This window comes from Lygodium microphyllum, chromosome 26, assembly GCF_053477565.2.
Source record: "Lygodium microphyllum isolate KBCC chromosome 26, Lygodium_microphyllum_v1.1.10, whole genome shotgun sequence".
Lineage (NCBI taxonomy): Eukaryota > Viridiplantae > Streptophyta > Polypodiopsida > Schizaeales > Lygodiaceae > Lygodium > Lygodium microphyllum.
In genome coordinates this window covers 108775756-108847844 of record NC_141160.1, presented here as the reverse complement: position 1 = coordinate 108847844, position 72089 = coordinate 108775756, and the positions used below count along the sequence as shown (strand labels likewise).

Sequence of the window (72089 nt, the reverse complement as noted above, 5' to 3'; positions counted from 1 at the left end):
AAGATATTTGACACTTGTACTTATTGTGTATGCACTAATCTATGCCCGAATGATCATGTATGGAACCTTAAATGCATCAGTACGTACGGGTTATGCCACATGTTGGTGGGTGTTTTTGACATGCTGATGGGCTGAAATACCCTTGTTTTAACAGTGAATTTGTTGCAAGAAACTATCATAAATAGTCAAGGATTGTAGTTGGTTAGTGAGACTTGTTGGCTTGCATGTAGTCAGGCAGACATAGTCTATTACAACATGGCAAATGCACAGGGCACTAACAACATTACCTAGATTGCACGTGAGAAGTTGGATAACAAGAAATTTTCCTTGTGGAAATTCAGAATGAATAACTTTTTGGTTGGCAGAGGATATTGGGACTTATGTACATGTGATGAGGCTGAACCTGAAGTGTCTGAGAAGAATCCAACTAATGAACAAAAAAGGGCTCATAAACAGTGGACAGAGAGAGCCTGCAAAGTGCTACATTGGTTTTCCTTATGTATATATGATGTTATGGCAATACAGATCACTGGATGTGACTTCTCGAAGGATGCTTGGGACATACTCATAAAGAACTATGGAAATGTAGCACATGCACGTAAGATTCAGCTGAAACAATAATTCAACAACATGTCTAGGAATGGCAGAAGCATCTAGGCTTATACAATAGAGATAAATACCATAGTGCGCCAGCTTGCCACTATTGGATCACAAGTATCTGAGGATGATATGATTGTTGTCACTCTAAATGGACTTGGCAAGGAATATAAAGAATTTGATACATCTATTTCTGCTAGATCTGAACCCCCTAACTGGGATGAGTTGCTTGCCTTGCTGTTGCATGAGGAAGTAAAGCTTGGATTGAACACAGGTTCTAGTATGTCTCAAAGCAGAGACATTGTCCTTTATTCTAGCCAGCGCGGGAAAGGTGGTAGAGGCCGTGACTCTTTTCGAGGTCATGGAGACACTCGAAACACCTATGGATAGCAATAGCAGAGTAATTGGCATGGCACAAATAGAAATGGCCAGTGTGGATCTGGCGACTTTAGAGGCAAGGGGAGATTACCCTGAGGTAGAGGTGGTGGATCCTATTAGTCAAATGATCAATCCAACAAGGACAAGGACTACCGTTATTGTGGCTGATATGGGCACATTGCAAAGGATTGCCATAAGAAGCAGGCATATATGAAGGCTAAGGGCAGACAACATGGGAACTATGCGACATCTCCTAGCGCTGCTCGTGATGAGCAGGGTAACAGGTTGTTTGCCATGAAGTATGTGTCCAAGAATGCACCTAGGCAGAACAGAGATGAGAGATGGTACATTGACTCTGGGGCTTCTAACCATATGACACCCCATGGAGAGTGGTTTGATGAGTTGGTTGCAGGTTCACATGGTTATGTTTGTAGTAGGGATGACACCTAGCATGACATTCAACACATATGAATTGTTCCGTTGACGATGCCTCATGGCAAGAAAAAGAGTGTGCATGATGTATTGCATGTACCGTCAATAACTAAGAATCTTTTGTCAATGGGAGAGATGACAGAACAAAATATGTAGGTTAGATTCAGTAAAGATGGTTGCCTTTTTAAAGAATACAGTAATGGCTGCAAATTAATTGCTTGAGGCAGAAGGGATGGCAAGATGTTTACATTGGATGCGACCAACCATAACTTAATGCAGCCATGTTTGCACATGATGAGGGTGTTATTCGGGATGTTGAGATTTGGCATGTTATTGAGGATTGGCCATGTTAATGTACAAAAGTTGAAATCTATGCAGCAAAAGGAAGTGGTACTTGGATTGCCGAAATTCAAGTATAATGACTTTAGCCATGTATGTCCTGCATGTCAGTTTGAAAAGCATGCACGATTTCCATTTATGAGATATGTGAAGAATAGCTCAAGACCCTTGCAATTGATACACTCTAATGTTTGGGGTCCATCTCATAATACTTTGTTTGGAGGTGCTCATTACTATGTATCTTTCATTGATGTTTTCAGCAAGTACACTTGGTTGTACATATTGAAACATAAAGATGAAGTGTTTGATGCATTCAAAGATTTCAAGAAGCATGCTAAAAATGAGTTAGGCTACTATATCTCTTGTCTTAGGTCTATCTTAGGTTTGATGGAGGCGGAGAATATGTCTCTAAAGGGTTTGACAGATGTCTTGCAAAGTACGGGATCAGAACATATCTTACTTGCAACTATGCACCGCATCAAAATGGTGTAGTAGAGAGGAAAAATAGGATACTGATGGAGTTAGCTAGAGCTACGGTGAACAAAAAGTGTTTGCATAATGCTTATTGGGCTGAAGCAGTGGTGATTGCTATATATGTGCTGAATAGAATCCCTACAGTAGGGATTCATGATGTAACATCTTATGAGAGGTTGTATGGTCATAAGCCTGACATTAGGTACTTAAAGGTATTTGGCTGCATTGCATACATGCATATTCCTGATGAAAAGAGCAAGAAATTGGATCCTAAGCCTGTCAAGAGCATGTTTTTGGGTTATGCATGGGATAGGAAGGCCTATAAATGCTATGTGCCATCTACTCTTGAGATGTTGATAAGTAGAGATGTTGTCTTTGATGAGCCAGCCTCTTGGTATAGGAATCTAGTTGCAATGGCTACTACTGATGGATCTATGAGTGGTCAAACAGGTGATGTGTCATCTACAATGAGTCCTTGGTCAGGATGGTTGCGGAATCGCATTCCTACGTCCACTGACATAGACATGTCAGTGAGGGGGAGATTGGATAAGGGAATGTTGAGAATAGCAAATGATGCTTAACATGAATGCCCATAGAGGCTGGTGTATGCCTAGAAAAGGCCGCCCATAAGAGGCTTTGTATGAGAGATAGATAATGATTTATGCTCTAGGAAAAGATATCCTAAATCCCATAAGCACTGTGAGGAAGAGTGAAACCATCCAAAAGCTATATAAGCATGTACTTGGCTCTATTTTCAAGGTAAGCTATCATCATTTTGTGATACTCAAGATTGTGTTTATAAGTCTAAGTTAATCTATCTTGGAACCTAGTTCACTTGAGTTACAATTCTTTATCTCAATCATGGCTTATGTGTATAACCTTTGTCCGCCATAGCTAGCATAGTTCTAGATCCGTGTTTCTCAACATGGTATCAGAGCCATGGTGAGCTATGTCTAGCCACACCCATTCTCTCTTCTACTTCTACTACCTCATTTTTTGGTCCTCACAATGGCCCCAGCCTCCTCAGCAATGCGTGCTTGCTCCGCATTCACCACATCCATGATGACACCTCCTCTGAGCATCTGAGCAAGGCCCACCTTGACGGTGTAGGATGATTTCTTCGGGTCTGAGATAGGCTGTGGGAGCTTTCACTCAACCGCCAAGACCCACGGACCGCTTATTATTTCAAGCGTTCCAAGCCAAGCACTAATGGCTACATCTCACATAGCCGACGCGCCATCCATATCTACGGGTGTAGTGAGCTTACCTCCGTGCCGTTCGAGTTACCTCCTCTCCCGCGCACTCCGGTAGCTCCACGATCCAAGTGCAAGCTTCAAGCAAGCTCCATCCTCAAGCTCCACGCTCCAAGCTCCATTGCCGTGAGCAAGAGAAGAGAAGAGAAGAGAAGAGAAGAAGAGAGGAGAAGATGGAGAGCTTCTCCTCCTCGGTTCCTCACCCTCACTCACTCACTCCCTCACACTCTCACACTCCCTCTCTCAAGCACAAGCTCAAGCAAGCAAGAACAAGAAGAAGAAGAAGAAGAGGAGAGCTACTTTTGGCCACACACAAGAATGAGCTTCTCATTCACTTTTCAACTTTATATACAAAACCCTAAATCCCTTTTGGGCGGTCATCCCCTTTTCCCTTTTTTACATGGCCGGCCGTAGCCTTGGCCCTCTTTCCCATTGTCCTTCTATCTTCCTAGCTTCCTTTCCACTGCCCATCTACATTTACAAATTGCACGGGTGAGAGCCCGGCGCTCTTTTACAAGATTTCAGGGTGCGCCTTTTCATTTTAAAATGCGCCTTTCCCCTTTTGCCTTTGCCTTGGACTTTTAAGGTTGCCCTTGCGCTTTTGGCCTTTTCTCCTTTTCTTTCTTCAATCAGGCTACCTTTTTTTCGCCTTTGCCCTGCGTCTTTTCCACTTCCTTTTGCTTTCTTCGTGTTGGGATTAACATTACCCCCTCCTAGACGAGTGCAGTCCCATGGCACTCACCGTCGTAGGTAGCAGGCTGTGGCATGCACTGAAGACGTGGGTAACAAGGACGCCTGTGGTTTCCATGGAGGAGTGTTGGTGGTGGTGTGGCAGAAGGTCCTGGGAGCCTGTTGGTGGCCAAGGTGGCTGGTGGAAGATTGTTGGAGTTGGTGGTAGGGCTATGCTGTGTTGGGGATTGTATTGATGGCCAGCACAAGTGTTGGTTTGTTGGGGATTCTTCACATGATGATCCTTTTTGGGCTTGTCGAATGGTAAGGGATAAGCATTCAGAGTTGGGTGTTGATGAAGATCGAACGACACTTTTGTTGGAGTCTTCAACACCTGCAATTTGAAAACCTCTCGTGTGGTCTCTCCCTAAGGGGTAGTGCTAGTCTTCTTATCGTGCACAAGACATATTTGATTAGTTTGGGAGACAGGTCGAACTCTAAGCAAGCTGAGAGTATTGTCCCGCACTTGAGGATCCAAACTGTGTATATACTTTGGTGCATATATTAGGTGAGTGCCCGTGCATACTTAGATATTACATAGTTAGAAGACCGGGGGCTAGTTTACAATTGAGGTGACGACTGCCGTGAGCCAATTATAGAGCTTGACCCAGAAAGGGGGCATGGCCCAGGAATGTTTTGTGGGCCATGCAATGTGGGCGGTTGGCAAGGGTGCTTTCGGCAGCATGGCTTTGCCGCGGCTTGCTATGGGGTTGTGGGTGTTGCGGTGATTGGCATCAAGCATTTTCGCACAGGGACCTGTATTATCCTGCATCCACTTGTCGCTTCATGAGAGCATATGCATTGTGTATGCCGCAACTATAATAAACCAGTGCAATGCAAGGAGACATCACTTATTTGAATTCTATGGTGTTGACTAGACATTTATCACCTACGCTTGATTAGCTTTTTCTTTTGCTAAAGACGTAGCATATATTAAATGCAGATATAATAAGTTCATCCAAGTCAGGAACATGTCAACACTTAACACGTCGGGAACACTTAACCATTAAAAACCAAAAGTCCTGGCCAATTATCATTTGATAAGCCCTTTATGCATTATGGGCTACTTGATTTGTACGAGGCGGGGCGAGTCTGGATGGCCGGGTGATTGGGGCTCTGCTGGTGTGGGGCTCCCGTGGGGGCGAGCAGGGAACATGTCAGCCGGGATATGAATGGTGTAATCCCGGCTCGCTACCGTCTCCAGAATTTCTTTAAATAATTCATTAAATTCTTCTTTTTCCCGAGCTGCCCTTTCTGCCTTTGAGCGTCTGGGGCCCGAGCAGGAGCTGGGAGTGCGCACCACTAGTGCTACCACCTGTTGCGCGTTTCGAGTCTCGACTTTCTTGACTCGAGGATTCTTCGGCCTTCGCCCTGGGCAATGTCGTTTAGGGCCTCGCTTCTTGGCATACCTCTTGATGGTGGGCACATAGCGCTCCGGTGGAGGGGCGCGTGCCACATGCTCTCGCCTTCTGCGAAGAGCGTCTTTGCAAGCCAACTCTTCATGAGTCTCCATGCGTTCCGCCAAAAAAGGAAACCTGCCAGACGCACTCCAAGGGTCAGACCTTGATACAAGATACAACTGTTTGTATGAAAGGGATTTTAGTGTGGTTTATCAAGCGCATGTGACAAGAAGGGGAGGGGTGAGGCATGCAGTGTTTTGTCGTAACTGGATGGCCCCCATGATGATGTTCGTTTTGCCTCTAGCCATTAGCCAATATTGGCTTTTGCTAAGTTGTGTGGACTGGTTGTCATGGAGTGGGATAGGGCACATCCTCGGAAGGATAGACCAAAAAGGGAAAAGGTGTATAGAAAGGGGCTGCACTCTGTCTACGCCATCAGTGTTGTTGGTCAAGGCTTCCTATGGCGGTAGCGTGGGTTGCATGCCCTTCACTTGGAGGTCGGAATGGTCACACGGCTTTTAAATGTGTGATGAGAAGAGGACTTGAGGAGGTTAGCCTGTTAAAACCAACTCTTCTCCCTGCGCTTGACTATCATTACTTGTGTGTGTTGATATTGTTTATACAAGGTGACACAAAAATCAGTGTTTATTTATATACATATCTATGAATCCATGTCACATCACGAGGATAAGAACCAAGTGTAGAACTCGGGGTTGTACCGGAGCATGGCACACGCATCTAGTATTCGTGGCAGCTGACTTAATACTGATAGATATTTTGCCACGTCAAGTAGCATGGAACCTTGACCGAGTCTACTGGCAATATGTAACTCCTCCTCGGTGAGAACCTTATCAATCAAAGGGCCCTGTAGCCTAGTCCCAGCCAAGTCCGCACCCCGAATGTCAATGAGCACTCGAAGGGAAGTTGGTGCCACATAGGTTGGATCCCTTTGGGATCGCCATTTGGCCAATCTCTCTTCTGAGACTGTCATGATCTGAGCCCCTAGTTCGGCCATTACGACGCGGCTTTCACACCAACGCCGCTCAAATTGACTCTGGCCTGCTGACAGTCGCTTTAGTAGCTCTATGTCTATGAGATTCGGTCGGCAGAGCACTTCATTGAACGTGACGGTTAAGCGTAGTTCATCAGCCTCCTCGTCAGGGATGAGTCGCATCTGTTCATGCAGGAGCCTGTCATAGTGCCCGTTAAGATGTTCTTGTTCTTCCCATGATAGAGGAAAGGTCAAGTACTCTCCAAGCTGCTCCTTGGGGATCGTGCCCACATCTGCAAGGACGTAGACACGCGCGACCACTTTGAGCTTAGCCTCCAACACGGTTAAGCATTCTGCGACATTTCTATGTTCAACGAGGGCTTGCTCAGTTGCTATCTCATGCAAAGTCCTAAGAGTTTCCTTAGGCTTTAGCATGGCTGGGGGCTCAGGTCTAGATGAGCAAGATTGGTCAACGCTAGGATTTCTTATGCTCTTGGGGTTCTCAAGTTTCTCCTGAGGTTTTGCTACCATTTCGTCATGGTTTTTCTCAGATGTGACTGGTATAGATTGGTCACCCTGTTGTGACAGCGTTGTATCCACTCTTGATTGATCAATGTGAGTTCTATTGTCAGTGGATAGAGTGTTGCAAGCAACTGTTGATGGCAATGGTTGCTTTGGTTTCTCAGAACACACGGATGTGTCTGGGGTTTCACCGCTATTCGGAGAGGCATCAATGAGTTCATTGGTGGATGGACTTGAGGCTTTATTCATCAGCTCTTCGGCGCTCTTCGTCTCAATGTTCTTGGGGTTCACAACCTCCTGCAACTATTGTTGTTTTTGTTGTTTTCTCCTCTTTTTCTTGGTCAGTGCAGGTGCATCTAATGGCTCATGACCTTGGGCTAGGTTGACCGCTGATGTGCTTGGTTGAGCCTTAGCATTTCCCTTCTCTAGTGTGTCCTCATGGGACCTAGTTGTGGTCTGCGGAACAGCCTCGCTAGGTTGTGAGAGCACAACTGCCTCCCTTTTCAGAGAGTCTAGCCCTTCAGCCAACTCCCTTGTGTTTAACTCCTCCAGCCTAGGCTTTAGGCACTTTGAAAGTGCTGGAGTTGCCGAGGGATTTGGCTGCGACACCTTCTCCACAGGTAAACTATTAAGGACACGTTCCACATAGGGTATTGCCACGGCCAAGGGCTGTGACTGCTGTGATCCCTGATTGAAAGTAGTAGCAGCTAGTTCAGTGGGCTGGCTACCCTTGGTGGATTGTGGTGTCAAGTCCCTAGGGCGATCAGAAGTGGTTGTGTCTTTCATTGGCCTTTGAGCACTCATTTGTGTAGATCGAACATGAGCTGATCTAGTCGCATTAGGTGGCTCAGGCATATCCTTGGGTCGAGAGCTACCGATGGCATCATGTCCCACCTCTTTGACGATTGGAAGCTTAGATGGAGATAGTGATTGGAATTGAGCAGTCGCCCTTGACAACTGCTGTGGTGCTTCTTGTGTCCGTTTGGGAGAAGAGGGCGTAAGAGATCTAGGACTCTTGGGTGGACTTGGCACTCGCTGAATGATCTGCTCGAGGTTACTAGACGATTGTGCCATTTGCTTTGTTGAGCAATCAGCCTTGCCTTGAGCAATGTTGTGCCTATGATGCTTGTTCTCCCCTTGGGGAATCAAAGGCTCCTTGGGCGCTAACGATTTTTGTGCCTGCTCAATGGCTACGTATGACATCTGTCTATTTAGCATGCTAGGCTGGGGCTCTTTCCTTCGAACAGTCATGTCTGGTTTCTTGCCTTGAGACCTAGAGTTTCTCTTAGATCTCCTCCTTTGCCATGCCTTTGAGGCACTCTGGCCTTCAGCTGATGGAGGCGGTTTAGCAGGGGATTTCGGTACCCAAATCCATTGGTTACCTGCGTAGTATCCTTGAGCACGTAGCAACTCTTTGGATATCCATCGCTGCGTTGTGCTAGCTCTCCATCGACACCTCCGTCTATAAGGCTTGGGCTTCTTTCGTGGTCTTCTATGATATTTGTGAGTCCAAACCCTGTCCTTGGCCTTGTCTCTTGACCTTCTTGTTTCCGGCATGGCCTCACTCACTGGTTCTCGTTGTTCGACCTGTGCTTGTATCAACTCTTCCAACAAGTCCTTGCCCTCGTTTGTAGGCGTGATTGTTATGTCATCACCTTCCTTGCCTTTCCCTTGAGGTTCGATGAGGTCACCCTTGCTAAATGTGGTGACTATCCTCACACCCGGTAGTGTCAGGTGTATCCTCTATGCTACATAGTCAGCCTCACACTTGGTCGCCCTTTTGAAGGGTCTTCCTAGGAGGGTTTCTTTCCCGCAGCTATAGCACTATTTGGAGGAACATGAAATAGGATAGGCAAGCTTTCTGTTTCAATTGTTGCAAGGATTTTGCACTTCCCTATGAGTGCTTGTGGGTGTTCCCCATAAGGGCTAAGAGTTGCACTAGTCGGTGTGAGCTCTGGTTGGCCCAGTAGGGTCCATGATTCATAGGTCAAGATATTGAAATCTGCTCCTTCATCAATTAGAGCATCAATAGTATGCTCTCTTTTTGCGGTGAGTTTGACCCTAAGATAGGCAGGTGGTACTATGTCTTCATCTTCCGGGTCCTGGCTTGTAAATTTAAGCCTTCTGACATATGCCCTTGAGTTCTCGACTGCACGACCAGATGTGGATTCCCCACTGATGTCTTGGGTTGTCTGTGCAGTGTTGCTCAAGGTACATCTCTCGTCAAGAGTGTCATGTCTAGTCATCTTGGCCTTTGTAGTTTGCTGATGTTGCATTTCGCTCCGACTAGACACGGTGTGATCACAATGTACATATGTACTTGTGGTGTGGCCTTTTTGCCCTTGATGGCTAGATTGGCCCATTGATGGTATAGGGTCTCTGTTTGTCTCTATTCGAGTACAGGCGTTTGGTTGCTCTTTTGCAAATGAGAATCCATGCTCGTGTAGAGCCATTACTACTCTAGGGTCCAATTTGGAGGACCTGTCGCGGCGCGCATTTTCCCTCCAACCTACTCGGGGGAGGTGCGGAGGGGGCAGAGCCCCCTCTGCGGGGGTCCGGGGGGGGCAGTCCCCCCCGGCCCGCAGGGCCATTACAGTAGACGCCATATGCAATTTGGAGGACCATTTATAGCCAAATTTTGAACTTCGTGCTCTAAATTTTAGCCCGGTTATGGATCTATGATGTGCCTTCAGCTCTACGTAGCCTTAGGGGTCAATCTCGGGGTTTAGATATATCAAAATTTGTGTTCTAGACACGTGTCCGATTTTGACAGTTTTCTGTCCAATTCTCCGATGTCTGATTTTCAGGAGTCCGATTATCAGAATCGGACGTCCGATTTTGGATGGGTCCGATCAGCCCAGTGGTCCGATTTTGCTCACGTCTGATTCTAGGAATCGGGTCGAAAAAGTGGTCCGATTTTGGGAATCATATCGGACAAGGTGGTCCGATTCTGGGTGGTCCGAGTGTCTGAGTGTCCGAGTCAAACAGGATGGTCCGATCGGACGGTTGTCCGAGCGTCCAATTATGGACTGGTCCGAGTGGTCCGAGTCCGAGTGTCTGAGTATGGACTGGTCCGATTCTGGGACTCGGACGGCTTGGTCCGACGGCACGGACGACGGCCTGCGAGTTGCACGCGATGCCTCTAGGCTGACGTCTACTACACCGAATCGTCCAGCGCCTTCCAGATGGGTGCAGGACACTACTAGGGAATGCCAGACATGCCTGGAACCACTGTGGTGCTCGAATCAAACGGCACTCCAAGCATCTGTGCCCCTATTTCCATGTTTTAGCCTGTTATACAGCAACAAATAACACTACTATTTGTTTCTTTTTCTTTGTTTTTTTTTTTCCCTATCCTAATGCATCCAATCACAAAGTAAATTCCTACACTACTTCATTCCACAACATAAATCACAAAAAGCAAAAAATCTACTTGCCAAGGAGATCGAATACCATCTTCAACCCCCTCGCTTCCTACCTATCTCAAGCACCAGTTCAGGGAAACCCTTACTTTGATGCTCGATTCGAAGCGCGCAAGCGCTCAAGGCTTGAATCCATTGGTCCCGGCAACGGAACCAAAATGTGGGAGCTTTCACTCAACCGCCAAGACCCACGGACCGCTTATTGTTTCAAGCGTTCCAAGCCAAGCACTAATGGCTACCTCTCACATAGCCGACGCGCCATCCATATCTACGGGTGTAGTGAGCTTACCTCCGTGCCATTCGAGTTACCTCCTCTCCCGCGCACTCCGGTAGCTCCACGATCCAAGTGCAAGCTTCAAGCAAGCTCCATCCTCAAGCTCCACGCTCCAAGCTCCATTGCCGCGAGCAAGACAAGAGAAGAGAAGAGAAGAGAAGAAGAGAGGAGAAGATGGAGAGCTTCTCCTCCTCGGTCCCTCACCCTCACTCACTCACTCCCTCACACTCTCACACTCCCTCTCTCAAGCACAAGCTCAAGCAAGCAAGAAGAAGAAGAAGAAGAAGAAGAGGAGAGCTACTTTTGGCCACACACAAGAATGAGCTTCTCATTCACTTTTCAACTTTATATACAAAACCCTAAATCCCTTTTGGGCGGTCATCCCCTTTTCCCTTTTTTACATGGCCGGCCGTAGCCTTGGCCCTCTTTCCCATTGTCCTTCTATCTTCCTAGCTTCCTTTCCACCGCCCATCTACATTTACAAATTGCACGGGTGAGAGCCCGGCGCTCTTTTACAAGATTTAAGGGTGCGCCTTTTCATTTTAAAATGCGCCTTTCCCCTTTTGCCTTTGCCTTGGACTTTTAAGGTTGCCCTTGCGCTTTTGGCCTTTTCTCCTTTTCTTTCTTCAGTCGGGCTACCTTTTTTCCGCCTTTGCCCTACGTCTTTTCCACTTCCTTTTGCTTTCTTTGTGTTGGGGTTAACATAGGTCCGTTCCCATACACGGCAACAACTCCATTGTTTGCCATTTGCGAATGGAATCAGTCCCGGTAATCCAAAAAGTAGAGCAGACCACAGAGAGACGGTGAGGGACGTGCACAAGAGAGTGTACCAGCTGATATAAGGGCTGAAGGTGGAGTTGCAAGAATGAGTGACCCCGGCCTGATCAAGGAAATCAAGAATGCAGTCACTATCCTTGTTATGGCAAAAGCAAGGATTGGGCATTTTGTTGAAGCCCAGATACTTGAGGCTATTGGTGTTGATTACATCGATGAAAGCGAAGTGTTGACACCTGCAGATGATGTTAACCACATAAACAAGCACAATTTTCGTATTCCTTTTGTCTGTGGATGTCGAAACTTGGGAGAGGCTTTGCGAAGAATAGCAGAGGGTGTAGCCATGATCAGAACAAAAGGTGAGGCTGGCACTGGTAATGTTGTAGAAATTGTGAGGCACGTCCATTCTGTTCTTGGAGAAATACGGAAGCTTCAAGGCGGCGCTGGTGATGGAGAGGGAGCAGAGGTCCCTATGATCTAAGGTCATCTCCTACATCGAGCAGAAGAAGGAGAGCAAAGCAACGTTGCAACCTATGAAGTCGCTCAAGAAGCTCGCTAGCAGCTTTCCCGATCCTCATGCATTTGCACCAGGATGCCCAAGCTCTGAAGGAAGGCCATCACCCACACCTTCAACCTGAGCCACAGCCGGCATGAACACTATTCTTAGGAAGGCCTCGATGTGACATAGGATGATGGCCAGGATGTTGCCCACCGACTTGAACAGAGGTAGAAACGTAGCAGGTCAAAGGAGCTCCCAGATTGGATACAGTCAATCATCGACACAATCAACTCTGGAATCTTTGTTTATTTTTTCTTATTGTGAGCTAAATTATTCTCCTTATATTCACACCTACCAGTTCAGTTTTGACCTCATTCACATTATCCTCTTTTTCATAAGTTGAGGTAATTGATTTTGAGCTTAATAGTGATTCATATCCTTGTAACAAGCTAGTGTTTGTATACACAATTGATTAAATCCTTGAAAAACCTCAATCTCATTGTAAGGAGTTAGACACTGCCTGAGCAATTGCAAGCTCATGGTAAGACCTCTCCATGAAATCCATGATTGAAACTCTTAAAAGAAAATCATGAAATTCAACCCAAGTTGCAAATCCTATGTGTCCAAGGAAAATGTAATGAGCTATCAAGTCATGCTAGTTAAGAGTTGTCCAAAGAGAATCTATCAAGTCAAGGCATGTACCATGCATCAACGAAAGGGACGAGGGCATGAAAACCAAGAGGTTGCCAAAGAAGCAAGAAGAAGATAAAGAAATTTCCGTTGCTGACAACAAAGAATTTCCCATAGTGGATCTCCCTTAGTGGATCGTGTTTCCCATAGTGGATGTAAAAACCCTACCAAGATGTAAAGTTTCAAGCCTTAACTTGACTAGGTTGCCAAAGAGCTAGTCTCCTGGTCCATGTTTACATGCAGGGGGGCCAAAGCCAGCAAGGTTAGAGACTCATCATTTGAGGGGGGGTGTTGAGAATAGCAAATGAGGCTTAACATGAATGCCCATAGAGGCTGGTGTATGCCTAGAAAAGGCTGCCCATAAGAGGCTTTGTATGAGAGATAGATAATGATGTTGCTCTAGGAAGAGATATCCTAAATCCCATAAGCACAGTGAGGAAGAGTGGAACCATCCAAAAGCTATATAAGCATGTGCTTGCCTCTATTTTCAAGGTAAGCTATCATCATTTTGTGACACTCAAGATTGTGTTTATGACTCCAAGTTAATCTATCTTGGAACCTAATTCACTTGAGTTACAATTCTTTATCTTAGTCATGGTTTATGTATATAACCTTCGTCCACCATAGCTACCATAGTTCTAGATCCATGTTTCTCAACAAGGAAAAGAAAAGATGTTTGAGGATGTAATATGTCCACTTACTGCAGGTTATGAGTCGTCTAGCAGTGATAGGTTGGACAATGAGTTGGGGATTCCTTCTGTTATGACACCTAGTGGAAGGCAGAATCGGTATGTATCACCTCATGAGAGGCAAGCTCAAAGTGAAGCCATAGTTGCGAAGATCTAAAAGGGTTAGAAGACCAGTTGATAGGTTTACATACATTGGACATTCAACCCGTCATTATGCTTATATGACTAAGGTAACACGTTTCAAAGAACCCACTAAGTTTGATGAGATGAGAACTGGTGTGCTGCCATGGATGAAGAGTATTAAGCTTTGGCTAAAATGGAACATGGGATTTGGTTTAATTGCCTAAAAGCAAAGTCCCCATTGGTTGTAAATGGGTGTACAAGGTTAAATGCAAGTCAGATGGGTCATTGGAATGCTATAAGGCCAAGTTGGTCGCAAAAGGGTATGCACAGCAGTATGGCCTTGACTATGAGGAGGCTTTTAGCCATGTAGCTAAAATGGCAACAATCAAAACAATCATTGTATTGGCAACAACCAAAGGCTAGAAGTTATGGTAAATGGATGTAAAAGATGTCTTTCTGAATGGTGACTTACAGGAAGAAGTTTATATGGAGCAGCCTGAAGGCTATATGCATCTAGATTTTTTGACACATGTATGCAAGCTAAAAAATGCATTATACGGGCTAAAATAGGCACCCAGAGCTTGGAATGCTCAAATTAGCAGTTATTTACAGGAGCATGGATTTAGATTGGGTGATGCAAATCATATTTTATTTGTGAAGAAGATAGATCATGGGTATGTGTTTCTGGTTGTCTATGTTGATGATTTAATCATTACTAGAGATGATGAGAATGGGATTGCTGAAATAAAGTCATTGCCGCAAATTGAATTCAAAGTCAAAGATCTTGGTGAGTTGAAATATTTTTTGGGAATTGAGGTAGTGTGTATGCCTCAAGGCATATGGCTATTACAAAAGCAATATGCTTATGACATGTTACAGAAGTATGGTATGGCTGAACGTAAGGCTAAGGATACACCCCTAGACCAAAATGTCAAGTTGCAGATTGATGTTGGACATGAAATAGAGAATGTAACCATGTATAGATAGATGGTGGGTAGCTTGATCTACCTGACTATTGCTCGACCTGGCTTGAACTATGTTGTGGGACTGATCACTCAATTCATGCAGAAGCCTCGCAAACCGCATTTGGATGCAGTCATGAGAATCATGAGATGTGTAAAGGAGACGATAGATTATGGGCTATTCTATGCATATCGGAAACCCCTTAACTTGACAGGGTACACTAACACTGATTGGGCTGGTTGTGCCTATGATAGGAGGTCAACTAGTGGATATGCATTTGGATTGGGCAACAGCATGTGGTCAATCAGCGAAGTAAAAAACAGCCTACAATTGCATTGTCTAGTATAGAAGTTGAGTACAGGGATGTGGCCTTAGCGACCTGTGAAGCTGTTTTGGTTGTTGAAGTTACTGAATGACTTGGGGATACACTTGGACAGCAAAGTGAAGTTGCATTGTGATAATATGAGCAGTGTGAGGCTTGCAAGCAATCCTGTCTACCATGCAAGATCTAAACATATTGAAGTACATTACCATTTCATCGGAGAAATGGTACTAGTAGAGCTAATTGACTTGATGCATGTGAGGTCTAAAGACTAGGTAGCATATATATTTACCAAATCACTTGGTAAAGAAAAGTTCATCTATTCTAGGTAGCCACTTGGGGTATTGTATATGGTTTGAGCTTGAGGGGGAGTGTTAGAAATCAAGCTCCACCCATATCTTTTTATGTTTGTGTGACTGACTGACGCTAGCTGGATATAGCTGTACATGTGTATGACATTGAATAAGTTGGTGTAGACTTGATCTAACCATAGTTACATGATGGTTAGTGTAAAACCTATTGTAGTCTCTTTTTCAGTTTGTAGTCAAGCAATGAATAATGAGAAGATAATGAAGATGATGGTTCTGGTCCACTCTCTATCTCACCCTCTCTTTCAAAAAAGGTGCATGTGCTTACGCTTCTCGTGTATTCACTACACTTACGATACCCACACACTTCTACACTACAGGTGGTGGGCACCTATTACTGTCACTTCATTCTTTATTCTTTCAGTGTGACTAATGAATAAAGAGAAGGTCAATCACACATCATGACTATTGAAGTTTCCACATCTTGAGTCTCTCTATTTCATTCATTGTAGCCATGGCTATGATACCCGAGGTATGCATTGACTATGATCATCTCCTGATTTGTTTCCCCTTGCTCCAACTTGCTTTAGAGGTTCTCTAAACCCCTTTCAACCTTGTGAAGTGAGCCTTGAGCAAAACTAGCGCACACAATGGGCAGCAGCAAGCTGCATGATTTGTGCCTACAATGTTGCCTTGTCTCTTTGGTATTTTGCACTCCTACTCTAGCTCCTTGCACTCCTCGTCACTTGGGCAACCCTTTTGGCAACTCCCTAACATTAGCATTTGCTCCCAAGTATTGTTTGTGAGCTCCCCAACAATTTATATTTGTATATTCTCTTTCTCTCTCTCTCTCTCTCTCTCTCTCTCTCTCTCTCTCTCTCTCTCTCTGAAGATGACTTGTTGACACTCATAGTCCTCATCTGTACTTCCAAAGAAACTCGTTTCATGATAGTCCAATTATACACCTAATCAAGCTCATAGCAATAGGCTCAAAGCTCTTGCATGTTTGGAGTACTCTATAAAATGCAACCTTGAAGGTTGAAGCTCTTAGACTCAAAGCATTTGCAAGTCCATACTATCAGCCAAACTGGCAATGTAGAGCTTGAGACCCTAGATAGAGAGGGCATAGGCTTTTTCAACAGTAACCACATAAAGAAGTACTACCCTCCTACACATCCACTGCACAAGCCTCCCATGCTAGAGTCCCTTATGAATGTCTGAGTTGCCACAATAACAGAAATTGATGCGGAGGATGAAGAGACAGTAGCACCTCCTTACTTGTGCATATGCTCACAACCCAACAAACACATGTATTGATCAATAAGGGAGCTGATTTTAATATCTTAACTCACGATCATTGGACTCAAATTGTATATATGTGTCTCTCTTTGACTTATAAAGGTATAGCTGAGAAGATACAATGTTTAAAAGTACATATAATTTTGGATTTTAAATATTTAAATAATAATACTTTGAGATTTGCATTAATATTCTCTCTCCATCATCATCATCATCTCTCTCTCTCTATGAAGGTATGTGTATGCTTGAAAGTATATATAATTTAATATTTAAATATCTAAATAACAGTAACTAGTGTTTCTTAGAGATTTATGTTTAGATATTTTAAAAATTGTATTTTATACATAGAGATTTATGTTGGGGGTAAAGGTTGTTAGAGGTTCTCTAACAACCTTTACCCCCAACATCTTGAGTCTCTCTATTTCATTCATTGTAGCCATGGCTATGATACCCCGAGGTATGCATTGACTACGATCATCCCCTAATTTGTTTCCCCTTGCTCCAACTTGCTTTAGAGGTTCTCTAAACCCCTTTCAACCTTGTGAAGTGAGCCTTGAGCAAAACTAGTGCACACAATGGGCAGCAGCAAGCTGCATGATTTGTGCCTGCAATGTTGCCTTGTCTCTCTGGTATTTTTCACTCCTACTCTAGCTCCTTGCACTCCTCGTCACTTGGGCAACCCTTTTGGCAACTCCCTAACATTAGCATTTGCTATGCCATAGAGATTTATCTCGAGTCTCTCTATTTCATTCATTGTAGCCATGTCTATGATACCCCGAGGTATGCATTGACTATGATCATCTCTTGATTTGTTTCCCCTTGCTCCAACTTGCTTTAGAGGTTCTCTAAACCCCTTTCAGCCTTGTGAAGTGAGCCTTGAGCAAAACTAGCGCACACAATGGGTAGCAGCAAGGTGCATGATTTGTGCCTACAATGTTGCCTTGTCTCTTAGGTATTTTGCACTCATACTCTAGCTCCTTGCACTTCTCGTCACTTGGGCGACCCTTTTGGCAACTCCCTAACATTAGCATTTGCTCCCAAGTATTGTTTGTGAGCTCCCCAACAATTTATATTCGTATATTCTCTTTTTCTCTCCCTCCCTCTCTCTCTCTGTTTGTGTGTGTGTGTGTGTGTGTCTCTCTCTCTCTCTCTCTCTCTCTCTCTCTCTCTCTCTCTCTCTCTCTCTCTCTCTCTCTCTCTCTCTCTCTCTCTCTCTCTCTCTCTCTCTCTGTGTCTCTGTTATGTTACTAGCTTTCTTTTTGTAAGCTTCATGTAATCCGCTAAGCAAATATGCCACACTTTTGATGCAACAAACTTTATGACACCTTATCAATAATTTTCAAGAACATGCGACTTTGACTCAAGTGGCTCTAGCTTTATATTGGCAAGATTGAGTATATGTTTTGAGGGATCGCTTTATGATCTCTTTATATGTCTTATACTTGCATATGCATATATAAGCATGTGTGTGTATCCATCCATTGAGCCTCCAATTAAAATATCAAGATAATTTAAGGAATGCATATGCATTCATTTGGATCTCTCTCTCTCTCTCTCTCTCTCTCTATATATATATATATATATATATATATATATATATATATATATATGTATGTATGTATGTATGTATGTATGTATGTATGTATGTATGTGCACACACACACACACACACATACTACTTAAAAGAGTGTTTTAGATTATGTGATTGTAGAACTTAATGACATCCATCTATAATGTTCAAGAAAATAACTTCAAGGTTTGTTGATCCGAGGTTTATAATTGATATTAGAATGCTTATATCTAACTTTATGGTGTAGAATCCTTAGCACAATGTTTATAACAAACTATTGTCTTGTGCCTTACTTCATTTGTGTATGTTATCCTTGAATATCATAATAATTTCTCAAAAAAGAAAAAAGCATTGTTTTGGTTAGCTCACTTAGAGAAAGTCTTATTTTTTATTAACATTAGGAACGCCTTTGTAATGCCTAGATACACTTAGACTTTATGGTGCATTTAATATACATTTAGTTTGTGGTCCATTTTAGCATAGCAATGCTATCTCTAATTGTAACATTCAAGGATCATATATAGAGCCACTTTCATATATCACTTAAAGCAAGCATGTGATTTCTTACACTCAAGTATACAAATAAAGAATATGTGTACGGATACAAGTTTACATGTTTGATACATAAAAGGCATTACATAAATATACAACTCTCTACACATCTAAATGTGTATGGATACAAGTTTATAGGTTTGATGCATAAAAGACATTATATGTATATGTAACTCTCTATACACTTAAACTAGAATTTCTTATATATTACAATTTTTGTAATTTGTTCCCTTCTATCTTTTATTTATATTATGATTTTAGTATACATGCATCTACAACTCTCTATACACCTAAATGTTTATGGATACAAGTTTATAGGTTTGATGCATAAAAGACATTATATGTATATATAACTCTCTATACACTTAAACTAGAATTCCTTTTATGTTACAAATTTTGTAATTTGTTCCCTTTCATCTTTTATTTATATTATGATATTAGTATGCCATATGTGTGTGTGTGTGTGTGTGTGTGTGTAAAGGTGGATTTTACAAAGGCCAAAGGACTTTGTGGTAGTATCTAATAATCAGACATAATATGATTTTATCGTGTCATAAAAGTATAAGTTTTCTCCCCTTTTTTTTTTGCATAGTTACTTTGTATGTGCATACTCTTACAAGACTCTCTTTGTAATGCTTGGATACACTTAAACTTTATGGTCCATTTCATGTTATTTCTAATTGTAACACTTAAGGACCATATATAGAGCCACTTCTAGATATCACACAAAGCAAGCATGTGATTTCTTACACTCAAGGATACAAACTACGAATATGTGTACATGTTATAATAGTGTATGTATATGTATTGTGGTGTATTAAACATTGTAAGATGAATATGAGAGAGAGAGAGAGAGAGAGAGAGAGAGAGAGAGAGAGAGAGAGAGAGAGAGAGAGAGAGAGAGAGAGAGAGAGAGAGAGGTACAACTGAGACAAAAAGAGGATATATATGTGAGAGAGAATTATAGCCTCACGTGTTTGCATCTCTTTGTTAGCACATTGTCGTATACATACACACATTCTCTCTCTCCTTGTGTAGTACACCATACATGCACATACATACACACACACATACACTCTCTCTCGCTCTCTCTCTTTGAGCTCACATTAATCAATGCAAGGTATGCTTAATTCGTAGGTGGTGATGGAAGTGGACATACATGCACACAAAAACACACGAGGAAACCAAAATATAATGTATGGTGAGGAAGTGCGAGTTTGCAGAGCAACTTCGCTTTCCACATGAAACTGCTTTCTCCTACTAAGGGACCTTAGACCTAATGTTTCTTATATGCGAAAAAATGTTAGCTACTATATTATTAACAAAGATTATGTGGCAACTTAAATTCAGTTAATGGAAAAGAAAAGCGAAAGAAACGATTATGCTGGTCGGGTAAATTCTTATTACGAAGGGTAGCTAACTCTCGCAAGGCTTCCTTTTTTCCCCTGGGGCCTCCCTCGTTCTTTTTCTTTTGGTCGTGACTGCTGTGTCGGGTCCAGCGTCCGTCCTCGCTTGCGGGCACAGAGAGAGAGAGAGAGAGAGAGAGAGAGAGAGGATCCGCTCAGCTATGGTTCGAAGCGCCATGGATCAGCAACAAGCCAGAGCTTGGCCTTCAGCCCCGCCAGGATCTCCAGCTTCATCCAGCAAGGTACACATCTCCTCCCTCCACTGTACTTTTTTTCATACTCTTGATTCGTGATCGTTCCGATCCATCGCCATGTTCCTTTCGGAGCGGATGATAGACATAAGATTCCATCAGAAACTTACAGAATCGGAGCACGTAAGGCACTGATCGCCTTCGATTGTAGAATAGCTATTTCAGATGTATCGCTTTCTGCTTCTGCTGTATCAGCTGCCTTGAGCTTCTCTATGCTTTGTTTTCATGATACCGTTTAAAGGGCATTTACCTAGCTTTGATCCGAATGGAAACTCTGTATTAGTGCATATGCTAAAAGCTATACATCGGACCTTTCTTTTAATGTTCTGAATGTGCATGTTGTCTCGTAGAGGAACATGCAGCTTAGCTAAACGTTTATATGTGTCAACATCCTTTCTTGCTGTCCATGGCATAGCAATAGGCTCAAAGCTCTTGCATGTTTGGAGTACTCTGTAAAATGCAAACCTTGAAGGTTGAAGCTCTTAGACTCAGAGCATTTGCATTGTTGGAGTTCTTTCACTTGGAGCATGGTTGAATCATATGCACCTTTAGAGCACTCACTTCTTTAGGGGTATTTACACTCTTGGAGCAATTGGTTCAGTCGTGGCATGTCTCTCTAGTGCATTACTAGCATGATTGGATTTACTCTTTGGTTATCAATTGATGGCCATGTTAGGTTTATGTGAGAGTGCGTAGTAGAAGAGAGATAGGAACGTAGAGAGAAGTAGAGAGAGAGAAAGAGAGGAAGCATTGGATGAAGGAAGAATATTGCATTGATTGAAGAAGAATGATGATACAATGATTATGCCTTGCATGCAACCCAAAGCGTTAGTGAGGGCACCGGATCAAGCTAATGACGGTAGCACCAAGCATAGAGAGTTGAAGTGTTGGAGTGTGCACTTGCAAAGGAAAGATTGAATACTAAAGAGTGTGTATTTGCCAAGTGGAGGAGGGGGGACTAGCTATAAATAGCCATAAATGCCTAAATTTGGCTAACTTGCCCTGGGAGAGGCCATAAATGTTGGCCGACCAGCAATAAATGCTCTTCATTGGAGAATAAAATGCCAAAAAAATAGGGGTGACCCGGGAAGAATCCTAGATGACAACGACAATGTCCGGTAGGTGTAGGCACATTGTGGAAAGCAATAACTGGCCTAGGAATTCACACAGGAAGTCGATAAATAAAGAAAATGCATCTAAATTGGTAGAGCTCCTATGTCTCCATCAGACTTTGACAGGAGCTCATAATCAAGAAATAATAGACTGACATAACTAACATGGGTAGGCTACCGGGGTTCCCCCCCCTCCCCCCCGTCAAAAAAAAAAATCATGGCAATGTAGAGATCTGTCGCATTGTCCTTTGTGGGATAGGAGGCCATTGCTAACTCGGAATATAGGATCCCCTCTCGAATATAGTCGTATTGAACCTCGATGTGCTTTGTGCGAGCATGAAACACATGGTTCTTTGCTAGAGTGAGAGTACTCCAGTTGTCCATACGTAGCTTTGTAGGTCCAAGCTGAGAAAAACCAATTTCCATCAATACTTCATAGATGTAGAAGAAAGGGCGACAATAGGCTGCTTCTTGCTGCTCCATGAGGTAAACTCCTGATCCAAGCGAGAAGGCATAAAGGGCCGTCGTGAATCCACATTATCTGCCCAATTAGAGTCACTCCAACTAGAGAGAGTAACCCTCTCTTCATACATGATCCTGTAGAACACACAAGGCTGCTCTCCAACGCTCCTGAGTAGGAGTCTTCATGAAAGAAGACAACAATGCCACAACAAAAGAAATATTCACTTGGGTGTGAACAAGCTAGATGAGGGAGCCAACAAGATACCTATAACGGGTAGCATCTGTAAGGGGAGCTCCTGCTGCTAAAAGCTTGGACTTTGGGTTCATGGAGACAAGAAATAGGCTGACAATCGGCCATATCAAACATTGAGAGAAGCTTGAAAATGTATATTTGGGCAATTTTGTGGCGAAGAAAGTGACATTCTTAAAGTTTATTATGAGAAACCCCTTTGTTGTGAGAGAAACAATGTGGGATTGCATGGGAACTATGCAAGACAGTCTAGGTGAATGCTCTGTTAGAGATTGACATTCCCTAGACAGGCAGGTGCAGCAGGTACAAAAGGTAGTCCACATGGTAGTTGACGTTAGCAAGTGACAAGTTAGAGACACGTGTCAGGTTGGATAGTGAGGCTGCAGTTGGATTGTTTTCTGTCCAGTTGGTTGCATTTAATGCAGTTGACTTGCAATATTTTGGTGCATCATTAGTGGCCTATTTATTGGCCCCAGTCTTCATACTTTTGCACAATTTTGCTCTCGGTTTTTAGGCTACAAATTGTGGAGATTTCCCTCGGGATTCACAGAGAGTGAGATCTTCGAGGTGGAGACATATGCAAACATTCTCTCTGTACCGGTGTATGTATTTGCATCCTTATACAACATTCTTCACTGTAGGTTTTCTGCATTTCACTGTCTTTCTTTCTCTCTCTTCTCTCTCTATTCACTCCTTGTCTTGGTCATTCGCTTACGCATTGCTTCACTCTGACATGGTATTAGAGCATTGAAGGATTGACCAAGGGTGGACCTTCCTGAAGAGGAGGTTTTAGTGCGACACAACATTGCATTTTTAGCATTCAAGGGCGAGCAGGAGGACTGGACATCAGAACAAGGCTGAGAGCTTGAGGCAAGCATGAGTGTCTGAGAAAGGAGAAGATTTGCTGAACGTGCTGTTGGTTTTTGCTGTTAGAGAAGGAAAAAGGCCGTGTTTTGGGCCTTCAAGTGCAAATTTTACCTTTTCATCACTTTTGACGGGTGAAGGAGCGCGACGAGCGACAAAGAGCCTTAGCAAGCTGCTTTTACATAGTCAGAGGGTGTTGCTTTTTGTATTTTGTGCAGACATTGTAGGTGAAGATGTCTTCTGAGGTAGAGACAAAGTTTTAGGCGATCGTGGACAGGAAGATACCCGTGTTATCGACTCTTCCATCAGATCAAAAGCTTGATGGCGAGAACTACCACATTTGGTGGGTTATGATGCTTGCCATTTTGGAGTCCTATGATTTAGTGAAGCTTGTTATAGAGGCTATTCATCGTCCTTTTTTGTAAGATGAGTCTAGACTCTCTTCCAGTGATAAGTTGGAGTTGGCAAAGGTTTAGGCACATTGGGACAAACTTAATGCCCGCATCACTTGTTTTTATCTCTTATGCACTACAGCTGTTCTCTCTCATATTGAGCATTTGACGGTGGCCCGTGAGATATGGCTAGAGCTTGATTAGGTGTATAATTATACGACTGTCATGAAACGAGTTTCTTTGGAAGTACAGATGAGGACTATGAGTGTCAACAAGTCATCTTTTATGCGGGAGCATATTAACAAGCTGAGGCAGCTTCATATGCAAGTTCAAAATGCAAGGAAGATGATCACTTTTGAAGACATGGCGATAACTCTTCTTTCATAGTTACTGCCCTGTTTCAGTGATTTTTATTCCGCTTTGATTGCTTCAGGGCGGTCTGAGACTTTGGCGGGAGGAGTTGGTTCCTATGGTCTTGGACCAAGATGAGCAATTGAAAGAGACCAATGCTTTTAAATCTAAGGCCTTGGTTGGCCAGTCTTCTTAGAAAAAAGGAAAGGACCAAAAAAAGAAGGAGGAGGACAAATCAAAGAAGAACAAGGAAAAGGAGTCCACTTGTCACATTTGTGGCAAGGCAAGTCACTAGAAGGATTGCCCCGACAAGGAGAAGATGGAAAGGAGAAATCTTCAAAGGATTTCGGAGCTGTGGCTGCCCCCTCATCATCTGCTTTTCTCCACTTAGAGGTGGTTGAGGTACTGATCCTATAAGCTTCTGATGCTGCATTGATGGCCCCATACACTCAAGAGTGGATTAATGACAGTCGTGTCTCACGGCATATGACTCCTTCCTCAAGTGTTACTTATTTGCGGCCTTCACATGGCCATATTCTCATTGGTGATGGTTCTTCTATTCCTACTTGCATCTTATTCGAGATGGGCGAGGTGGTGCCCATACATTTGAGGTGCTTTATGTGCCGGCCTTGGGATACCATCTACTTTTGGTGCATAAGATTTGTGCCCTTGGCCTCTTAGTCGAATTTGATGTGGATTCTTTTCGGATCTTGATCGTGGATCGAGATAGGTTCTTTCTTCAGGTTATGAGGAGAATGGAGTCTATAAGTTGCGGTCTTCTTCTGCCTTGACTTCTCTTCTTCTTATCTTTTAAACTTAGTCCAAGCTTTGGCATACTCGGTTTGGCCACCTCAAGTATGATTACCTTTGGAAGGTGTTTGTCAGATAGCTTGTTCGAGGTTTGCTGGATATTATGGTGAGCTAGCAACCTTGTGTATCTTGCATCCATGGGAAGCAAACTCGTGATGCTATTCCTAGCAAGGCTTCGAGGCGGTCTTCAACACCCTTATAGCTTGTTTCTACCAATCTTTGTGGATCAATGAGGATGGAGTCCCTTAGAGGAAGCTTGTATTTCATGCTAATTATGGATGATTACAGCAAGATGACATGGGCTTATTTCTTGAATCTGAAGTTAGAGACTTTCTCCCACTTTACAAATTGGTTGCTCTTCGAGGAGAACCGATCGGGCCGGAAATTGAAGACCTTATGATTGCGGAGAATTTGTTTCTAATGAGCTTGCTTGTTTTTGTGCAAATCGTGGTATTCACCAAGAGTTTGCCAATACAAATACCCTTAGGAGAATGGCATGTTGGAGCGGAAGAATCGCAGTGTGATCAAGATGGCCCATACCATGTTGGAGCATCGTTAGACACCTCAGTGTCTATGGGTTGAGGTTGTGGCTACTGCCATTCACATTCTAAATTGATCCCCTACTTGCGCTATTGTTGGTATGACTCCCTATGAGGCATACTTTGAGTCCAAGCTAGATGTTTATTATTTCAAGGTTTTTGGGTGTGATGTCTATGTTCACATTCCGAAAACATAGCGTGACAAATTTGAAGCGGCTTCCAAACGACAGGTCTTTGTGGGATATAGCTCGCAGATTCAAGGTTACCGATTGTATGATCCTGTGAAGCGGGATGTCTACACGAGCCGTGATGGTTGGTTCGTGGTAGTTCCAGCCTCAAAGGGGGATGAGGAGCACCCTATTCTTGGAGATCTTGGTGATAATCGAGCACCCACGATTGTTCCTCCGGAGCTTGTGCCTCTTGAGGACTCTTTTGCGGATGAGGAACTTAGTTCTCACCCATCGGACTCACTGATTGCACCCTAGCTGTCGATGGACCTTCGAGAAGCTTTAGCAACTGGTGAATGACGAGGCGAGATCCGGCCTCCTCCTTGTTGGACTCCTGACACTCTTCGCGATGCAGGGATTGAGGGGGTCCTTGAGGAGTGGTAGCCGCAAGATGGCCCATGGCGTTCTCTGCACAGAACCATGCACATTACATCGAGCTTGTTTACACTAATTACTGTTTGATGACTCGTGTCATGCAAGATTGGGAGCCCACCTTCGTGAAGGAGGCTTTATAGCATGATCATTGGCAGAGAGCAATGGAGCAGGAGCTGGAGTGGAATGGCCTTTGGTATCTTGTGCCAAAGCCGTCTCATAAAAAGATCATTGGAATCAAATGGGTCTTTAAGACCAAGTACCGTAGTGATGGCACATTGGACAAGCACAAGGCCTGCCTTGTTGCTAAAGGTTTTGCACAATGCCCCAAGCATTGATTTTTATGATGCTTTTGCCTCTACAACTTCGATGGCTACTATTCGTGTCGTCCTTGCATGTGAAGTCTGCCTTCTTGGATTGGGAGTTGAAGGAGGAGATCTATATTAAGCAACCTCTCGGCTTCGGTTCTTCTAATGGTAAGGTGTACAGGTTGCGGAAAGCTCGCTATAGCCTTGGGCTAGCCAGGTTCATGAGTGAACCCAAGATGGTGCACCAACTGCTCAGAGGATTTTGCGGTTTCTATGAGGGACTCCTGATCTTGGAGTCTATTATCCTGTAGGTACAGGTGCTACAGACTTGGTCCTTACAAGATGGAGTGATTCCAATTAGGTTGGCGGTGTGGATCATCGTAGGTCCATGACAGGTTATTGCTTTACCTTTGGTGCTGGTGCGATTTCATGGAGCAGAAGGAAGTAACCCACGGTTGCCCTATCTTTGACTAAGGCGGAGTATTGGGCGGCGCCTTCTACTACTTGTGAGATAGTGTGGCTTCATAGGCTCTTAGAGGAGCTTGGTTGCCCGTAGCGAGGTCTTACTGTTCTTCAGCGCAACAATGAGAATTGCATTGCCTTGGCCAGGAACCTTGTGTTTCATACTTGGACGAAGCATATTGAGATCCAATACCATTTCATTTGGGAGAAGATTCTGGATGAAACCAGCCTTTCTCCTCAGATAGGGTGGTAAATCCCTGATTACAACTTAATTACAGCAGCAAACAATAAATGCAAATCTGAAAATACAAATTTACCTACTGAACTTGGACAATGCACACTCGATTGGCCCCAAAATTGGCACCCCTTCTGGGATTTCTTTAGCTTTATTGAAGAAAAAGTTGATTTACAATGGGATTCTCCCAATCCCTTTCGGTATTTCAACTCCCCTTGCTATCCAAAGTGACTAGCAAGTCTTCAATCTATTTTGCCTCTTGATTCGGGCACTCAATTGGCCTTCACCCACTTCATAGATGATGGAAATGCCCCAAATTCAATGGTTGGCTAGTCCTCCACTTGAATTCAGTTGAAATTCACCTTTAGCCTTGTTGAATCCAAGTCTTGGAGCATCCAATTTTTAGCACGCTTCCCAAGGCTGCTGCTAAACCCTAATTTCTGCTGTAAATTAGGGTTTACAGTAGAGAAATTTGCAATTTCTCAGCCTCCAAGGGTCCGAATGTTGAGATCTTCGGAGCAAGGTTGTGAAATGGTTGGGAGATGAGAGGAAAAGCTGTAGAGAGAGAAAATTCAGAGTTTTGTCTCAAAGAATGACTGAAAATCAGTCAAATGCAACTCCTACCCTGCCACAACAGCTTGTAGATGCAAAGAACTGAAGAAAATCAGTTGTTTACAGCTGCTGCCCTGTCTCAACAGCCTGTAGATGCTGCCTCCTGCTGGTGATTGGTCTTCTCTTGCCCTTGGCAGCCTTACAAGGTCCTCCATAGTTGTAAATCAGACTAGCAGCCTCCCCTCCCTCTCTCTTGCAGGCTGAATTTATAGGAATGCCTCTCTCCAGTCTCTAAAGACGTTTTTCAGTCTTACATGGGCATTTTTCACAAGTGGTAGCCTTTCCAAATGGTTTTTTAGCATTTTTATAATTAAATATTAATTTTCAGCCTTAGAATATTGAAAATTAATTTAATAATTATTTCGGTGCCTTGAAAAATAATATGACTGGCCAATAATTAATTGGCTAGGCAACTTCCATTCCCGAGTGTCTCTGTGCCATCTTTGACCATCAGATTGGCGTCAGGTACCATTAAACGCCACTTCTCTAGTGTCACCAACTGACACTTATGGCCAAATGGATGACCTAGGCTAACAACTAGCACCAGATACCACCAAGTACCTATGCGGCATAACTTATAGCAACTTTTGCCTTTGACATCCCGTGATTTCTTCCTGGGCTTGTAAATTTACTTTAACCCCAGTTGCACCTCACATGTGCAACATTTACTTAATCATGTGATTAGAAATTAATCCACATGCTAAGTGAGGTTTCAAAATACACATCCTCATGACATTGGATGAGTTCCTTTGTCTACTGCAAGATAGAGGACAATCTTGTAGACTTGTTTATGAAGGCGGTTCCTTAGGCTTTACTTCGACAACACTCTAGATCCCTTAGCCTTCTGCCGTGTCCAGGATCTAAGAGGGGGTGCTAGAGATTGACATTCCCTAGATAGGCAGGTGCAGCAGGTACAACATGCAATCCACGTGGCAGCTGATGCCAGCAATAGGTGATAGGCTGGAGATATGTGTCAGGTCGGGGACAATGGGGTTGTAATCAGACAGTTTTTTGTCGAGTCGACCTTCATTATTTTGGGGCATCATTAGTGGCCTATTTATTGGCCCTAGTCTTCACACTTTTGCGTAGTTGTGCTCTCAGTTTTCAGGCTGCAATTCATGGAGACTACCCTCAGGGCTCATAGAGAGTGAGATCTTCGAGGTGAAGACATACATAGACATTCTCTCTACACCCGTGTATATATCTGCATTCTAATACAACATTCATCATTGTAGATTTTCTGCGTTTCTCTCTCTTTCTTTCTCTCTCCTCTTGCCCTGTTCATTGGCTTTTGCATCGCTTCACTTTGACATGCTATGCAAAATCGGGTTCAAATGTGTTAGTAGATATGTCAGCTCATGTATAAGTCTATGCATGCCACTCTGGGCAAGGCACGTGTTAGATATTTCAAGCAGCTGCTGTTTATGGCATATTTATTATGTATATATTGTGCTCCTCCTCAGTTATGATATTCATCACCCAGAGGTCTTGATTGGAGAGAGGAGCCATTGCTAGTGCCCGTGCAGCTAGTGACTCACTTCTGTATGTAATTGTCGCATGTCTTGGTATATGGCTTCCATTTCTTGAGACTTCTTCTGAGTTTTCCTTTTTTGCAATGTTATTCTTTTTTCTTTGTCTTGTGTTCAGCAGTCTCTTTCTGCATACATATACGCTTCCATTGCTGCATCCACTTCTGGCACGGTATCAGATTGCAGGATCTATGTTCATCCTGCAGTTTTTCTGCTGATTTCGGGTTTGTCACACCTCTTCTGCCCAGACGACCTGCTGGTGCCTCCTATTCAGCTTGTTTGCTGCTCACTGTTGCCTGCATTTTTGCTTGTCATTGTCAGTTTGCTGCATTTATTGCTCCCTCAGCATGTGTATTTGGTTTTTTGATTTTAATTGTGGCTGGGCAACTGTTTCTACAGGCGTTTTTGTTGTTTATGGCAGTTTTTGGTTGAGTTTTCATTCTTTTGCAGTAGTCACCCTTCTTTTCTGATCAGGTATTGGTTTACACTGCATGTGAACTCTCATTTTGTGGAGTCTTGCTGCTGGTTTGGCTGTCTTCTCTCTCTGTCCACCTTCTATTCCCTATCTTCTCTTCCTATTGTCTCCAGATGGCTCTTGCGTGCACTTCTATTGATGATAAAGTTACATGGCCTTGACTATTTAAATTGTAGTGCTGTTATAAAAGCGTGGTTTGTGCAGAAGTGGTCATGGTACATTGTTTGTGGAGCTATTCGATGTCCTCAGCATCCTTTTTCAGTTCTAGAAGATTTTGATGAGCACAATCATGAGGAAACTGTGCTTATATGGAATAAGAATGACACACCTGCCTATTTTGCCCTTCTTCGATGTATTTCTAAAGAAATTCTACTTGTGGTCATCTCTTGTAGGACATCTCCCAAAGCATGGTCAAAGCTTCAGATGTTGTACGAGGCATCTTTCATTATGTGTGTAGTGATACTTTATGGACAGCTCCAAGAGATGAAGTTCAAGCCAAAGGACACTATTTAGTTATTTTTGCTCCTTGTTAGAGAGGTATAGGACCAACTTCGACACATGTAGTCTGCTCTTCCAGAGGCACATCTTATAGGGACGGTACTCTACAAGCTTTCCTTGGAGTTTGATGGAGTAGCCAATGCTTTGAGGGTGCAGATATCCTTGACACCTGTGAGCTTTACCCATATGTCCTTTATGGTGTTTGAGCATGAGACATCTTTCCATCTACAGGGCAAGTTTCCGTCTCATTATACAGGCTCTATTGAGGCTCTTGTAGCTTCCGGGAGGGGTGACAAGAAGAAGCTGAAGGCCTAGTGTTATCACTATGGTAAGAAGGGACACTTATGAAAGGACTATAAAGAGTAAGTAGCTTCAAGGAAGGAGGAGGAGGAGGAGGAGGAGATGCAGCAAGATCCAGTCTCTTTTGTTGAGTCATTTTCTTCCTCAAACTCCGATTCAGATTCTTTGGCCTTGCCAAAGGCCAAGGCACGCAAGGTATCCTCGTCTTCCGATCAAGGGAAGGGCTTGGCTATTCCTTCCTCTGATGCTTTCTAGTATATGTGATGTGGTTATCCCTCATGACTCTCCATTGCTGGAGAGGGAGTGTGAGCGGGCGTTGAGATGGGGCAGTTGAGCCTCATCTATACGGGTATATAGGTGCATAGGTTCCAAGAGAGACATCCCTGATGTATCGATGGAAGTTTGACAGGTTTAAATCATGGAGCTGGGATTGACAGCTAGGTTCATGATGGGCTGGTATTTGACAAAGAGCGGGCTTGGCTCCTAGGTTGAGTATACATGAGGGGACATTTTGGTAGTCTAGCCAAAGGTGGGAAAGCCACAGCTACACATGTTTAGAGGCATTTTTGATGGGATGGTCTTGTATGCTACTGCAAGACATTGTTTATAGGCATTGAAAGCTGCTTTGTTTCTTCTCTATTTTCAGGAGTTGGTATGATTGAGATCGACATTAGCTTTCCTTCGAGGCACCTTGGTGGTGGCTTGTGTACCTATTGCTTGGGTATCCATGGTTCTACTCTAGTGGACATCGTTGTATGTACTATGATGGGACATTATCATTGTATATCGTATTGTATCAGATTAGTGATTACCCATGATTTGAGAGAGTGTTAGCAAATATGTGAGGTCATGTGTGAGTTTGTGTGTCTTAGATTGGGCTAGGCATGTGTTAAGATATTTTAGGCATTTTTAATGTACTTTATTTGTGGCATATTAGGGCATTTTATGCCAATCGACTAGTCGGCCAACATTTAATGTTGGTCAACCAATTGTTGTTTATGACATATTTATTACCTATATATTGTGCTCCTCCTCCTCAGTTATGGTATTCATCACTTAGATGTCTTAATTGGAGAGAGGAGCTAGTGTGAGTGCCCATGCAGCTAATGAATCACTTTTGTACAAGACTATCTCATATCTTGGTATATGGATTCCATTTTGGGAGTCTTCGTTTGAGTTCTCTTCTTTTGCAGTATTCTTTTATCTTTGCCTTGTGTTCAATAGTCTATATCAGCATATGTATATGCTTCCATTGTTGCATCCACTTCTGACAAAATGTTGGCCCTAATTTTAGGGTTTGGCAGGTTGAAGTGTTCAGTCGCATTTTTGAACACACTATAGTTGGTTGGAGGTTAACATTGAAGGTGACAAGGTTATTATGTACATGTGGATAAGTTGTGCTGCGAGAAATAGCTGAAATACAATCATTTATAACCAATTTCGAGCATACATCGATAATCTAAAGAATTACCAAAAGAGGCACTAAGCTTTGGGGCCAACAGGTGTCATGTGTGATGCAGAAGCACTCTAGCTCCAATTATGTGTGGATTTTTCTTACTGAATTTATTGTTGAACTGTGTCAAGTGTTTGCTAAATGTGGTCTATTGCCCTTTTGACTTCCAAAGACTGCTTTCACCTACAAAGGTGATGAAACTGCTTTGAACTCTCTTTTTTTTTGGGTATTTTAAAAAAAACTATAGTGCCCATGGGGAAAAGAAGGGATGGTTAGATCCAACATCAATGAAAGCTATCCCAATCACCTACCTTGGGTGCTAGTGATGAGAAAAATATAGAAGTATGTGATAAATGTTGCTCTAGAGGTCTTGCCATGGAGATTGCCTTATGAGTTGCCATGAATATGGTGGATCTTGGCTTTTTAAAATTTTTTTTTATAATGGGTGTTCGAAAAAAGTATGTGTGCCCATGGGGAAAGAAAGGGATGGTCGGATCTAACATCAATGAAAGCTGTTTCAACCACTCGTCTTGGGTGTCAATGATGAGGAAAGTATAGACGTATGTGGTGAATGTTGCTATAGAGGTCTTGCCATGGAGACTATCTTATGAGTTGCCATGAATATGGTAGATCCAAGTCGACCACTCTTTGATGAAGGGAAAATGGGTAAGTATGCATAGATTCATACTCACAAGAACAAAATATCAATGCATGGGGTAATGCAAGAGTCATGCTCAAAATAAAATGCTATGCAATAGTGCTACTTGGATAGTGCCCTCATAGGGGATTTGTTTACTTGTTCAAAGTTTCCTTTTATAATCATGATCATCAAGATGCAAACGGATGATGATACAAAGTGCAAGCATCACTGAAATAATGGTGACCAAAATCCTATAAGCATTAAGAGAAGAAGCCATCATCTCTTTGTGAAGATATGCTAGGATTTGCACTGAGGAAACACATGTACGACCAAGACTGAAACACAAAGACAGAGATAGAGATAAGCAAAACTCAAACCCTAAATGCAAAAGGCAAAACACAAAAACTTAAAACTCAAACATAGAGACAAACATAGAGAGAAGAAACCTTGAAGTGAATGAATGCTGTAAATGAATGTAAGAGTGCACAGAATGCCCAAGGGCAGAGTAGTGTAGTGTTGGAGAGTGATATTCATCGGAGACGGATCCCAACTGCTGTGACCACTAGTCGGAGTGTAGAAGACACCAAACACTGATCACCAGAGTGCTAGGGATTTAAAGCAACAATAAGAGAGGTGTTTGCTGATGTAGACTGCTTGTTGGATAGCAAAAACGTAGGTATTGTAGCAGTTGCTTAGTGGGAGAAATGACAGCAGCCTATCGCATTGCAATAGGTGCTGAAAACCTAGGTTGATCAGGTGCTATGATGACATAGCATACGGAGACTTCCAAACAACAAGGTAATAGTTGGAAATAGGCCGCCTAGGGTTGGATAGTGATGGGTTGTAGTCGATGATGGCTTGACAGTAGATGGTAGGTGGCTAATGATTGAAATCTATGTGGTAGAGAGAAACTTGCACAAAAGGATGAGATTGAATGCTTGTGCAGCTTGTCTATTTATAGATGTTGAAGGGTATTCCAAAAAATTAGTGTTTTGGGGGACCACTGAAACTCTCTCGAATTGCGCACTAAATTTGCATTATTCATTAATTAAGCGAGTTTTCGGGTTGTTTAAAAATGCTAATCAACTGTAAATCATGCTTTAGCTCAACACCCCCTCTCAAGTCCAAAATTGAGCCTAAAAGGAAAGGACGACAATGTTTATCCCAAGGCGTATCACCCCGAAGTAGCCAGAGCATTGGACAAAGGGTGCATGTTGGCTGCCCAGTGGCTTACCAAGACTACATAGGTGATGGTTATCTTACTGAAGGAGTCGAAGTAGTCACCCTAGAGAGGATAGGGTATCAGACAAAGAGTGCTTGTCAGCTACCTAGTGGCCTATCAAGGCGGATGGAACCACATTGAACTTTTTTTTTTTGGTGGAAAGTTAATTTTAGGGGTGGCAGCTGATTAAGTAATAGTGACCTAGAAGATGGGAGTAGGGATGGTACAGCCAACACATCACAAAACAATACAAGCTTACTCAACCACTCAAGGATGTCCATGATGAGGGAAAGGTGAAGAAGTATCGTGTGAAGAAGGATGGTGGTATAATCCGTCGATGGAAATAGCTCAAGATCCATCTAGTGGTGCTCTACACGATGGGATGCATAGTATGCTACATGTTGAAGAATGATCATGTAGTAGGTGCCACTTGGACAGTGTCCCTTGTGGAGAAATTGTTCACTTGTCCAAGCGTCCTAGTATAACGATGATGAAATCATGCAATGCATAGGGCAAGGTGCAACAGGGGGGAAAGGCCAATGTCGAAGACAAGTACCAAAACTTGTAGAATACCAAGAAGGGTAGGAATCCCTTCTCAACCTGGATGTCGATGTGGGAGGAGAAGCCTTTATGCTAGTAGAAAAGCAAAACTCCAAGTAGATGGAACCATGAAAGGAACGGCACACATCTCCTATCTCCAGCTCAAAAAGGATCGGTATAAGCCTACATGTTAGCCCTACACTAAAATACAAAACCTTGCAAAAGCGGTCAAAATCTACAAGCACAAATGTGAGTAGTAAGATGCTCTAAAAAACGGAACTAAAAATAAAACAAAGCAAAGTAGTGCAATGCAAGGAGTATGTAAGTATGCAACGGAAGTCTATAAAGAGAAAGGCTAAGTGTGGGGTCACCATCGCATACGAGGTGAGGAAGTGGTCCTAGAAGGTGCAGTGGATGTCCTAGGAATGGATGTGTAAAGTGCAATAGGTGAGTCACTAACAAACCAATTAGCCAATCCTTCAGGAGTAGTGAAGGAGATAGGCTATTGAGGCTGTTCGTACGCCACATATCCAATAGCCACTCGTGCGGATGGAGTAGATGGTGCAACAGTGGGAGACATAGCCCCACTGAGCTAGCCAGTTAGAGTGGAGGTAGTCACAACAGTTTGCTGTGGTTTTCTAGGAGGAAGATCGTGGGCCTTGGTAAGACACTCCTCGTCCACATGGCTTGCCGTCCTCTGGTAATGTGTGCAAAACCTATTTTTTAAATAAATTTGCTGCCAAAGGGGTTATGTTTCTTTATTTCCGTCCGAGGAAATGGTATCACCCTTGTTTTTGCTTGCCTTAGTATCTTGCGAGTTCTTGCCACTTTTCGTTTTTCCTCTCGAAGAAGAGGCAACCAGCCCTCGCCCCTCTGAATGGATGTGTATGGAGGACTTCTTGTGGACTTGATCATGCAGCCTCGCATAATGCAAGAAGTAACACTCGAACTCGTAGAAGGTTGATACTCTAGGTAGTGAGATAATGCGTTGAATAAAATTGAAGTATTTGTCGGGCAACTTGTTTAAGAAGGACGTAACCTGATCGTCGTCTGACTTTCGGAAGCCAGTAGTAGCAAACTCGATGAGTAATTGTCAATATTCGGCAAATATGACTTTCAAATCATCCCCTTCCTTAATGGAAAACTCTTGAAGCGCAAATTTGAGATTGATACGTTGTGATACATCGAGTGCAATCTGGAGCTGAATAGTGGTCAATGAAATGACTCCAACGCTTAGATGCGAGGGAAAAATGTTGTAATTGAGAGTGGAACTCAGGAAGCGACCCTTGCATTAACTCAACATTGACTGCGGCATTGTGGGTTCTCCATTGATGGATGTGATCAGGGTGAGCTAATCGAGGGTTTGGCATAGGCAACGACAAGATTCCAAAGTCCTTGAGATTTGAGCACTTGTTGCATGAAGTTACACCAATTGGTGAAATATGACTTGTTAAAACGAATCTTATCCATGAAGGCATTCTTGGCCGTTGCAACACGAGTGGTAGTGCTAAGAGATGGAGAAGGTATGTAATGGGGGTAGGGTGGATAGGGAGATAGAGTGGAGTAAACTTGGAAAGTAATCCCAGAGTGCCCACTATGCATAGGAGAAGTGTATATAGCGGATCCAAATGTGGGCAAGGGAAAATTGGGTATGGACATGGTAATTGCCTAAGGAGCTCATGGTGGAGGGATAGGGACACGGGGAGCAGAGGATGAAAAATTCCCACGTAGGAGTGACCCAAGGGATATGTGACGATAGTCCATAAGCAGAGGATGGATATCCTTGCGTTTGAAAGGTCGTATGTGGGGTTTGTGAGTGTCCGGGGATAGTGAGGGGGATGCCCATCACAATCGTCCCAGAGTGAAAGAATGGGGTAAACTGGGGTAGGTGGAAGGTACAATGTTAAAGGTGACATTCCCCCTAATGATGCACTAAGAGGTGAAGGGAGGGTAGGTAGATGGTGGGATGGAGAAAGAGAAAGTTTGAGGAGTGGAGATGGAAGATCCAACCCCTAGTATGCTGTGAGTGGAAGTGGAATGTAATCCAAGATTTTGGAATGAAGATGTGAGTAGATTAGAATGTGGAGAAGATAGTGGTGGGATGGGAGGGAGTTGAGAGGTGTGGTTTACTTGCTCAAATGAAATAGATATAGAGACATACATAATGAAGGGTATTTGCTTCGAGAGTCTCCTCTATTAAAGTTTATATATTGAAAACTATCCAGCTCCTGCACACCAAAAGGAGAAACAAGAGAGGGTTTTGGCTCATGCGACTTGAAAGGGTTATACAAACTTGACATAAGGCTAGACAGAGTAGTAGCACTCATTGGAGGATTGTAAACCGAACTAAATGTAAAGCGCTAGTACTTCTCAAACTCTTCATTTGTAAGATGACTAAAACGAGGAGAAAAAGGTGGTAAAGGTGAAGGTTTGTCTACCTCCTCGAGACCATAATGTCTTCTAAGAGCCTCCAATGGTGGAGAAGCTTGATAGGGCATCATAGGATCCGTAGAAGAAGGTGTCTCAGACATTATGAGTCAGGATAGAGTCGTGTGTGAGTCCCACACATAGACTAGCCACCTCAATCACAGTAGGATACTCTTTAGAAGAGCACCGGCTATGATACCATGTGAAGATATGCTAGGGTTTGCATTGAGGAAGCACAGCATATACGACCATGACTGAAACACAAAGACTCAAACAGAGACAAGCAAAACGCAAACCCTAAATGCGAAACGGAAATGCAAAAACTCAAAACTCAAACACATAGACAAAAACAGAGAGAAGAAACTCTAAAGTGAATGAATTCTCTAAATGAATGTAATAGCATATAGAATGTCCAAGGGTAGAGCAATATAGTGTCAAAGTGTGACGTCTATCGGAGACGGATCCCAAGTGCTGTGACCACTACTTGGAGTGTTGGAGTGCGGGAAACACCAAACGTTGATAACCAGAGTGTTAGGGAATTGGGGTGACAATAGGAGAGGTGTTTGTTGATGTAGATGACTGCTGGACAACAAAAACGCAGATATTGTAGTGGTCCCTTGGTGGGAGAGATGGCGTCCCTTGGTGGGAGAGATGGCAAGAACTTGACGCTTGGCACCAAATGCTGAAAACGTAGGCTGAATTAGGTGCTATGATGATATAGCAAATGGAGACTTCCAAACAACAAGGCAATGGTTGAAAACAAGCCGCCTAGGACTAGATAGTGATGGGCTGTAGTCGGTGCTAGACAATAGATGGTAGGTGGTTGATGGCTGAAATCTGCATGGTAGAGTGAGAAACCTGTACAAAAGAATGAGGTGGCACAATGTGACATTAATGTGACATTAAAAGTGATATTTAATGTCATGTTAAGGTCATAAATATGGAATGACATTAAAAGTGACATTTAATGTGACATTAAGGTAAATCTAGGGGAACATGCACGAGAATGACCGTCCGGGCTCTTGGGCGCCCGAACGGGGTTAAGGGGAGCCTAGAGAGTAAGAGAGTCCAAGATTAGTAGGACTCCAGAGAAGTGGACGGCTGGCAAAGGAATCCGAGTGAGAAGGGCCAGCAATGATCTAGGCGTGGTTGGGAGGAGAAGAATCACTTGTGCTCAGAGGTTTCATGGGTTTTCTCTCTGTCTTTTCGAAGTCATCTTTCATTGGTATCAGAGCCTATGGTTCAACGACCAGCTCTGTCGTCCGTCAGAGATCGTCAGTTGTTCGTTAGATAGTCAGTTGCTCGCCAGGTCGTCAACTTTTCGCAAGGTCGTGTGAGTATCAGGCGCCGTGAAAACGCGACGGGCCGTGAAGAAAAAGAAAAGTGAGACGTGCCAGGCGCTGTGAAAACGCGACGGGCCGTGAAGAGAAAGAAAAGTGAGGTGCCACGTCACATTAATGTGACACGTTACGGGCAGGGAAAAAGATTGGACGTGGAGTCGCGAGGACCAGACGAGGCGTGGGGTCGTGAGGATCAGGCGTGGGGTCACGAGGAAACGTGACTTTGTCACGACTGCTGTTGACGGGTAACTGCGGCTGTTGTGAGATGGACATGACTGCGACTGCTGTGAGAGGGACAGAAGAATGTCATACATGACTGAAGTCAGGAAATTGAATTTCCAGCATGACTGTTTTACTGCTCTAGTTTGGGAAGATAAAATTTGTTCATTACTCTTCGGGCTTCTTTCCAAACCAGCAACCACAGTCTGTCATTAAAAATCAGGGAAGTACTTTACTTTGTATGCAAATTTCTTATTTTTGCTTTCCAATTCCAGTGTATTAATGGCAGAAAAAGGGAAAGAAAGGGTAATGGAAAGCTCTAGTTCTGGGGATCAACCTATGGTAGATCCCCATGAACCAGAAATACAAGAGGAACAATGGGAAGAATTTTTTGCTACGCGAGAGCAATTCGACGATCTTACTGCTCGTGTGCAAACTCAGGGGGTTCAAATGGAATTTTTAACTCAAACACTTACAGAAATAAAATCTCAGTTAACTTTATTGTTGGAAAGAGATAAAAATAAGATAGAAATCTCAGATGTCCCATCTTCATCGAAAGATTTAGATGTGACTATGCGAGATCCTAAGGAACCCCAAACTTGCCATAAATCGAGGGATAATCCAGTTCTAAAGGATATGAAACCACCTCAATTTTACGGGGAGGAAAAAGATAGGAATAAAGACACAATCTTTAATTTCCTCCAAAAATGGGAAGATTTACATAAATTAAAAAATACCCCACCACATCTCCAAGCATTGGAGGCTAGTTTAACTTTGGGACCCAAAGCATATAAGTGGTGGCGAACTTTAAAAGAGGCGAATAAAATACTTGAAACTTGGGCTCAATTTGAATCCGTCTTTTTGAAAGAATTTCTTCCTGAAAATGAAATGGAAAGAAATTGGGAAGATTGGGATTATGTCAGACAAAAGGGAAGACCCCTGCTGACATATCTGGAGGAATATCGTGAGATAATCCTCAAACTGGAAGGAATAGATGAATTCCAAAAAACAAGAGGATTCATTAGGGGACTGGATAAAGCCTGTAAAAAGGAAGTCAAACGGAGTTTACCTAAGACGTTGGAAGAGGCAATTAAATTTGCATTAATTTATGAAGATAGTATGCGTCCAGGTACACTCACTAGTCTCACTGATACGGAGCCCAAGTCTAAGGAATTGGAAACCTCAAAATTTGTGGGCAAATTTAAAAGGAAAATGCCATTTTTTAAGGGTAAAAAACAACCTTTTGAAAAGAAACCATGTATGCGGCCAAAGTTAAGTCCTGATGACTTTGATAAGGCCAAAAAAGAAAAGTTGTGTTTTAATTGCCTATCCCCTAACCATGCTGCTTGGAATTGCCCTCAAAAGAAAAAGGGGGAAGACAAAGGAAAGGATAAGGACAAGGGCAAGGGAAAAGAAAAACAAATCCATGTAGTGCAGATCTTAGAATTAAAGGGCCATGAAAAGTATAAATCTTTTGAGGTCTTGCACATGGATGTACAACATAAGTGTTGTATGTCAACTTCTATGTGGCAGCCTACTTTTGGGCCACATGATTTACTTAGAGTACATGGATTGATAGCTGGAAAAAGGGTTAGAGTCATGATTGATGACTCTGCCACACATAATTTTATAAATTATGCACTTGTCAAAAAATTGAAACTTCCCCAACAAAACAGTGAGCATCAATATGTTGTTCGTATGATGCAAGGCCAAGACAATAAAATATGGGATACAATGGTATCCAATTTGGAAATTGAGATTCAAGGATATAAAGATAAGCTTGATTTCCAAATACTGAACATGGAAAGAGCTGATATTGCTCTAGGGAGGGAGTGGCTATGGGGATTGGAACCATCCTTAAAACGTAGCTATCACCATAATACACTGGAATTTGAAAGGGATGGTAAGACTTTTGTCATTCAAAGTGAACATGAAGTATCTGATAATCCTTTGCTGTGTTCTACTGAAGTTCAGAAGCTGATAAAGAAGGCAGTTTGTGAGGTATATATGCTATGGTCTCTTCCTGTACAGAATACTTTTACTTTCTGTAATATAAAGCAACAATTTTCTTATGTTTGTGAGTTGAATGTTAATAATGAATTGAATAGTTTGTTAGATGATTTTAAAGATGTGTTTCCTTCTGATTTACCACGTGGCCTTCCACCAGATAGGAGTGATATAAATCACCCAATTGATGTAAATAAGGATACACACCCAATTTCAAAACCACCGTATAGGTTAAGTGAAACACAGCATCAAGAAGTTGAAAGACAAATTAAGGATTACCTGGATAAAGGGTTTATTCAACCCAATAATTCACCTTGGGCTTCACCAATTTTGTTGGTAAAGAAAAAAGATGGTTCTATGCGACTTTGTGTTGACTATAGAGCACTTAATAAAATATCGGTGAAGAATAAATTTCCTATGCCCAGAATGGAAGATCTTTTTGATCAATTGCAAGGGGCAAAATTCTTCACAAAGATAGATTTAAGATCAGGCTATCACCAAGTAAGAATTAAGGCACAAGATGTTTCCAAGACGGCCTTTCGTACTAGATACGGGCATTATGATTTTTTGGTGATGCCTTTTGGTCTCACTAATGCACCAGCTACCTTTATGAAGCTGATGAATAGTGTTTTACGGCCCTATCTAGGACATTTTGTAGTAGTCTTCTTGGATGATATCTTGATCTTTAGTAAATCAAGAGAAGAACATTTGGAACACTTACACTTAGTATTCCAACTGTTAAGAACACATTCTCTTTATGCGAAGAAAACTAAATGTGAATTCTTTGCATAAGAGGTTAAATATCTGGGGCATATTATCTCGAAAGAGGGAATCAACATGGATCCAGAAAAAGTAAGGGCAATTATTGAATGGCCACCTCCAAGGAACCTGGAAGAGCTGCAGATCTTCCTAGGTTTATCTGGATTTTATCGTAGATTCATTCGAGATTATGCCAAAATCGCTGTTCCAATGACAGACCAACTTAAAGGGAAAGGGAAAAGTTTTAATTGGGGAACAGACCAAAATGAAAGTTTTCAAAAACTTAAGGTAGCTATTGCTACAGCTCCAGTACTATTAATAGTGGATCCCAACAAACCATTTGTGGTTGAAGCTGATGCGAGTGATAAGGCAATAGGCGCGGTCTTATTACAAGAAGGTCGACCAGTTGCTTTTGAAAGCAAGAAATTAGATCGTGCAAAACAGAATTATTCTGTTTATGAGAGGGAGCTGTATGCAATAGTACATGCAATGAAGAAATGAAGGCACTATTTGTATGGTGCCAAACTTTTGATTTTATCGGATCATGAAAGCATTAAGTGGCTTAATGATCAACCGGATTTACACGGGCGTAAAGCCAGATGGGCCGAACTCCTCCAAGAGTTCGACTATGAGATAAGATATAGAAAAGGAAAGTATAATATAGTAGCTGATGCACTCAGCAGAATGCCCATTATTAATGAATTGAGTTTTACTCAGTTCACTTCCAACTTGCTTGAATCTTTAAAAGGGAAATGCCAGGTTGATCCTGCATACTCTAACATATGGGAAGCAATAAAAAATGGGGATCCAAATGAAAGTGCTTCTACTGAGGAGGGAATATCTGAGGATGTTCAACAAGGAAATGGAGCATCAGGGGTTGCTCAAACTGGATTCAAGTGGAAGAATTTTCCCATTGATAATGGTTATTTACTCTACAAGGGTAGGGTATGTGTCCCGAAAGATACAGTAATAAGGCGCCAGATACTCTTTGAGTGTCATGATACCCCTAGTGCGGGACATCCAGGAGTTAATAAGACTTGTAGTCTTATTAAAAGGCAGTTCTATTGGCCTGGAATGAATAAGGACGTCCTTGACTATGTGGTCAAATGTAATAAATGCCAAGTTAATAAAGCTGAAAGATTAAAAATGGGAGGACTTCTCCATCCATTAGAAATCCCTTCGGGAAAATGGGAGAGTATCTCCATGGACTTTATTGTTGCTTTACCTAGAACACAGAGGGGGCACGACTCTGTGTGGGTGATTGTGGATAGGTTAACCAAAATGGCTAGGTTTATTCCAACTTCAACTGATGTTAAAACACCAGAATTGGCTAGATTGTTCGTAGAGAACATATACCGATTGTATGGCCTTCCGGCAAATATAGTTTCTGATCGGGATAGAAAATTTGATAGCCATTTTTGGCGTGCGGTATTTAGGAAATTGGATACTAAACTTAGCATGAGTACGGCGGATCATCCGCAAACAGATGGGCAAACTGAAAGGGTTAACCAAATTCTTGAAGATATGCTTAGGGCATATGTAAGTAAAAGGCAAACTAATTATTTATGTTAATGTATGGGTTTCAGCCCAGAGCTCCTTTTGCAGTAGGACTGCATAAGGAAAAGGTTCAGGCAGCTAAAGACTTTTTGGAGGATATGAATAGTATGTTAAAATTTGCTCAAGAAAATATTAAAAAAGCTCAAAATCGAGCTAGAGCATATGCAGATTCTCACCGAAGAGACATCTCCTTTGAAGAAGGAGAATTGGTCTATCTTAAGGTGCCTGAACAAACTAAAACTATGAAAAAGGGACAATGTCCAAAGCTTTCACCAAGGTATTGTGGTCCTTTCATAATACTTAAAAGGGTGGGAGAATTGGCTTACAAGCTCCAACTACCTGCTGGTAGTAAAATACATCCAGTTTTTCATATAAGTAAATTAAGGAAGAAGCTGGGTGATTTGGATAATTTAATCTTAAATGATGATATTGAAGAGCTATTCAATGACCAATCTAATCCACATGAACCAGAAAAATATTAAATGTTTGTAATAGACGAACAAGGAATACTATTTATCAGGAATGTTTGGTTAAGTGGAAAGATTGTTCAGAAGAAAGCTCAACATGGGAGCGAGTAAGTACTTTAAAGAAAAGGTTTCCCGATTTACAATTAGACCTTCCAAGTATCGTTTTCGAGGACGAAACCGATTCCTAAGGGGAAGGAAATGTGACATTAAAAGTGATATTTAATGTCACGTTAAGGTCATAAATATGGAATGACATTAAAAGTGACATTTAATGTGACATTAAGGTAAATCTAGGGGAACATGTACGAGAATGACCGTCCGGGCTCTTGGGCGCCCGAACGGGGTTAAGGGGAGCCTAGAGAGTAAGAGAGTCCAAGATTAGTAGGACTCCAGAGAAGTGGACGGCTGGCAAAGGAATCCGAGTGAGAAGGGCCAGCAATGATCTAGGCGTGGTTGGGAGGAGAAGAATCACTCGTGCTCAGAGGTTTCATGGGTTTTCTCTCTGTCTTTTCGAAGTCATCTTTCACACAAGATGCTGAAAACGCAGGCTGATCAGGTGCTATGATGACGCAACAGATGGAGACCTCCAAACAGCAAGGTGATGGCTGAAAACAGGCCATCTAGTTTTGGATAGTGATGGGCTACAGTTAGTGATGGCTGAACAGCCGATGGTAGGTGGCAGATGGTTGAAATTTGCATGGTAGAGTGAGAAAACTGCCTAAAAGGATGAGGTTGAATGTTGGGTAGCCTGTCTATTTATAGATGTTGAACGGTGCCCCAAAAAATTAGGGTTTTCGGTAACCATTGAAACTCTATCAAACCGTGCACCATATTTTTGTTTTCATTAATTAAGCATGATTTGGGGTGGTTGTTACAAAATGTAAGTCGGCTGTAAAGCGTGTTTTAGCTCAACACTCTCACCGTTGGATGGTGGAATGGAAAGCTATAGGGAGCCCCTCTCCCCTATAGGCTGAAGTAGAAGGGGAGGGAGCACCCATGCCAATCCGTGGAAGCAAGTTTTGAAGGAACAGTCAGTTGGCCAGCTTGGTCAAAATGCTTGCAAAGTTATTTGATGAATGTATAAACTCTAGGTGTATGGTGTCTAGCTCCATTTACTCTTTGGTAAAATGGTAGTGCACACCAACATGTTTGGTCTTTAGATTGATGCTGGGGTTACTAGTTGATATCGTCATAAAGCCAATCATGTGCTTGATGTAAATAGTAGATGGACGAGAGCCATGCATTTGAAAGGCTTACGAGGGGTGGATCACACGATTGAGAAGCTAGGACAACTTGGTTTGGATGATACAAAGTATTAAGAAGTCCGAGATTTATGTGAGGCAAGATGGAAGGTTGGGGCATAGTGCTCTCTAGGTTGGTTCCATTGATACTAAGAGAAGATTAGTGAAAGATCAGCTTGCTTTTTATAGAAACAAGTTGGGAAGGTTTGGGTGTGTTGATGCACAAATAGATCGGTTTAAGATTGGGGTTGCCTTGTGGTGGGAAGATTATGGGCATGTATACTTGAGCTTCAAATATTGGTAGTGCAGATTTTGTCTCAAGGTACAAGCTCCTCTCACATTGAGCAACTATGGAGTGTATTTGGGCATGTTGCATCTAAAAAGAGGAATAGATTTGGGACAAAACAAGTTAATGTCTTGGTATTTGTGAGTGCAAATTTACGCTTGCTTGTAGGTGTGGTGTCCCTCAAGGCAGAAAAGTCTCTCTTGATGAAGAAGAGTCCTTGCATGATGAGGATGGGGAGACACCTATGCCTATAGATATGGCTGATAATTAGGATGCTTTGGAACTTGCAAATGCTGATTTTGATGATGATATGGCTTTCTTAGACAATGTGGATGATAGTCTTCTTGATAGCCTTGTTGCTAGTGGCAACCATGTATAATCCAATGGTTGCTTTAAGAGAGTTTCAAATTCCAAGCTCCCATATTTAGTCCACTGTAGTTGTTACTTGATGCTTCTTGACTCTTTTATGTAGTATGATCTTAGATTATCATTTGTTTGGATCTTATGTGCCATCTCTATGCAACCAACCTTTCATCTATGAAAAAGGCTATCATGTTTTGCAAGGCTTCTCTGTGGTGGAAGAAGCAAGAGCTGTATCCTCCTCTTTGAATGCATGTACAAAGACAGACTCAGTGGTAGTTTGGTTGTCTTTGAATCCTTAGACCCCTCCTTGGGCTTCAAATGGGGGTACTTCTATCTACTTCTTTGTTTATCACATGGCCTTCCTTTGTTTTCAGGTTTTTGCATTCTTTTCCATTGCGCTAGAGATTTCTATGAGAGAGGGAAGGGGAAGCAGTCATTATAAGCCTCAAAATGCGACATTGGGATTAATTTTGTTGAGTTCTCAAGTTACATAATACTTATTTCTTAAACATTCGTATTCCCTTATGCATGTTGCAGTTCAATTGCTTCTGACCTTGTCCTTTCTAAGAACTTGGTGTTGACAGTTACTTAACCTTATGCAGCAGGTGTTTGAGGGAAGAAGGGGCACAAGAGATGAATCTGAGGTTATATATGTCAAAGAGAACGTGTCAATGCATCCCACACAAAATCCAAGTCAACGGATTAATGGGCGCCTCCGTCTCCTCAAGCAAGGTCCCTCTTTATTCATGGTAGCTTTTGTACCTATTCAGGTTATGTCAGATTTTACTTTTATTCTTGGTTGGGAGTATATCTCAAAAAAATGAACAACAGCAATAACAAGCTTTCCATTGTTATGTTTGGAGTTGGTAGTTTCCTATTCACCTACTTGATAGTTGGTGGATGTAGACATGGATTCCTTACACTCAAAGAGGAAATGCAGCGTCAAATTCTTTGTCTGAGCGAGGTGAGAGTGCTAGTCCTTTTCAAAACCACAAAATTTACTTTTAAACAATTGAAATACATATATGATAAGAACCAAAAAGTTCCTGTACATTATATCTGATTATTTTGTGTTTCCCAGATAGAAATTTATATACAATACGAACCATTCGTTTAGCTGAAATCAGATCAATATGGCGGCATAGCCCACCACTAGGTTGGCAGTACATCATTGTGGTGCGAACCTGTGGTATGATGCTCTGGCTCTTTCTGCCAAATTGTTTGGTCTGAGTATCTTGAATTCCTGTTTTATCTCTTGATCAATTGTCTTCTGATTTAGGTCTTGCATACCCACCTCTGTATTTTCACAATGGTGGCATTCGGGAATTCTTGAACATTCTGAAGGAACACGTTCATATAGTAAGGTAAAGCATACACTTCAGTGTCAGCATGCTGATTTTTCTGTATTTTCTGATTGCATTCTGCATAATGTTCATGTACAACTGGTGTGATGTATGCAAGCAATGAAGAAAAACATGGAAGTTAATATTCTCTCATCATTGATTTTACCTGTGATAAAGACAAGATTTGTCGCATCAGTTGAAGAAGGCAACTTATATGTTTGAGTGTCAGCATTTGTGGAATTTTCAGGGCTTGTGTCAGTTTTATAAATACATTTGGGTTTGATGAAAACCCATTGAAAAGAAGCAGTTCATGACAATTGACTTTCTTGCCAGCACAGACGTGTCTAATCATTATCATAAATGTACTTCGCAGCATACCAGCATTTGTGATCCTTAGTATCATTCTTGCTCATCAGCCTAGATTTTCTAGGGAACCTAATGTCTCATTTTCCATTGAGCATTTGTTCATTTTCTATGAGGTACATTGTTTGTAAGCAAGTTAAAGCAGGCCTTTTGCCTCACCTTTCTAAAAGAGTCTTTGAGAGATTATCCTAGGGAGTAGTGCTCCATTGGTACTGCACTAGTAACTACACATGCTCCTTGCATCCCTGCATGCCAAGACTCTTGAATTCCTAGACATGAATTGTCTTCTTTAAGCACATAATTTGGGTGGTGATACAAGATCTTAAGGATCATCGCCTTCTCTATGAAGTTGCCATGAAGGTGCATACCTTAGTGCATACTTGCTTTGAGCACTAAGTGGTTAGTGGGGTCATGATTGTAACCCACTTGGAGGACATTGGGAGTTAAACATTATTACTCTCCTAGAATGGGATTTACAGCCTTGCCCTAGAACCTTAGTCCAAAAGTGTACTTTCAAATTTGTGAAATTGTAGGGTTAGTTGAGGTAAATGGGAAGTCCCATGTCTAGCAAGGTAGAAGCTACTGTATCTTCCACAGATTCATAAAAAGACCTATACTCCCCCCCTCAATCTGTGCATAGGGTCTGCACCTTCAAACCAATTTCTGCTTCCAATTCCGCAACCAAACATTTGAAGTGCATAAATACATCCGGTTTTGCTTTGAGACCATACACCTACGTGTAACAAGAATAGGCATCTATAAATGTAAAAAAATACAACTGCCGACTGAGTGCTCTCATCCACATAGGACCACAGACATCAGTGTGTATAACCTGCATTTTCCAGATAGTATGCACTGCACCATCCTTCTTAAAGGCAAAGCAATGCATTTTCCATGATGCCTTAGCAAGAGCATATATGGCCTTCATTGAGTTGCACTAACAAACTATTTGCCTTGTATTTTTCACAAAAGTGCTGGTTAGAAGTGTGACCATGTTTGCCGGTTAGACCCGTATTCGAGACATTCTTGCTCGAGCATGGCATTACACATCAGGCCACTGTGAGGATGACACATTAATAGAATGGGGTGGCTGAAAGAAAGAATCGCATACTCATGGCTGAACTGTTCAGAGAGCAAAGGCTATCATTTGTATGATTCTCACACTCACAAGGTTTTGTCAGGAGAGACGTCATATTTGCTGAAAATGAAGCATATTCTCATGATCAGTTTGAAATGCCAGCCACCTATGAGAATGGTGATGTCATTGAGGGTCTTTTGCCACTTGCATTGGGATCTATGCTTGTTGTAAATGCAGAAACAGATGTATTATAGCAAGCTGTTGTTTCTCTACCTGCTCCAGATCAGCCCTTGGTTGATCTTGTTTTGTCTCCAGCATTGGAACAAGCAGTTGAGCAAGAAAGGGCTGCTGTAAATGCAGCGAAAACAGTCCCTAGATGACTATTATAGACTCTCGAGGAGAGTAAAATTGATCCTTCTCTACCTCAATAGACTAGAAAGGCTGCTAGACAAGCAACTCATGATGCAAGGGGGCACATTTTGTGGAAAATCTTGAAGTAGATGCTTTTCTTGATGAGCATGCATTTATGAGCTCGCTTTTGGATGAAGATGAGCCTACTTTAGTTGATGATGTAGAGCAAGATGTACATTGTTTGCAAGCCATGAAAGAAGAGCTAGATTCCATTGCTACTAATGGTACTTGGGATTTTGTTGAGTTGCCACCTAGCAAGAAGGCTATTGGCACTAAATGGGGTTTTAAAATCAAACACAAGGTTGATGGTTCTGTTGATAGGTACAAGGCATGCTTGGTTGCCAAAGAATATGATGAAAAAAAGGACATAGATTTTGAGGATACTTATTTCTTCTACATCTTGCATGAGTACCGTTAGATGTGTTACTGATATGGTTTCCCGTCATGGATAAAGAGTGCATCAATTGGACATTAAGACTACATTTCTTAATGGTGACTTGCATGAGGATATTTATATATCACAACCTCTAGGATTTGTGCTTAAAGGCAAAGAGTAGTTGGTTTGCAAGTTAAACATGGCTTTGTATGGCTTGAAGCGAGTTTCTCATGCATGGTATTCAAAGATAGATGCTTATTTGAATAGCAAAGGATTCAAGAACAGTCCAATTGCTCCTACTCTACACATTAAGAATGGGGGGGGGGGAGAGGATAAAATTGTAGATTTTAAGGTTGGATTGAAGAATACATTTGCTATGCGAGATATGGACCTCTTATATTACTATTTGGGGATTTAGTTAATCTAGAATCAACACGATATCGTCATGTCACAGTCATAGTATGTGGAAAAGCTTCTGCATAGATTTAACATGCAAGATTGTAAACCTATGAGTATTTCTATGTAGCCAAGACTGAAGATTTCTATGCATGATTGTAGTGAAATGACTGATGTTGCAATTTATAGCTAGGCTGTTGGATGCCTTATCTATCTTTGCAACACATGCCTTGACATATAGTTTGTAGTATCTTGGGTAAGCAAGTTTATGCATAGTTGACGTATAGTTCATTGGCAAGCTGTTAAGTAGATCTTCCATTACTTGCAAGGTACTTGGTTATACACCTTGATATTTTCTAGGGGAGAGACTCGCAGCTACAAGCTTACAATCATTCAGATTGGGCTGGAGACTTAGATACTTGGTAGTCTACTAGTGGATATTGTTTCTTTTTGGGCCATTTAGACGTTTCATGGCTTAGTAAGAAATAACTTATAGTGGCTTCCTTGTCTTGTGAGGTTGAGTATAGGGTAGCCTTCACAACAACAGTTGAACGTGTGTGGTTGTGGAGATTGCCGGCGCTGATCTATAGGTTTTGGAGAGTCATATACTCATTCTCTCAAACAGTCAATAGTGCTATTGCAGTAGCTCGAAATCTTGTGTTTAATGCTCGCACGAAACACATTGAGATTCACTATTACTATGTTAGGGAGAGATCTTATGAAGAGAGATCAACTTGATGTATGCTCACATATAGAAAAATGCTACAAGTATTTTCACCAAGGCTTTACCACGTGAGAAGTTTGAGGCCTTCCGCAAGTTCTTCAACTTATTTTCCTTTGATGATTGATAATCCTTATACTTTATCACATTGGCACTATAGGGAGGGGGGGTATTTAAAATTTGCTAATTTTGGGTAAGGCCCACTGTAGTTTATATGGTGTGAACAATTATTAACGTGTCAAAGTATAGTGTGTTTTGGACTTAAAATGTAGTGATACTAGACTCTAGAGTTAAGTTAATTCAACTCTAGTTAGGATATGGGAGTGTGGTTAGGTGAACCTTAGACCTTAGTTGTACTTTTATTTGTGTCGTGGAATCTTAAGCTAATACACTCTCTTGAGCTTACATTGTTTGCAATTCATTCCAAAAACTAAAGTTACCTGATCCCTTCACTAAATAGTCACACAAGGATAGATAGGTTAGCAAGCCTAAAGGTTACACAAATCTTCCCATGGGATTAAAAAATGAGAAATCTGGGTGGAGCTATCACGAGGACATATATTTTTGAAGCTTCACTTAACATGTGGTCTAATTTTTAATCACATGGTTAAGTAAATGTTACACATGTAAGGTATAATTAGGGCTAGAGTAAATTTACGAGCCTAAGACCCAAGGAATCACAGGATGTGAAAGGCAAAAGTTACTATAAATTATACTGTATTTGGTCTCAGTTGTTGGCCTAGGTCATTCATTTGGCCATAAGTGTTAGTTGGTGACATTAGAGAAGTGATGTTTAATGATACCTAACACCAGTTTGATAGTCAAAGATGACGCAGAGACACTCGGGAATGGAAGTTTCCTAGCCAATTCAATTATTGTCTAGTCAGAATATTTTCTTGGGTACCAAAATAATTTTTAGATTATTTTTTAGTATTTAAAGATTGAATTAATATTTAATTATGGATAATGCTGGAAAAACGATTTGGGAATGTCGCAACTTGTCAATAATGCTTATGCTAGATTGAAAAACATTTGAGAGGTTGGAGAGAGGCATTTTTAGGCATTTAGTCTGCAAGAGAGTGGGAGGAGATGTTGTTGGTCTGATTTCCAGCCATTGGAGGATCTTTTGAGGCAACTAGGGGCAGGAGAAGACCAATCGACAGCATGTGAGCATCTATAGGCTGTCGAGACAGGGTAGTAGTAACTGACTGATTTTCTTTAATTCTTCGCGAAGAAAGTCCGAATTTTTCTCTTTCCTTGGCATTCTCTCTCATCTCCGAGCCTTTCTACAGCCTTGCTCTGAATATTACAGCATTGAGATCACTAGAGGTTGAGAAATTTTAGATTTCTTTTCTATAGACTCTAATCTGCAATTGAAATTAGGGTTTAGCAGCAGCCTCAAGAAGCATGCTAGAAATTGGAAGCTCCAAGACTTGGATTCAATAGGGCTGAAGGTGTTTCAGTCAATTTCAAGTAGACAGGCCAGCAAATCAATGAATTTGGGGCTTTTTTCCATCTCCATCCAAGCGGGTGAAGGCTAATTGATTGCTCGAATCAAGGGGCAAATCAGATTGAAGACTTGCCGGTCATTTTGGACAGCAAGGGGAGTTTGAATACCGAAAGAGATTGGGAGAATCCCATTGTATATCAACTTATTCTTCAATTAAGTTAAAGAAATACTGAAGGGGGTGTTAGTTTTGGGGCCAACAGGATGTTCATTGTCCAAGATTGTAAGTTATTTTGCATTTCTCGGTTTTGTAATAAATGTGCTATTGTATCTAAGTTGTAATGAGGAAACTACCACCAATCCACGGAAGGAAGGTTGGTTTTAGGAGCACCATAAAGGGATGAGAGAATACTAAGAAGAGAAAACAACCAGTCAACACTGATGATGAACAACAACCCTCTTTTTCTCATTGTGACCCTTCAGCTAGGGTTTCATGATGAGAAAAGATCAAAGGTGAGCTAGGGTTTCTATTTTTGGTTTCTAGTTTTTAATTGATCTCCCTTTTTGGATTTAGGTAAGTTTGATTAAATGCTGCCTTAAAACTAAGGTTATTAAAGTTGTCAATCTAACCTTGTAAGCTAATAAGAATTTTCACTAACCTTCAAGTGTGTAGGCAATCTTCACAATTAGGTCATCACTACATTGTACCTACACACAAGTGTGTCTCTTCATTTTACCATTGACCCATGTTCATTTAGCTGCATTGTGTGCATATAAGTCAGAGTCTCCACCACCTCTCTTTAACCCTAGTCTCTTGGACATGGACTTGTCACCAGGAGGTCCTACAAATAGATAAAGGCCCTTGATTATGTTTTGGTGCGACTCACTCTTGTCAATATGTACCCTTGCTTCCCAAGTCTCAAAACATGTAAAAGTAAAAGGACAATGCTATAATCAACCAATTCTTTAGGCTAAGGAAGTGTTTTTTAGATTTGCAAAATTATTTGGTATAAAATTAAAGCTATAAACCCACCTACACTCAATATGAAAACATTATATAAATGCCTCATGTGTGGCACAACTGAAATTGTTCCTTAGAGTGGCCACCTCTAAGGATGGGTCGTCAGAAAGTAAATCTCATAGAAGACCAGCAACCATACACAACAAAAAGAGGTTTACACAAGTATGTGAATGTAGGCTCAATGATGGCTTCATGAGCATTGTGTTTTGCTATGCTTTGCAGCTTTATTTGAGCCTATTCTTCAAGGTTAATTGTATGGATGCCATGTCAGAGTGAAGCAATGTGGAAGCGAATGACCGTGACAAAGAGTGAACAGAGAGAGAGAAAGAGATAGTGAAACGCAGGAAATCTACAGTGAAGAATGCTGTTTAAGGATGAAGAATTATATACGGGTGCAGAGAAAATATCTGCGTATATATCCATCTCGAGGACCTCGATCTCCGTCAGCCTCGAGTGCAGTCTCCGTCAGCAGCAGGCTGAATTCTGTCAGACACGAGTGTTGAAGTCTGCTGGAAACTCAGCCTTATAACGGCTGAAAAGAATGCCTCAGAAATGACCCGTAATAACCAGGTCGGCTGCATTTAATGCAGCCGACTGCAGTTGGCTGTCTGACTGCTGCCACGTGGCAGACTGCCATGTGGCACTGCTGATGTGGTAGGAGACGACTCTCAACATGTACTTGTGGGATAGGAAATCCCGAGGTTGGAGGTCCCCCTCAGAGACTCATAGTATCCTTTGAGCAGCCAGCCAATGCTCCTGCTGAGGGGCACTGATGAACCCAGCCTAGAGACCTATAGCAAAACATAGATCAACTCGTGTGTTGAGGAGCCAAATCAAGGATCCAATCAGCTGACGGTAGCGGGTAGCATCCGCCAAAGGAGAATTTGTGTGTGAAGTGGCCTTCTAGTTCGGATCCATAGGAGTAGAAACAGACCGACAATCCTCCATCTCAAATGTCACCAAGAGCTCCTGTACATATCTCTACTGAGAGATGAAAATCCCCCTTTGAGATTGATAAATCTCGTGGCCCAAAAGAAATGGAGAAGTTCTAAATCCGTCATCTCGAACTTTTGATGTAGGGCGGCCTTCGTCTCATCGACCTCTAGGCGTGATCACCTGTTACAATCAAGTCATCAATATACAAAACAAACAAATGACGACTCCCTGAAGTGTGCACATAAAGTTGTAGATCGGCCCTAGAGCATTGATATCCCAACTTGGCTTGGAGAAACGAATCAATCTTCTCGTTCCAAGTGCGTGGAGCTTGCTCCAGGCCATACAAGGCCTTCGTCAACCTATAAACCTTTCCATCTGAGGAACCAAACCAGGAGGCTGCTATACATAGATCTCCTCCTTCAAATCACCATTCAAGAAGGTTGACTTACATCCAACTAAAAAACAAGCCATCTCCTATGACCAACCAAGGCAAGAATAGTAGGAATAGTTGCTATGTGAGCTGTAGGGGCAAAAGTATCATGGAAGTCAACACCTGGGCGCTGTGCAAAACCTTTAGCAACAAAGCGAGCCTTGTATTTGTCCAAAGAGCCATCACTATGATACTTGGTCTTGAAGACCCATTTGACACCAATCACCTTCTTATGAGAGGAACGGGGCACAAGGAACCGAGTGCCATTTGCTCAATAGTCTCCAACTCGGCTTCCATCGCCTTCTGCCAATGATCAGATTGTAAAGCCTCCTTCACTGATGTAGGCTCTCTATCATGCATAACACGGGACATCAAACAGTAGTTAGAGCAAACAAGCTCTGTAGAATATGCATGGTGCCTCCGTGACCTCCACGGTCCATCTTGCGGTTCCCACTCCTCAGGGACCCTCTCGATCCCTGAATCTCGAAGGGTGTCACGGGTCCAACAAGGAGGCTGGATCTCTCCTCGTCGCTCTTCATCTAGTGAGGACTCCGGTACATTCACCGGTGGAATCTCCACTAAGGAGGCCGGTGGAAGACAAGACTCGGAATCTGAAGAATAATTTCCATCAAGAGGCTTTGGCTCCAAAGGAACTGTCTTGGGAGCCCAACTCTCCCCTAGATCTCCAAGTACGGGGTGTTTCTCACCCCCTTATGTGGTCGGAACTTCCACAAACTGCACATCTCAGCTCGTGTAGGCATCTCGCTTCACGGGATCATATAGGTGATAACCTTGGGACTGGGAGGTGTAGCCAACAAATACCTGTTGTTGGTAAGCCACCTCAAATTTGTTACGCTGCGTCTTTGGGATGTGCACATAGGTGTTACATCCAAAGATTCGGAAATAAGAGACATCAGGCTTAGTCCCAAAGCAAGCCTCAAAAGGTGTCATCCTATCAACGGTCGAAGTGGGAGATCGATTTAGGATGTGCACTGCCATAGCCACAGCCTCGGCCCACAAAAAGTGAGGTGTCTGTTAGTGCTCCATCATGGTGTGTGCCATCTCGATCACACTTCGGTTCTTCTGCTCCAAAATGCCATTCTCTTTAGGAGTGTTGGTATTAGCAAACTCATGGTGAATGCATTTATCTGCACAAAAACGAGCAGACTCATTAGAAACAAATTCACCACCCTTGTTTCATTGCGAGGTCTTCAATCTCCGGGCCAATCGGTTCTCCTTGAAGAGAAGCCAATCCTTGAAGTGGGAGAAAGCCTCTGACTTCAGCGCCAAGGAGGCCCATGTCATCTTGTTATAGTCATCTATGATCAACATGAAGTACGAGCTCCCCTTCAAGGACTTATTCCTGTTGGGCCTCAAAGATCCATAAGACAAGCTCCATAGGTGAAGTAGACTGCCTCGAAGCTTTGTTGGGAATCGCATCCCTATGTTGTTTCCTTCCCACGAATGCTGGAGACGCATGGCTGTTGGCTCACCACTATGTCCGGCAAACCTCGAACAAGCGATCCTCACGACGCCTTCTGAAGATACTCATAGTTCAGGTGGCCAAACCGAGCATGCCATAGCTCGAACTATGTCTGAGAGGTAAGAAGAAGAGAGGTAAGAGTGAAATAAGACTTCAATTTGTAGATGCCATTCTCCTTAGACCTTGAAGAGAGAACCTTCCTTGATCCACAATCAAGGACTCGAACATCATTGTCAAACTCCACCAAGAGACCAAGAGAACAAATCTTATGGACTGAAAGCAAATGATACCCTAGACTTGGCACATGCAACACCTCGGAAGTGTGGGTATCACCACGTCCAGCTGGAATCAACAACATCTCGCCCCGTGCAGCAATAGACATAGAAGAGTTGTCTCCTATGAGAATTTGCCCACGTGAGGGTCGCAAATGGTCAACACCAACTGTCGAAGGAGTCATGTGCCGTGAGGCACCACTGTCCACCACGATCCACTCTCAAGCGTGGGGAGCTATCATCGTAGCATCAAAAGTCTTCAGTCAAGAGTCCTCAATGACCGCTAAGTGTAGAAAAGCAGCTGATGAGGGTGCAGCCATCGTTGTAGAATCCTTCGTGTCCTCCTTGGTGTCCTTCTTGTCCTTGTCAGGGCAGTCCTTCTTTCAATGGCCGGCCTTACCACAAATATGGCATGTCGATTCTTTCTCTTTGTCCTTCTTGGATTTGTTGTCCTCCTCTTTCTTTTGGTCCTTCCCCTTCTTCTGAGAGGCTTGACCAATCAATGCCTCCGATTTGGAAGCATTTTGTCCCTTCAACTGTTCCTCTTGGTCCAAGACCATAGGAACTAACTCTTCCCAACGAAGAGTTGACTCTTGCCCTGAAGCAATAAGAGCGGAATAAAATGTACCGAATCGTGGTGGCAACTGGGACAATAAGGTGATCGCCATGTCTCTGGAGGAAATGGGCTTCCTCGCATTTTGAACCTGCATCTGAAGCTGCCGAAGCTTGTTGATGTGTTCTCGAAGCGAAGAAGACTTATTCATAGATAGGGTCCGCATTTGCACCTCCAAAGAAACCCTTTTTATAAGGGTCATCCGGTTGTACATCTGGTCAAGCTCCAACCATATCTCTTGAGCCACCATCAAGTGCTCTATATGGGTTATCATGGCTGTTGTACACGATAGAAAAAGAAAAGAACGAATCCTGGCATTCATCTTGTCCCAATGAGATTGGGCCTTGGTCAACTCCGCACGATCATTTGAAGAGAGTTTGGACTCATCTCACTGAGGGCCGGTTGATCTCCTCCATCACAAGCTCCACCAAATCGTAAGACTCCGATATGGCCAACATCATCGCACGCCAGATGCGGTAATTGTCACCATCGAGCTTTTGATCTGATGGAAGAGTTGGTAAGATAGGCACCTTCCGGTCCATGATTGCTTGGAACTCCATTAGAACCACAGAAATCCTTTGAGTCATGAATCAAAGAACAAGACATGTTTTTTTTTTTGTGAAGATTTGAGGAATAATGATGTTTATGATGCCAATGTGATTGCCTGTTCCAAAGAAGAAAGAAATCGCATAATAAACACCTTTGAAGAGACTTTCGGAGGTAAAATTACGAAGTAAGCTCAGGAAGGTCTTCAAATATGCATGACGTATACAGGAAAAAGTCTAATACAAGGGCTTTAGTTTGATATGGTTTATGTTATATATGTTTACTGAATAGCCAATCAGGTGGTTTGTAATGCCAAACCATGTGTGACTCTGTCAGAGTGCAGCGGTGCGGAAGCGTAGGACTGAGAGAGAGAGAACGCAGAGAGAAAAGGGAGAGAAAGAGACAGTGTACAATGAAGATCTGCTGTATAAAGAATGCTGAATACAAAGATATACATGGGCGCAGTGCGCTGGACTGCGTGTCTCCACCTCGACGATGCGACCTGCTGTCCACCTCGAAGTCTGCTGCAGTCTGCACTGTCTGCTGTCTGAAATCTGTGAACAGAGACAGAAATCTGCACGGCACCGGTCTGTAATCTGCGACAGAGAAGAATGGCCAGACTGCTGGAGACGTCGACTATAAATAGTCGAAAACAGCCACAAACTGGGGCGCCAGAAATAGGGCGCAGCCTGGAATAAATCGGCTGCAGGCAGTCGGACTGCCACGTGGCAGTCCGACTGCACAGTCCGACTGTGCAGCAGCCTGCTGGTCCGACTGTGCAGGCCTGCCCTCTAAACAGGCTATGATCTCTAACACCCCCTCTCAGAGCCTGGACAGGGCAGAAGCCTGAGGGATCTGGAATGTTGCCGAAGGAGAGCCTGAAGAAGCGCCTTCGTAAACAAATCAGCAAGATTATCCTCCGTCTTGCAATACTCCACAGTGATGGTCTCATCCATAAGCTTTTCTCGGATGAAGTGGTACTGAATCTCAATGTGCTTCGTCCGGGCATGAAAAACAGGGTTCCTCGCCAAGGCAATGCAACTTTCATTGTCACATCGCAGCAATGTAGGACGAGTCTGGGGGCACCCAAGCTCCTCCAACAATCTCCGAAGCCACACAACCTCGCATGTGGTGAAAGACGCGGCCCGATACTCCGCCTCAGTAGACGAAAGGGCTACCGTGGGCTGCTTCTTGCTACTCCATGAAATAACACCTGCACCCAAAGTAAAGCAGTAACCTGTTGTAGACCGCCTATGGTCCACGTCACCGGCCCAATCCGAGTCGCTCCAACCTGCAAGTACAAGATCTGACCCATCTGTCCCTACGGGGTAATGAATCCCCAAATTAGACGTCCCCCTCAGATACCGAAGTATCCTCTGAGCAGCCTGCCAATGCACCGTCTTAGGTTCACTCATGAACCCTGCCAAGAGCCCAACAGCAAAACATAGATCAACCCTGGTGTTGAGAAGCCAAATCAAGGACCCTATCAACTGTCGATAGCGGGACACATCCGCCAAAGGAGAAGCTGAATGGGAAGTGGCCTTCCAGTTCGGATCCATAGGAGTAGAGAGGGCCCGACAATCTTCCATCTCAAAAGACACCAAGAGCTCCTGTACATATCTCTGTTGGGAGAGAAAGATCCCCCTCTGAGACTGATAAATCTCATGGCCTAAAAAGAAATGGAGTAGCCCCAAATCCGTCATCTCGAACGTCCGATGTAAAGCTGACTTTGTCTCCTGGACTTGCTGTGTATCATCACCTGTGACAATCAAATCATCAACATATAATACAAACAGCACACAACCATCCTCGGAAGTGTGAACATACAGCTGCGGATCGGCCTTGGACCGCCGATATCCCAACTGAGACTGGAGGAACGAATCAATCTTCTCGTTCCAAGCTCGCGGGGCCTGCTTGAGACCATACAGGGCCTTCTTCAACCTGTAGACTTTCCCATCTGAAGAACCAAAGCCAAGAGGGTGCTCAACGTAGATCTCCTCCTTCAAATCACCATTCAGGAAGGCCGACTTCACATCCAACTGATAAACAGGCCATCTCCTATGGCCAGCCAAAGCAAGAACAGCTCTAATGGTTGCCATACGAGCTGTGGGGGCAAAGGTGTCATGACAGTCAATCCCTGGGCGCTGGGCAAAATCCTTAGCAACAAGGCGAGCCTTGTGCTTATCCAAAGTACCATCACTGAGATATTTGGTCTTGAAGACCCACTTGACTTCAATCACCTTCTTCTGCGGGGGGCGTGACACAAGTGACCAAGTGCCATTCCTCTCAATAGCCTCCAACTCAGCTTCCATAGCTTTCTTCCATGGGGCGGACTGTAAAGCCTCCTTCACGGAGGTGGGCTCTTGATCCTGCATAACACGGGACATCTAACAATAATTGGAGCAAACAAGCTCCGAAGAATGGGCCTGGTGCCTCCGTGACCGCCGCGGACCATCTTGCGGTCCCCACTCCTCAGGAACCCCCTCTATCCCTGAATCACGGAGTGTGTCACGGGCCCAGCGAGGAGGAGGCCGAACCTCCCCTCGTCGTTCTCCATCAGTAGAAGACTCTGGAATGTCCACCGGTGGTAACTCCTCAGAAGGGTCCGGTGGAACAGTAGACTCTGTGTCAGAAACAGAATCATAACCAAAAGGCACGGGCTCCAGTGGAACTGTAGAAGGAGCCAAACTCTCCCCTGGATCTCCAAGAACGGGATGCTCATCACCCGTTGAAGAAGCCGGAACCTCCACAAACCGCACATCACGGCTAGTATATACATCCCGCTTTACGGGATCATACAGTCGGTAGCCTTGGGACTGGGAGCTGTAGCCAACAAATACCTGTTTTTGGGAAGCCGCTTCAAATTTATCACGGTGAGCCTTGGGAATGTGAACATAGGCATCACACCCAAAGACCCGAAAGTAAGAAACATCTGGCTTCGTCCCAAAATAAGCCTCAAATGGAGTCATCCCTGCCACGGCCGAAGTAGGGGATCGATTAAGGATGTGGACTGCAGTAGCCACAGCCTCGGCCCACAGAACGTGAGGGGTCTGTCGGTGCTCCATCATGGTGCGCGCCATCTCGATCACACTGCGGTTCTTCCGTTACCATTTTCTTGAGGAGTATTGGTATTGGCAAACTCCTGGTGAATTCCTCTATCTGCACAAAACCGAGCAAATTCATTAGACACAAATTCACCTCCCTTGTCGGATCTCAAGGTCTTCAACTTCCGGCCTGATCGGTTCTCCTCAAAGAGAAGCCAATCCTTGAAGTGCGAGAAAGCTTCTGACTTTAGTGCCAAAAAATAGGCCCATGTCATCCTGCTGTAGTCATCCACGATCAGCATGAAGTAAGAGCTCCCACGCAGGGACTCATTCCTCATAGGGCCACATAGATCCGTAGATACTAGCTCCATCGGTGAAGTAGACCGCCGCGAAGCTGTGTGGGGAATGGCATCCCTATGCTGCTTCCCCCGTATGCAGGAGACACATGGCTGCTGGCTCACCACTATATCCGGCAACCCTCGAACAAGCTGTCCACGTGACGCCCTCCGAAGATAGTCATAGTTCAGGTGACCAAACCGAGCATGCCATAATTCAGACTGTGACTGTGAGGTAAGAAGAAGAGTAGAGAGGGCAGTGGAAGACTTCAGTTTGTAAATGCCGTTCTCCTCATATCCAGATGATAGAACCTTCCTCGATTCACGATCAAGGACTCGCACAGTAGAACTGTCAAACTCCACCAAAAGACCAAGGGAGCAAATCTTATGAACTGAAAGGAGATGGTACCCTAATCCTGGTACATGCAAAACCTCTGAGGTATGGGTGCCACCTCGTCCATCCGGAATAAGCTGCATCTTACCCCGACCTGCAATAGAAACTGAAGAGCTGTCTCCAATGAGAACCTGCCCACGCGAAGGTCGCAGCTGGGCAACATCATCTGATGAAGGAGTCATGTGCCGTGAGGCACCACTATCAACAATCCACTCTCGAGCTTGGGGAGCCGTCATCGCAGCATCAAAAGCATTCGGTGAAGCGTCCTCAATGACAACTAGATGTAGAAATGCAGCTGATGAGGGTGCATCCACCGCTCCAGAATCCTTGGTATCCTTCTTCTTGGTGTCCTTCGTGTCTTTGTCAGGGCAATCCTTCTTCCAATGGCCAGTCTTTCCACAAATATGACATGTGGAGTCTTTATCCTTGTCCTTCTCCTTGTCCTTCTTGGACTTGTTATCCCCCTTCTTCTTCTTTTGGTCCTTCCCCTTCTTCTGAGAGGCTTGACCTGTCAACGCCTCCGTCTTGGAAGCATTCTGTCCCTTTAACTGTTCCTCTTGGTCCAAGACCATAGGAACCAACTCTTCCCACCGAAGAGTAGACTCTCGCCCCGAAGCAATAAGGGCAGAGTAAAATGTACCGAATCGTGGCGGCAACTGGGACAAGAGTGTGATCACCATGTCTTCGGAGGAAATCGGCTTCCCCGCATTCTGAACTTGCATCTGTAGCTGCCTTAGCTTGTTAATGTGTTCCCTTAGCGAAGAAGACTTATTGACGGACAAAGTCCGCATCTGGACCTCCAAAGAAACCCTCTTCATCAGGGTCATCCGATTGTACATTTGATCAAGCTCCAGCCATATCTCACGAGCCACCGTCAAGTGCTCGATGTGAGCGATCACGGCTGTAGTGCATGATAGAAAGAGAAAGGATCGAATCCTGGCATTCAGTTTGTCCCAATGAGACTGGGCCCTGGCCAACTCCGCACGAGCATCGGAAGAGAGTTTGGACTCATCTCTTACCGAAGGCCGGTCAATATCTTCCTGGACCAACTCCGCCAAATCATAGGACTCAAGGATGGCCAACATCATAATGCGCCAAATGCGGTAGTTGTCGCCGTCGAGCTTCTGATCTGTAGGAAGAGCCGGTAGGACAGGCACCTTCCGGTCCATTATCCCCCGGAACTCCAAGTCCATCTCTGTAGACATCTTCACCTGCAATGCCTCCTCAAACGCAAAAGCAGCCCCCTCTGACTGGGTAAACTCAGCCTGCTCAGGCTCTTCCGCGTCCTGAAGCTTCTTCACCCGCCGGAGGCGATGAAAAAGCAAAACCTGCACTTTTAGGTTGAAAACTCAAAACTTCCTCCGCGTCAAACAGCAGTAAACAGCAGCAAATCCACCACCTGTACTCCTTTCCTGTGCGCCCACACTCGTTTCAGCCTTGTTCTAAGGCGCAGCCCTCCTGTCTGCCCTTAAACGCAAAAAACGCAAATTTGTGTCGCGATGGAAACTCCACTTCAGGTTGATTTTGCGCTCAGTCAGCCCTCAAACACTGCTCTGATACCATGTCAGAGTGCAGCGGTGCGGAAGCGTAGGACTGAGAGAGAGAGAACGCAGAGAGAAAAGGGAGAGAAAGAGACAGTGTACAATGAAGATCTGCTGTATAAAGAATGCTGAATACAAAGATATACATGGGCGCAGTGCGCTGGACTGCGTGTCTCCACCTCGACGATGCGACCTGCTGTCCACCTCGAAGTCTGCTGCAGTCTGCACTGTCTGCTGTCTGAAATCTGTGAACAGAGACAAAAATCTGCATGGCACCGGTCTGTAATCTGCGACAGAGAAGAATGGCCAGACTGCTGGAGACGTCGACTATAAATAGTCGAAAACAGCCACAAACTGGGGCGCCAGAAATAGGGCGCAGCCTGGAATAAATCGGCTGCAGGCAGTCGGACTGCCACGTGGCAGTCCGACTGCACAGTCCGACTGTGCAGCAGCCTGCTGGTCCGACTGTGCAGGCCTGCCCTCTAAACAGGCTATGATCTCTAACAGACTCTAAGTAAAAGAAGGTACCAGAGTCCAAAGTGAAGAAAAACAGTTTGATTCTTTTCTTTGAGCTTGATTATTTTCTTATGGCCCTCTGTTACGTAAGGCAATAAATGCTTTGAAAAATGTACTGCCAAGTTCGTTGTTGCTCCCTCAGATTCATAATCAATATTTAGCTACATTCTTGTTCTTTGGACCTTTGGCACATTCTGTTTAGCAATTCAGCTATCTGGCATTTACAGCATGTGCTGTCAATCTTGTTATATGTGTTCAGTTTTCATGCTGCTTCTAAGAAACATATGAATTTTCCTTCAACTAAGTGCTGACGAGTTTATCATCATTATATTCAATTTAAAATTATAAGGTTTCTTTACTATTACTGCTGGTGTGTTAATAAGGTACTGAAGAAAACTCCATTTTTCATTGGAATACTGCAGAGTTCATGACTATTTGCTTGAATGTGCAGGTCAGCAGATGATCCAAATCTGTACGTGATTAATGATGTTAGTCAAGACCCTCTTCAGGTTTGTTCCACTGTTCAACCACAAGCTTTGTGTTTCCTAAAGGTGGTGGAATTAAAGAAAATCTAATCAAATGTACAGAAGGCCTTCTGGCCGGACCGTGGAAATCATATGCACAGCCTAAAAGAGAACCAGAAAAAGTCATATGGCTACTAGCAGAAAAATGAAACTTGCTGAGGCTCCTGAACACACTGAGTGTTCACTGCAAGCTTTATCAGCCTGTTAGTCATTCACTGGATTAAGTGTCTTTTTGCATTTATCGCTGCTAGTGCTGGGCACATGTGATCTCTCAAGGTTTACTCTCTGCCACCCTTTCTGTTGTTGCTAGATGATTCATCTTAAATGAAGAGTCTGATAACCCATCCTTTTGTGGATGAAGTCTTGTTGGATTTATCTCTCTCTCTCTCTCTTTCTCTCTCATATTTCGATTTACAGCCTTGTTTAATTCATCTCTCTCATATGTGCAAATTTCAGTATATTGCATCTGTCAAGCTTTTTTTTACACCCTTAGTTTAGATCTGGAAAAAATTGTGAAGGAGAAATTGAAGGAAACACTTTCCCTGAGAGTATGGCAGGAAATCTACTTTTATCTGATTGTGGGTCAACTGCTTTTGTATATAATTTTAAAGAGCTTTCTTCTAAAAATATGCACCCTGCCATTTATGTGCTTAGAAATATGTTGCAACGTATGACGTTTTCCTCTAATGCTGGTAATGAGGGGTATCATTCTTTCCATGCCCATTGTTCTTTGGATTCGATGCCTGCATATGTTTGCAGTGATCCATCTTCTTATATTTGAGAGAAATTTTACATGTTGATTGACTGAGGATTTTTTTGAAATCATAGAATGTCTTGTCTTTCCTGTCTGGGCCTTTTCTGGAAAGAATCAAGTTTCTTCTAGGCATATTCTACTTTTGTTTACAATTTGATTTTTCTCCCAGCGAAGCCTTTCCTCTTTGGAATTAAGAGAGGTGGTTTCAGTTACATCTTGTGCCCCTTCAGAAAACATTCCTCGAGTGTTTGACGGTCAACAAGAAGAGAAGTAAGTGGACAACTGGTTATTCTACTGAAATGACTTCAAGTTAATAGCAAGTTGAAGGTCGAACCTTTCATCCCATACTGTTTGATCTTGGGAAACTCTTATCAACTCCAGGTTTGCAAGGGAACCAACATCACATTTACCTGAGAAAGGGTTGCTCTCTGAGTATAAAGAAAAAGAAGTGAAGTCCACACTCCAGTTCAAACCAAGGCGACAACACTCAAAACCCACAGTGCAGCAATATGCGGACAACACACAAGACCCTACTTTCTCTGATTCAAATGTAGGGATGTCTCAGTTGCAATTGTGACTCAGAGAATATTTTAATCCAGTTTCACTTTGTGTGTCAAAGTTAACAACGGAATGCTCTCAGTTTGGAGGGACTAGAAGAGCTGATGAACTGGCATCTACGGGTGTAGGCACCTTTGAGCTTGTGGATCACAAACAGGTTTACTTGGAATTTGATCTTGAAGTTGATAACATTATGTGATATACTTTTTTGAAGCTTTGAACTTATGAGGGCTAGTTGTTGGATAGAATGACCCACCTCTTCTGGCTTGGGGGAGAGCTCGTCTTCCTCCTCTAGAAAATGAAGAGGTGGGTAATACAGCTATCATACCATGTTAGTGCAAGAGCAGTATGGTGTCTGACATTCATATCCTTGATGACATTATGGATGCTATGTGGTTTTGCAGTGGTCCACCTTTCTGGACAGTGAAGGACGTGTTGTTGACTCTAAGGCTTTGAGAAAGAGGATATTTTATGGTGGAATTGAGCATCGGTTGCGACACAAGGTGTGTTTCCATTTCATTTACTTTCCTTTTGCAGATGCTTTTTCAAGTTTTTTTCAACAATTTGGTGGTTTTCTTCCTTGATTCATTAGTAGAAATGAATACCAGGTTTGGAAGTTTCTTCTAGGGTATCATAGTTATGATTCTACATACACAGAACGAGAAGAACTGTATGTGCGAAAACACAAGGAATACAAAATCTTAAAAGCTCAATGGCAGGTAAAAGTTTATTGCCCACATTGCACATACTCAGAGAGATCTTAGATAGTTCAGGGGTGACATGTTTGATTTGTTGACATGACAAGATTTTTTTTTGTAATGAAAAAAGAAAACTGATTTTGCAGACAGTTTCAGAAGAACAAGCTAAACGCTTTGCAAAGTATCGGGAAAGGAAGAGTCGAGTTGAAAAGGATGTGGTATGCTGATAAAAAATTGTGGTTTTGACAGTAAACTGAAATGCTACAGTGTCTGATCATTAGTTGCTGGAGGAAGAGCAGATGCTGACTTTTTTGCCTCCAGGTACGAACAGATCGCATATTACCATTTTATGCAGGTGATGATAATCCTAATGTGACAATGCTTCACGATATCTTGGTTACCTACTCATTTTACAATTTTGACTTGGGCTACTGCCAGGTAATGTTTGAACATCTTTGCCATGACTTCTCATAATTGTTTGCATAATAATAAAACATGTCCATGCAGGGAATGAGCGACTTTTTGTCTCCTATCCTTTTTGTGATGGAGGATGAATCTGAGGCTTTTTGGTGTTTTGCGGCTCTGATGGAGCATTTGGCTCCAAACTTCCATCGGGATCAAAATGGGATGCACTCTCAACTTCGAGCTGTTTCCAAGGTTTGTTTTTCTGTTCTAACTAGCTTTTGGGAATTTCAAAATGTTCATTGTAGAGAGAGTCCTATGTCAGGCATTGTTGAGACATTCTATTCTTTAGATTCTGCTGAGAGCAATCAAACTCCTTTCATTGTCTTTTCTAGATCTTGATTGGTAAGCATAAGGTTTCAATGTAAGACTCCTCAGAGTTTGATAGTTTTACAGTTTCTGATGAAATACATGTTCCCTTATTTCCTGTACATACATATGTATCTAAGATACATATATCTAATAATTTCTAATTGACTATCGTTGTTCCTTTTTAGAATTGACCTATGTTTGTAATAAGAGGTTCTAAAGGCTCAATTAAGATAATATATGCTCTCCTAATTCCACAGACAAATAGATCTTGTCAGATCAGCAAAAAATGATTATCGTTAAAGCAGCCAATACTGCTGTTAAGAAAAACCGAGATGCATGCTGAGCTATTCAGACTAAAGAGTAAATACAGTCTACGTCCGTTGTTGGGGAGCCCAAACCTAGAAGTTGGTTCCACATATGTATGACATGTCCACCCTGGTCAGCATGGTGTAATACCCTGCCAGCTGCAATTTGATGCAAAATTTATGAGATATTTTAGTCTGTCACTTGTGTGTGTGTGCAGGTACACTCATGCAGCCACATAGCCCTCCAGGCATGTGTATGCACTTCATACATATGCAAGCACACATGCGTGCACACTTACAGATATGCCCATGCATGCAACGCAACTTGAGATCATGTTGCTTTAGTCTTTTGAGGTAAACTGCCACAAGGTCAGGAGAAGTGGCATGTTTCTGTGAAGGCTCGAGCAGAAAAACATGCTCAGACAGGGAAAATTGAACAAAATCTGCTGTGTGTTATTGGATTTATTCAAATGTTCACCTGATCTTGACGTTTGAATTAACAATTTGATGAGTTACAAGGCTCATTGTGGGTAGTGCGGAGGTGTTTTCTGCGCATGTAAAGATTCTCCTTTAGCATGTGCGTGCACTTGTGCGCATGCTCCAGACCAAATGAAATCTGGATGCAGCTCAGTTGGTTAAGTTGAACGCATGGTGACCAGGTCTTTGGTTCAACTCCTACATTCTGCATGGTCATTTAGTATAGGTATAGAAAAGCGAGATTTGAACTCGGGTCAGCTGGTTAATATAAATAAAGTGGCTTACCATTAGGGTAGCCATTGGATTACAAAAAATTCTTTTTTTCCACTCTTTTATGTTTATGACATACATATGTCCATATGATGTTTCAGTTGGTTGAGCTTCTGGACAGTCCTCTCCACAAGTATTTGAAGCAAGCAGACTGTTTGAATTATTTCTTCTGTTTTCGATGGATCTTGATCCAGTTTAAAAGGTGGGGAAATGATCATTTTAATTTGTTCTTATACTTATCACTACTAATTTCTGATTCTGGGCTAAAAATCTTGCATTGTTGATGCCTAGGGAGTTTGAATTTGAGAACGTGATGCGGTTATGGGAAGTATTCTGGACACACTACCTTTCAGAGCACTTCCATTTATATATGTGCGTGGCTTTATTGAAAAAATATCGGAGAAAAATTGTGGAAGAGCAGATGGACTTTGACACGTTGCTGAAGTTCATCAACGAACTGAGTGGCCGCATTGACCTTGAAGGAGCATTGAAAGAAGCAGAATCTCTGTGTGTGGTAGCTGGTGACATGGGTGCAGCGTGTATTCCTGCTGGTACTCCTCCAGCTCTGCCAGTTCCAACGAACTTATAGGCATTCTTGTTATAAATTGATTTTGTAAAAAGACACGTGCAGTAAATTAATTATGAGGTGTTGTATGATATGTAAAATGGTCAATTTAGTAGCTGTTGCCATTTCGATTGCTATTTCAATGCATAAGTTTGTCTCATATATCTAAGAATTGGCAAGTGGGTAGAGGGGATATGTATTGGGCATTTCACACTCTTAAGTCTAAATTTGAAAAGGTTCATCATGTTAACTGTGCTTTGAATGAGGAATGTTAGAAGGGGAAGGGAAGGGGGGTGTTGGGTTTTGGCTTTGTTTTATATTACAAATATGAATTGTGTCAAGCACGGCCTATCAATCCCTTTATTTTGAAGATCTTGGAAAGTCGATAAATGTCAGAAATGACGGTCTCTTGTGCGGAGACAACTCTTCTAATTCATCACAGCTTACAAAACACTAGAACAAATTTTTACCATCATCTCTATTGGTTTCCATCAATTGAAGTTCTTAAACCACCATGGTTCAATTGAGCAGTGGGAAATCATTGATCTATTAGTCTATGTGCACATTTTTGAAAAATAGGGTTTACAAAGTTCAAGATGCTTCTATTTACATGAGTAGGAGACTATTGGGTGTCACCTCCTTTGTTCTCTAGATTGATCAATATTTGAAACTTTCTACTCATGTTATGGTTTCCTTCCTTTTGAATATTCAATTTCATATCTTGTGTTAAATGGGATTCAAGTACCAAATGCAAATAGAGTTATGAGATTAGGTGTGAAGTTTTGAACGTAGTCATGTGTCAATGGTACAAATGGATGAATGTGAGGAAAAACTTATTGCTAAATATAAATCTTTCAAATTGTACTTTACATTGTATAGGAGATGAGTTGCAAAAAAGAAAGCACAAATTCATGTAGCTAGTGTAAAGAAAATAATTGAAGTACACAAGTTGCAGTAGATAAAAATATAATGTGCAAGTACCATTGACAACTAAGTTAATCACACGCACGCACGCATGCACGCTATGAAGCTCATCTTAGTATATATAGCAATAGCCTCCTTATTGATTGTAACATATGCATCATCATGATAATGCTCATTGACATTGTAAGCTGCCAAAGCATGATCAATGAAGTCATTCAACAACTCAAGGCCAATGATCTATTGCCATGCTATGTGGATACAAGAAACTACAATAAACTTAGGGACCTTTCTATATGTTAGGGTTGGGGATGACTCCATTTAGGACTTGTACGTTTTTCAAGTGGTTGAAGCTGTATGCTCAATGATCAATCGTATGAATGAAAGACCAAAGTTGTAGCATGATTGTGGAGGCAAAAGGAGCCTAAGCAGGAATGAACAACCAAGACGATTGATAGTAGCCCCTATCCTTGATAATATACTCTTTAATGTTATATCCTAGACGTGTGAAGAAAGGACTCTTCAGTTGGAGTTGAATTGCACAAAGTAGAAGAATGTAGAAGTTTGCAAATATGTTTTATCATTTGTAGAGCTAGGGAAATTAGCGTATGAGAGTGAAAAATAACACTTCACAATGTATTGTAGGATAGTCTAGTGCTTTCTCTTGCGATTGAACCTTGTGGTCAACAATTCATAAAACAATCTATTCATGTAAATGTGTGTGCAATCAATCACATCACACTAGTCAGACAAGCCTTGTTGATGTTGCATGCTCGGTTTGAAAATTGCCAATTCATTAGGCACCATAGGACACTTTAATAGATTTTGAAAATGAAGCAAAGATTTAATGAAGCTATCAACAATCTTAGAGACTATAGAATTGCTTGGAGATTAGCCTATAAGAGGATTGGATGCAAGATACATCAATGCAATGTTTGCCTTTTGTTTGATAGAGAATTGAAATTATGAACTAGGAGGAGACGTATTGGAATATATCCTTGGGCCAAAAATGAGAGAGATAATATCCTAGGCCTTGAAGGTTTAGGATTTTTCTACATTTGAGCTCCTTATGAAGTGACAAAGTGTTTCTTAGGCCTCTTGATTTGATATATGTCTTCCAATGATAAAAAGCAAGTGTGATGTGCAATGGGTCTTTCAATGACTTTTGAAATCTAGAAAAGCAATCGTGTGATGTGAAAAATCAAGCTTTCTTTCCAAATCAATGTGCATGGGCACAAGCAATTTCACAGAGTACCATGATCACTAAGATGCCATTGTATCAAGTTGAGTTTAATGCAATGCAAGGATTAGACACCTAGATGCAATTGAAATGAAACTATGAATGCTTTCCTAGATGGGGGTCTTTTGATGCAAAAGAAGGAGCACTTTGATGCACCCTCTTTAAGTTTGAAGATCCAAACTCAAAATTTGTGATGCATGTTGATGAGATAACCTTATGGTATGGCTAGTGTGTGAAGTATGTGTTAGTGTGTGAGGAAGATGTGCATATGCATGAGAGAAATGTACGAGTGTGTGTGCATGTGATGTAAAAAAGTGTGAATGATGTGTTAGTATACATGTTGACTATGCAAGTGTAGTATGAGTTTAGAGTGTGTGTATGGAGTACATAGAGAGGTGCATGGGTGCGTGTGGTATGTAAGTGGGTGAGATGGGAGCTTGTGGACAAGAGGATGAGAGGTTGAGACAAGAAATGAGAGGTTGAGATGAGAGCTCGTGGATGAGAGATAAGAACTTATGGATGAGAGATGAAGATGAGAGACAAGAGGTTGAGATGAGAGATGAGAGCTTTTGGACAAGAGGTTAAGACAAGAGAGGAGTGGTTGAGATGAGAGACCGAAGCTAGTGGATGGGTGGTTGAGACAAGAGATAAGAGGTTGAGACAAGAGCTAATGGATGAGTGGTTGAGGCGAGATGTTGAGAAGAAAGCTAGTGGATGAGTGGATGAGATGAGTCGAGAGTGTGTGCTAGGTTGGGGTGTAAGAGTGCTAGAGTCAATGAGTGTTATGTCTACATGCAAGAGTGCTATTGCAAGAGTATTGGTGCAAGAGTGCTAGTGCAAGAGCACTAATGCAAGAGTGGATGTGCAAGAGTAGTATGCGTAAGAGTACTATGTGCAAGAGTACCAAGGTGTGTGCAAGAGTGTGACAAGAAGGGTATCAATTGGGATCAAAGAAAATAACAAGGACCAAATGGAAACATCCAACTCAACATTTGGTAACAAGCAACAACCAACTAAACAATGTTAACAACAGCTGTGCATTTGATTCTTGCATTGTGAGTTTTGTGTTTTTTGGAGTTTTGATCACTTCCCTTCCTTTGATGCACATATAACCAAAAAACTATGATAACCATGATATATTTTAATCCACAATAGCAAACCAACCACTATGGTATCAAACTTTGAGTCCACTCAGTTGTGAACTTGATCCTTGAGACCGCACTAGTCAAGGTTCTCATTGACCAAGCAATTGAATTAGTCAATCTAGAAATATTAAACACCAAGCTAAGAATAGAGGCATATGAAAGGAAATCCAAGGAAAATTGCACTTATGCACAAGTAAGGAGAAGAACACAAAATCAAGAATTTGAGGAGACAAATTTGAATGACAAGAACTAGAAGACATAGGGTTGAGAGACTAAGGAGAAAGTGATTAGCCTTGAGGTTTGAAAGAGCAGAAGTACACAAAAGACATGATCACACAAGAACTTGACCTTGCAAGAAGAGTTGAGCTTTCATCAAGTTATTAAGAGCTTGACACTTTGTTGACATGCTTGATAGTCAATTAGATTGAGTAGTCTACACGTCTTAAAACCTGATTAGTCAACTAAGAGAGAATATTCACATCCAAATATCCATAGACAAGATCATTGAGCTAGCAAGAGAAGAGCCTAGGCCTTATCTATAGCGTACTGGATGGAGACTAATATATATCATGAAGTTGAACTAAGATGCATTGAGTGCAACATCACTCACATGTACCATGATTTTCCAACATGCAAGGCATCCAATAGCATCCTATCTAGGTCTACCCAACCTAACACCTGAAAGGTCAAAGTCACAAACATTGACCTCAAAGACGAATACCTAAATCCTCATGTGTATTTTAGGGTCAAGCTAATTACTACCAAGCGAGAGCTCATAATTGATGCTCTCATAAAAACAAAGGTTTGGATTACAACATCTTGACTTATGATGCATGGATTGAGATTGACATGCCATGTGGTGGGTCACCCTATTAGATATATGCAAAATTTGATTGAATTTAGAGACTAAAATCATGCCTCTCATGTTCTATGTGCTCCCAAATTAAGAAGATATGGAAAATGAAGCCTTATATGCAAGGCCTTTGAAGTATGCAACCCCATGTGAAGTGGCTATGTATGTAGCACACTAGATACACTTGAGCTTGTCAAGTATTAAGTTGATCACTACTTTAAGCAAAGTATTTTCTCTAGGAAAAGGCAAGAAGCCCCACTCAAAGTCAAACCAAAACCCTAGTAAGACTGGATAAAGAGTGTTGAAAGAACCGCTCAAGGCACAAGCAGGGAATAGAGCACCATTTGGTAGGAATCCTCATAGGCCAAGATGAAAGACCTAAGTTACAAGGATCAATATAACAAGTTCCAAAGCTATGGAGAAAATAGTTGCATCCCAAAAGAAGAGGAGATATAGAGTATACAATCAAAAGCATTGATGGAGAGTTAGCACCAAGTTGTGATGGGTTCCCAAAGAGTTATTACGTGCTCAAGGTAATTACATAGGAAATAGATGGAGTTGGCTACCAAAACCACTTGCACATCTACCTTCATTGATTTTAGCCCAAGTCTCATCAAAATCAAAGTGTTGGGGGTTAAAGGGCCTATGCCTAGCCACCTACATTTACTTGTATACAAACCCACATATCTATACACCACATACAGACCTACACATTTGTACATTGTAGGTGGCGGACATCCATCAATGTCACTTTATTCTTTGTTCTTTTAGTGACAAATAGAATAAGGGAAGGCATGCCACATATTGTGACTATTGGAGTTCCCACACACCGGTCTCTCTCTTCTTACTTGAACCTCCATAGCTCTTGCTCTCTTCTTGCTTCCACTCGTGCTTCCACCTTTTGCTCCACCTTTCAATTGGTATCAAAGAGGGCATTAGAGGAGTTTCATTGACATTGCATTCAGCTTGGGAAGAGGGCTTGACTTATAGCTTTCATGGTAGTCTATTTTAGTCCATTTGAGGTATGCGCTAGCTTCCCTACCTTCAATACTTGTTCGAGGTTGGTTGAGGAACTTTCTAGGGCTTAACTGAGTGAGTGCTTATTGAGCTAATAAATAGCCATTCTATCCATTTTTGAGTGGATACAGAGTATGCTGTAGAAG

The 72089-nt window shown here is 42.6% G+C and overlaps 1 protein-coding gene and 1 pseudogene across 2 annotated transcripts; both read left to right on the top strand.

Annotated features, from left to right (window-relative positions):
- The first annotated feature begins 11676 nt into the window (after positions 1 to 11676).
- Positions 11677 to 12066, top strand: LOC148013662 (putative pyridoxal 5'-phosphate synthase subunit PDX1 pseudogene; annotated as a pseudogene).
- Positions 12067 to 20055: 7989 nt separating this feature from the next.
- On the top strand, positions 20056 to 66917 carry LOC148013661 (uncharacterized). 2 transcript variants are annotated; one of them, XM_087667810.1, is made up of 17 exons: positions 20056 to 20248; positions 45182 to 45325; positions 45483 to 45540; positions 45658 to 45765; positions 45856 to 45940; positions 62294 to 62351; positions 63290 to 63390; positions 63502 to 63670; positions 63761 to 63835; positions 63925 to 63984; positions 64083 to 64181; positions 64287 to 64397; positions 64523 to 64594; positions 64698 to 64814; positions 64884 to 65033; positions 66304 to 66404; positions 66494 to 66917. In XM_087667810.1, exons 1-17 carry the CDS (start codon positions 20168 to 20170, stop codon positions 66789 to 66791), a joined length of 1887 nt encoding a protein of 628 aa, XP_087523936.1. In that variant the 5' UTR covers positions 20056 to 20167; the 3' UTR covers positions 66792 to 66917. The 2 variants fall into 2 exon arrangements, with proteins under 2 accessions (XP_087523936.1, XP_087523935.1); XM_087667809.1 differs by having other exon boundaries at positions 20057 to 20248; positions 45179 to 45325.
- Positions 66918 to 72089: the final 5172 nt, after the last annotated feature.

Bases quoted from the DNA above. Each gene is read 5' to 3' on its own strand.
- LOC148013661 (XM_087667809.1), top strand. From the start codon at position 20,168: ATGGTTCGAAGCGCCATGGATCAGCAACAAGCCAGAGCTTGGCCTTCA. The intron at 64,182-64,286 runs GTGTGTTTCCAT...AATGAATACCAG, and splicing joins AGCATCGGTTGCGACACAAG to GTTTGGAAGTTTCTTCTAGG. The intron at 66,405-66,493 runs GTGGGGAAATGA...GTTGATGCCTAG, and splicing joins ATCTTGATCCAGTTTAAAAG to GGAGTTTGAATTTGAGAACG.